Source organism: Eumetopias jubatus, unplaced genomic scaffold (genome assembly GCF_037043125.1).
Source record: "Eumetopias jubatus isolate StellerSeaLion01/CBP00866 unplaced genomic scaffold, mEumJub1_p1.0 scaffold_10, whole genome shotgun sequence".
NCBI classification, from domain to species: Eukaryota; Metazoa; Chordata; class Mammalia; order Carnivora; family Otariidae; genus Eumetopias; species Eumetopias jubatus.
In genome coordinates this window covers 47,386,000-47,458,088 of record NW_028274816.1, presented here as the reverse complement: position 1 = coordinate 47,458,088, position 72,089 = coordinate 47,386,000, and the positions used below count along the sequence as shown (strand labels likewise).

Sequence of the window (72,089 nt, the reverse complement as noted above, 5' to 3'; positions counted from 1 at the left end):
AATAACGTGTAAAATGCTGAGAAGAGTGTCAGGCATACAGTAGAGAATCAATAAAGTAACTGCTATTATCACCCCCCCCCCGTATGCATCAGAGACAATGATAAAAAAGGGAGAAAGTCGGTAGAGCATGAGTAAAGCTCAACAAAGGTTTCATACCTCCCCTCACTAATTTTCAGTTAATCATTTTTCTTCCTATAGCTCTGAGAAAACACAAGATAAAAGATATATATTCGTTCCTCTACTATATCAATTAAGTTATCGACATCCACATCCACTGTCACCGTTTTCGCTTACTCACAAAATTCCACCATCTTCCCCGTCCAGCTCAAGGCCATTGCTTCTACAATAATTTCCTCTTAACTCATCCATTTTTACCACTCTGTGGAAGCGTTCCCAACATCAATCATGCAGGTGTAACCCCATGTCCCAACCAACCCCATCTCTTCATAGGCAATGCCTCTACAGAACTGTGGTACTCACTCCCATTCTGCTTAAACCACTCCTGTCAGGCTTTCATTCCTTGATGCCACTGAGGATTTTCCCTTCCAGGAAGGTCAAACATTGAGGCCATTGCTCATTTATTGTTTTAATTCCTGTTTCAGCGATCGTTCGTCCGCCCTGAATCATATTCTTCATCTTTGGTGGTACCACTTTCCTGTTTTAATTCTACCTTAAAATGTGCTTCTTCTCAACAGTCTCTTGTGCAGCCCCCCCCGAAAGACAGAACTATGAGACTCCTCTATCTGCACTGGCTCTTTGGGAAGACCTCATGCACTTCCCTGGCTTTAAATACCAGCCATATGCCAATAAAACCCAACTGCTAAGTGTGAGCCTACATTCTCCCTGAACTCAGGCTTGCATATTCAACAGCCTCGTCAGCATTTCTAATTGGATGATTAATAGCCATCTCAAGCTTCACTTATTCAAAGTACATGTGTTTAGATTTGCTCTCCATCCTGCCTTTTCTCTCTTTCCCATCTCAGGCAGTTGTGTCACCATTCACCGGCTCAATTCAAAACCTGCTCATCCTTCTTCATGTCCTTCTGCCGCCACCCCCATTTATAATTCACCAGCATGTTGTTAGTTCTATGTTCAAAATCCATTATGAGGGGGGCAGAGCAAGATGGCGGAGGAGTAGGAGACCTGGGTTTCGTCTGGTCTCAGGAATTCAGATGGATAGGGATCAAACCATTCTGAACACCTATGAACTCAACAGGAGATCGAAGAAAAGAATAGCAACAACTCTCTGAACAGAAAAGCGACCACTTTCTGGAAGGTAGGATGTGTGGAGAAATGAATCCGAGGCGATATTCGGGAGGATAGACGCGGGGGAGGGGGCCTCCATGGGCCGCTTCTGGCAAGTGATAGAGCCCCGGAGCACAAAATCGGAACTTTTGGAAGTCGGCTCTGCTGAGGGACGTCGCTCCAGTGGCTAAGCGGGGGATGGAACCCTTGCAGGACAGTGTGGTCTCAGGACCCTCGGGGTCACAGAAAGACTGGGGTGCCTGAGTGCCGCAAAGCTCCCAGGGATCGGAGCGGGGAAGCCAGCTGCAGAGATGGAGCTGAGGCACGGGCTCTCAGTTCGGGGCTGCCATAAAATGTGATCAGTGACACAGTCGGGCCACTGCTCCTCCAGCAGGGACCCAACAAGCAGCAGATCCCCTTCCTCCCCTGGGAGGAGCGGCGCGGGAGCGCACCACAGGGATCTGCTGGGTTTGGAGACTCCACACCTAGTCAGGCGCCAGAGATAGAAACGCTCGGTCACAGGCCGCGTGAGCACGGAGTGCGGCCGGAGACCGGGGAGACAGGAGTGATTGACTGCTTTTCTCTGGGGGCGCACTGAGGAGCGGGGCCCCAAGTTCTCGGGTCCTCCGGGGTGGAGATTGGGAGGCTGCCATTTTTCACTCTGGTCCTCCAAAGCTGTACTGAAAACTTGCAGGGAACAAAAACTCCCGAGAGCAAACCCGAGCAGATTACTTAGCCCGGACCCACAAGGGCGGGGCAATTCCGCCTCCGGCAAAGACATTTGGGAACCACAGCAACAGGCCCCTCCCCCAGAAGATCATCAAGAACAGCCAGCAAGCCAAGACCAAGTTTACCTATCAATAAGAACCGCAGAACTCCAGCGCTAGGGGAATACTGCACATAGAATTCATGACTTTTTTACCATGATTCTTTAGTCTTTCAAAGTTAATCTTTTTTTAACTTTTTATTTTTTGAATTTTTCTTTTTCCCTTTTTCAACCAACATCTTATCAATCCCTTTTTTAAAAAAACATTTTTAGGGCACCTGCGTGGCTCAGTTGGTTAAGCGACTGCCTTCAGCTCAGGTCATGATCCCGGAGTCCCGGGATTGAGTCCCACATCGGGCTCCCTGCTCAGTAAGGGAGCCTGCTTCTCCCTCTGACCCTCCCCCCTCTCATGTACTCTCTCTCTCTCATTCCCTCTCTCTCAAATAAATAATCTTTTAAAAAAAATAAAAAAATAAAAAAAATAAAAAAACATTTTTATTTTTCATTTTTAGAGTCATAATCTATCCCTTCATAGTAGTTACCCTTATTTTTGCATATATATATATATAAGTTGCTCTCTCTTTAAAATTTTGAGATACAGTTTCTTCTAACAGATCAAAATATACCCTAAATCTCTAGTGTATGGCTTTGTTCTAGCCTCCTGCCTGATCACATTCTCTCCTTTTTCTTTCTTTTTTTTAAAAATCCTCTTCTTTCTTTTTTCAAACAACTTATCAATTCCTTTTATAAAATTTTTTATAATTTTCATCTTTACAGTCATCTTCCATCCCTTCATTGTATCAACCCTTATTTTGTACATATATAAGTCTTTCTTTCTTTAAAATTTTGGGAGGCACTTTCTTCTAACAGACCAAAATACACCCAAAATCTAGTGTGTGGCACTGATCTATGTACCAGCCTGATCATATTTGATCATATTCTGTTTTTTTTTGTTTTGTTCTGTTTTTGTTTGTTTTTATCTTTTTCTTTTTTTTTCTCTCTTTCTTTTTTCTTTCTTTCCCTTTCTTTTCCCCCAGTTTCAGGTCTTTTCTGATTTGTTTAGAGTATATTTTCTGGGGACGTTGTTACCCTGTTAGCATTTTGTTCTCTCATTCATCTATTCTCCTCTGGACAAAATGACAAGACGGAAAAAATCACCTCAACAAAAAGAACAAGAAGTAGTACCATCTGCCAGGGACCTACTCAATATGGACATTAGTACGATGTCGGACCTAGAGTTCAGAATCATGATTTTAAAAATACTAGCTGGGCTTGAAAAAAGCATTGAAGTTATTAGAGAAACTCTTTCTGGAGAAATAAAAGAACTAAAATCTAACCAAGTCGAAATCAAAAAGGCTATTAATGAGGTGCAATCAAAAATGGGGGCACTAACTGCTAGGATAAATGAGGCAGAAGAGAGAATCAGCGATATAGAAGACCAAATGATGGAAAATAAAGCTGCTGAGAAAAAGAGAGATAAATACTACTGGATCACGAGGGCAGAATTCGAGAGATAAGTGATACCATTAAGACGAAACAAATTAGGGCGCCTGGGTGGCTCAGTTGGTTAAGCAACTGCCTTCGGCTCAGGTCATGATCCTGGAGTCCCAGGATCGAGTCCTGCATTGGGCTCCCCGCTCAGCGGGGAGTCTGCTTCTCCCTCTGACCCTCCCCCCTCTCATGCTCTCTCTCTCTATCTCATTCTCTCTCTCAAATAAATAAAATCTTTAAAAAAAAAGACAAAACAACATTATAATAATTGGGATCCCAGAAGAAGAAGAAAGAGAGAGGGGCAGAAGGTATATTGGAGCAAATTATAACAGAGAACTTCCCTAATGTGGGGAAGGAAAAAGGCCTCAAAATCCAGGAGGCACAGAGAACCCCTCTCAAAATCAATAAAAATAGGTCAACACCCCAACATCTAATAGTAAAACTTACGAGTCTCAGAGACAAAGAGAAAATCCTGAAAGCAGCTCGGGAGAAGAGATATGTAACCTACAATGGTAGAAACATTAGACTGGCAACAGACCTATCCACAGAGACCTGGCAGGCCAGAAAGGACTGGCATGATATCTTCAGAGCACTAAACGAGAAAAAGATACAGCCAAGAATACTATATCCAGCTAGGCTGTCAGTGAAAATAGGAGAGAGAAAAATCTTCCAGGACAAACAAAAACTAAAGGAATTTGCAAACACAAAACCAGCCCTACAAGAAATATTGAAAGGGGTCCTCTAAGCAAAGAGAGAGACTAAAAGCAGCATAGATCAGAAAGGAACACAGACAATATACAGTAACAGTCACCTCATAGGCAATACAATGGCACTAAATTCATATCTTTCAATAGTTACCCTGAATGTAAATGGGCTAAATGCCCCAATCAAAAGACACAGGCTATCAGATTGGATTAAAAAACAAGACCCAGGGGCGCCTGGGTGGCTTAGTCGTTAAGCGTCTGCCTTTGGCTCAGGTTGTGATCCCAGGGTCCTGGGATCGAGCCCCGCATCGGGCTCCCTGCTCGGCAGGAAGCCTGTTTCTCCCTCTCCCACTCCCCCTACTTGTGTTCCCTCTCTCGCTGTGTCTCTCTCTGTCAAGTAAATAAATAACATCTTAAAAAAAAAAACCCTATGATTCCATTAAAAAAAAAAAACAAGATCCATCGATATGCTGTCTGCAAGAGACTCATTTTAGACCCAAAGACACCCCCAGATTGAAAGTGAGGGGGTGGAAAACCATTTACCATGCTAATGGACACCAAAAGAAAGAGCCAAGATGTCCATTGACAGATGAATGGATAAAGAAGATGTGGTGTATATATACAATGGAATATTATGCAGCCATCAAAAGGAATGAGATCTTGCCATTTGCAACGACGTGGATGGAACTGGAGGGTGTTATGCTGAGCGAAATAAGTCAATCAGAGAAAGACATGTATCATATGACCTCACTGATATGAGGAATTTTTCATCTCAGGAAACAAATTGAGGGTTGTTGGAGTGGGGGTGGGGTGGGAGGGATGGGGTGGCTGGGTGATAGACACTGGGGAGGGTATGTGCTATGGTGAGTGCTGTGAATTGTGCAAGACTGCTGAATCACAGATCTGTACCTCTGAAACAAATAATGAAATATATGTTAAGAAAAAAAAAAAGAAGATAGAAGGAGGGGAAGAATGAAGGGGGGGAAATCGGAGGGGGAGACAAACCATGAGAGATGATGGACTCTGAAAAACAAACTGAGGGTTCTAGAGGGGAGGGGGGTGGGGGGATGGGTTAGCCTGGTGATGGGTATTAAAGAGGGCATGTTCTGCGTGGAGCACTGGGTATTATGCACAAACAATGAATCACGGAACACTACATCATAAACTAATGATGTAATGTATGGTGATTAACATAACAATAAAAAATTTATAGAAAAAAAATCCATTATGAGTGCCATACCTTCTCACCACTTTCCACCACTAACATTCTAATCCAAACCACCATCACCCCCAGTTCGCACTACAGAATTGGCCTCCCGGCAGCTTTTCCTATTCTTACCCTTGTCCCCATTCAGTCCATCCTCTATGCAATCTGTGCAGGAAAAAGTGGGGGAGAGCGATGGAGGGTATCTGCAGACCTGAGAACCTCAAAATAACCAGTAGATACTCATCTAAAAGGTTAGCAGGCTAATTGGAGGAGAGGTAATGAAACCGATAGTGAGGTTTGGGGTGTTTGGTAAGGTTGGATGTGGTTGGAAGTGATCTATCAGGGAGAGAGAAAAAAGGGTTGTGATTAGGTAGAGGCAGGTAAAGGGCTTGAGGGGTAGTTGGAGAAGTTTTATCTCCTCATTTGGAGAATCTGGGTGAAGAGAACAGGAAAATTCTTTGTATAATTCTGCAATTTCTCTGTAAGCCTGAAATTATTTTTTATTTAATTAGTTTATTATTATTGTTTTTTTTTTTAAGATTTTATTTTTAAGTAATCTCTACACCCAACATGGGGCTTGAACTCAACCCCAAGATCAAGAGTCGCTCACTCTCCGACTAAGCCAGCCAGGTGCCCCTGAAATTATTATTTTTTAAATGTTTTACTTCTGGGGTGCCTGGGTGGCTCAGTTGGTTAAGTGACTACCTTCAGCTCAGGTCATGATCCTGGAGTCCCAAGATCGAGTCCTGCATCAGGCTCCCTGCTCAGCAGGGAGTCTGCTTCTCCCTCTGCCCCTCCCCCTTCTCATGTGCTCTCTCTCTCTCTCATTCTCTCTCTCAAATAAATAAATAAATAAAATCTTTAAAAAAAATGTTTTACTTCTGCTCAGGGTGATGTTTTAAGGATATCTGTTTTATAATAACTCGTTAAGCTATATATTTTAATATGGCTTTCTAGTCTTTATCTCATTTTTAAAAATTTTTTTAAATTTTAAAATCAGAAAAATGTAAATTAGATCATTGCTTCTAGTCACTTTCAGAAAATAAGCCAGGTTCCTGATAATTAACAAAAAAATACACAGGACTTGGTCCCTTCTGATATTCTCCCTTTTTTATTGTTACTCTCCCCTCATTAATTCTGTTCCACTCTGCTCATTGCTCCTGAATCACACAAAGCTCATTCCCACCTCAAGGAATGCAAATTTGTTATTCACTCTGCCTGGAATGTTCTATATAATCATATAGCCTAAGCCCTTCTTGTTCTTATCTCTGCTCAGTTATCACCACCTCAGAATATACAAATAATCTAAATGCAAAAGAGGAGCTGAAAGCAGTCAAATTCAAAATATAGCTGAAATATTGCACTGGGAAAGATAACAGGCCTAATAAGATGACCAGGGAAATATGAGAAGGTGAGGGAATGATAAAATTGGTAAAGGTGAAGTTTCTTTGGAAATTTTGGTGAGATATTCATCTTTCTCCCAAATATCAGGCTTTCTATGCAGGCCTTGCTGGGGCCTTTGAAGGGAGAGTTACAAACAACAGCTCAGAGATGTGCCTACTCCCTGACCACGTGGGTTACTTCCAGCAATGAGAGCTTCTCTACCTGACCGGCTCTTACTCACCTGTGTATTGTCTTCTTTGATCTTTCCTCACTATCATTCACAGCTCTTTCCATTGTTCCAATAAAGTAATCACATGTGGTTTAGAAATGGAATGTCCGGCTTACAAGGTAAGAATGCCATACAAGGTAGAAAGGAAATAAAACAGGAATTAAAAAATACTTTGAGCTTAGGTTAAACTTGGAATAGACTAAAATGACATTGAGAAGTACTTTGGGGAAAGGCAAGGCGATTCAAGAATCCAAATAGATGGGCAAAAGGTTTTATTTTAAGTGAAATCTATTCTCTCTTTCTTTCTCTCTCTCCTGTGTCTTGACAGAAAGTATGACCTTGTATTGAGAACACAGACTCTGGTACCAGAGTGCATGGGTTCAAATTCCTGCTTCTGCCTCCTACCAGCTGTGTGACCTAGGGAAACTCACTTAAACTCACTGTCTTCAACATTCTCATCTGAAATGGTTATCAATAATCCCTATCTCATAGGGTGATTGTGAGGAGAAAAATCAGTTAATACAAATCAGACACAAACACGTAAAGAGCTTAGAATAGTGACTGGTACACAGTAAGCACAATGTGAGTTACTAACATTATTACCGTTATTTTTCTAAGAGAAAAACCAAAAAGTTTCTTGAGACATATGTATCTATAGGACACTCATTTAATCTTAAATGTAAAGGTCGTGAATTATAAATTTTAACCACAAAATCAGGGTAATTGTTTTGTAAGAAAGAAAGTGAGGTACCTTCAGGTTTAAATGATTTGTTTATCCAGCCCCCCACTGTATAAGTTGCACAGGCTCTTCAGATAGAACAAATCAGGACCCTCTGTCTAGCTGTTTTGCCTGCAGGTGGGTCAGACAGTAATAGTGCATTTATAGCAATTTTGAGCATAAACATAATGGGAAATCTGGCCTTTGTCAATGTTTATGCAATAAACAGCCCAGAGTTCTAATCCTACCATTTCATCCTTTCCAGCCTAACAAAGCTCAAACCATTTCTTTGGCAACAGAGGGAAGAAATTACGTTCACTTTTTAAGATAGCCCTAAAATGTACGGTGTTGGGGAGAAGATTCTAATTTACCTGAGAGAGGTACACTTACCCAGTGAGACCAAGTTACTATAGTTCTCCAACATCACATTCCTGTACAAGTGCCTCTGAGCAGGATTCAGACTCTCCCACTCCTGCTGAGAGAAGGCTACGGCCACATCCCTGAATGTCACTGATCCCTGAAACTGCAAACCCACATACGTCTGGTGAAATTAAAAAAAAAAAAAAGTTTTAAGATGAAAGAAAAGGAGACAATAAGTTTCAACGTAGCAAGGGAAGAATCACAGAGCAATCAAGTGGCTAGAAGCTTAGGATATAAGAAGCAAATGAATCAGAATATCTGCATGTTCTGGAAGAACCCTGTTGCTATGGTCAAAATTTTCTGTATGTTGTGAGATACCACAGTACTCCAGATCTGTTGAGAAATTGATGAAATAATCCAAGTTTCTCTGTTAAATAAAACAGCGTACACAAAGACACTCCCTGCTCAGTACCTAACCTAATAAGTTCTCAAGAAATGGTAATCTTTACATTATTTTCCCTTTAAGAGAAATAGGCATTTTTAAGCATAAAATCCTTATTTTAGAAAATAGATATTACACAAATTTGTTAACTTCTCAAGCTTCAAGATTATGATGTCAAATCATATCATTCCATTTTTCCTTATATTAATAAAAAAATTTTTCATGATGGCATAAAAGTACCTCTTGTGAATATGTACCAGAATTAGTCATTATTTTAGATTTATATGAGATTTGACCAAATGTCTTTGATTTCCCCAATTCAGGTAATCTACGACTTATGATAATAAGCTCATATTGTCATGCAGCATTCCTCACTCAACACTTTTGCTGTTTTTCAGTTAGTGGATTATGATTCAGAATCAACGAATGTCACCCAAGTCTGGCAGGTCCCATTCCACCACAAAATTGACCTACTGTCACTCTCAGGCATCACCTGGCAAGAATGATGGTATCAATGTTTCCATGTCACAGTCATGGCCCTAATATGTTCCTAAAAGCCCCACAGAGCACGTGATCTCATCACATTAAGACTGAGACCAATCAGTACAAAATCCCATCTTAGTAGGTCTGTGGAAAATGTTAAATCTTCTGATGTACGGTCAAATGAGGCCAGTATCTCAAACTCACCAAACCACTGACTGACACAGGGAGCTCAAATAATTCATGAGACTTCACATCTTCACTGTATCATCACAGTCCTTCAGCAAAGACTTATCACATATGATCTTTTCCATAATTTGCTCAATGAATTAATGAACACCAATTAGAAAAGGGGACCTCACAAGGAAGAAGCAATTGTTTGGCACTGTTTCAAACAGGAGGAATCAAGCAGGTAATGAGATGGTGCTTAATGAAAATATCTGTGTAGTCTAAAAATCCCAGTATTTCACAGAGAAGCAACTTACATGGGCCATGCTTTTAGAAATCTAAGAACCGATCAGTCTTCCTGGGGGGTTCCTCTACCAGAGAAGTTCAAACTCTAGAAAATTCAGAGCTGAGAGAAGAAAAGGCGGCTTTAGTGTTCCCAGTAACTTCAGCCAATAAACCTTCTTGTCCCCGCATTTTGGCTTCCAAATGATGTTACAACAACCCTCACATGAAATTTTGGAGAACAGAGGGATTCTGGATAAATCCAAACCCCAGTGAACCAAGATGCACACAGCGGGATGCAGAACAACAGCGCTTCTTCACAGAAGCCAGAATTAGACACGTCAGCAGGTTTTCTGGACAGGCCTTCATTTTGGAGAGGCTGATCTAGATCAAATGTTGGCCTGCACAGTTCTGCTTTGAACAGATCCTCCTCCCTACATCCCTACATTCTCTTTTGGGCTGGAATTTTTTTTTTATTGTAGTTGACATATAATATTATTTTCAGTTTCAGGCACACAACACAGTGACTTGACATTTATACACATTATGAAATTATCACCCCAATAGATCTATCACCTGCCACCATACAAAGTTATTATTATTGACTACATTCTCTATTCTACATATCTCTGTGACTTACTTATTTTACTGGAGGTTTGTATCTTTTAATCCTTGTCACTTATTTCACCCATCTCCCTCCCTCCTCCCCTCTGGCAACCACCCATTTGTTCTCTGTATTTTTGAGTCTGTTTCTGTTTTGTTTTGTTTGCTCGATTGTTTTGTTTTTTATATTCAACATATATAAGTGAAAGCAAATGGTACTTGTCTTTCTCTGACTTATTTTACTTAGCATAATACCCTCTAGGTCTCTCCATGTTGTCACGGATGGCAAAATTTTATTCTTTTTTATAGATGAATAATATTCCATTGTATGTGTACATGTACTACATCTTCTTTATCCATTCATCTACTGATGGATGCTTCCATATCTTAGCTATTGTAAATAATGCTGCAATGAACATAGGGGTGCTGATATCTTTTTGATTTCATGTTTTTGTTTTCTTTGGGTAAATACCCAAAGTGGAATTGCTGGGTTTTGTAGGGTAGTTCTATTTTTACCTTTTTGAGGACCCTCCATACCATTTTCCACAGTGGCTGCACCAGTTTGCATTCCCACCAACAGTGCACGAGGGTTCCCTTTTCCCCACATCCTCATCAACACTTGTTATTTCTTGTCTTTTTTATAATAGCCATTCTAACAGTGTGAGGTGGTGCCTCATTGTGGTTTTGATTTACATTTCCCTGATGATGAGTGATATTGAGCATCTTTTTATGTGTCTGTCGGCTATCTGTATGTCTTCTTTGGAAAAGTGTTTATTCAGGGCTTCTGCCCATTTTAAAATCATTCCTACATTCTAAATGAAAAAGAAGCCTTACCATCCAAACCAGAACTTCTTTTGTGGCCTCAGGATAACGTCAAGACATGGGAGAGAGAAAATAGAGAAGACATTGATCAGGCATTTACTAACATCTTAGTAGCTCGGTTTTCTCACCATTAAAATGAGGATAAGAATATCAACTACTACATATGGTTATCTTGAAGAGTAAGTAAGAAAATCCATTTAAAACACTTACTAGAAAATTGGCTTAACATGAGTTAGCTATTATTGTTATTGAAGAATATGACATGCCCCTCATTTCATTTTTATAAAGGACATAATTTGTTTCCATTTTTTACTTCTCTCTGGCATGTTTTCTTATAATTTTAATGAAAACACTTAGAACCTGACCTTAAGAATGCAACTTTTCTTTTAAAAAATAGCAGGAAAGATTTCTCTGATGTTTAAATTTCCTCTTTCTCTATAGAAATTACAGAGAGGCACCATTCTTTTATAAGATGCAAAACTGAAATAACTAACAAAGGTTGAATCCTGTTCTTCCTGTGCAACGTGGAGACTAGTGTACATATTCATAACTGCTATCATCTTACTCTTTTTTCTTATATAAATTTGTCACTGGAAGAGTAATTTGTACAACAGATCCTTGGAAATCCTTTCACCTGCACGTATAATTTTTATATGACATTGCTATAATCCCAAAATGTGTAAATACCGATAAGGTTTTTCAAATAAGAGGATCACTGGTGCTTCCCTCTTCTTCCTGCAGCATGCAAAGAACATTGAGTCCTATAGTTTCCCTGTTTTAGTCTAAGAGTTGAAGAGTCTTTGCTACTTTGCATAATCAATTAGCGTGATTCTATTCTGCAGATACAATAAAACCCTACATATCTGCTAACAAAAAACCGGGGAGGGGGAAGAATGCACACCAAAATATTAATATTATGTCTGTGTTTAGGACACATGCATTGGTTTCCTCTACTCTCACACTCACAGTGCTTCTGACACCAACTATGTATTTTTTTTAAACACATCAACAATTCTCTGACACCAGCTGGATGCCCTACAATTCAATTCAGCTCTGAGCTCTGACACTATCTACCTGGAGTTAGCATCAAATCCCACAAGTTAAGGGCTCAGTCCAAGACTGCCCCCACTTCAGAAACCAATCACAAGTCCCAGGTTGTCACCCGTAATTCTGACCAACTGGCTATAAATTGGGGTTCCCACACCCCCCTCCTCAGGTTCAAAATTTTGCTAGAACTGCTCAGAGAACTCAGGGAAAACACTAAGTTTATTGGTTTATTATACATTAAGGGATATGATAAAGTATACAGATAAATAGCTAGATGAAGAGATACATAAGGTGAGGCCTGGAAGGTTCCAAGTGTAGGAGCTTCTGTCTCTGAGGAGATGGGGTGTACCATGCTCCCAGCACATGGATGTGCTAACCAACCCAGAAGTCCTCCACATCCTGTACTTTAGGGATTTTTACAGAGGTTTCATCATATAGGCATGATCGATTATTAACTCATTTTCCAGTCCCTTCCCCCTATCCCTGCCCTGAGAATGGGAGCTAGAGCTGAAGGTTCAAGTTTTTTTCTTAAAAAAAAATTTTTTTTTACTTATTTATTTGACAGAGACAGAGAGCAGGAAAGCACAAGCAGTGGGAGCAGCAGAGTGAGAGGGAGAAGCACGCTTCCTGCGGAGCTGGGATCCTCATGCAGAGCTGGATCCCAGGACGCTGGGCTCATGAACTGAGCCGAAGGCAGTCGCTTAACCAACTGAGCCACCCAGGAGCCCCTGAGGGTTTGAGCTTCTAAACAGGGCTTGGTCTTTCTAGTGACCAGGCCCCATTCAAGAACCCAAGAGTCACTTCTTTAGAACAAAAGATACTCCTATTACCCAGGAAATTCTAAGGGATTTAGGAGCTCTGTGTCAGACACTCCTACTACTCAGGAAATCACAAGGATTTTAGGAGCTCTGTGTCAGGAACCCTGATCAAAGACCAAATATTAGCAGGCACCAGGGGTAGAAACCAATATAAATACATTTTTTATTATTTCACAGTCTAATAGGTAGAATTATGGGGAACTTTTTTTTTAATGTTAACTTTTTTCATAAATTCTTTGGATTACTGATTTTTTTGGGGGGGGAGGACAAGTCTGCACTAATTCTACCTTCAGAATTTAATATGAAGACTTTTACAATAGTTTTACAGTTATAATTAAACAGTTATTCACAGTGGATACATTCTAGACTTTAATAAAACCAAGATCAAATAGGATCATCAGGGAAAAGCAGTACTTGGACATCTTTTAGTTGTATCTCATCAACATAATTATATGTATTCTTCTCTGAAAGACGTAATTCAGGTTAAGTGGCCACTGCAGACGGAATGAGAGTATGAACGCAAAGTAGAGAGAACAGTCTTGGGTACAAAAGGAATGATCCATAAATGTGGCCAAATCCCTCTTCTCCACTATTTAAAATATATACCGTCCTTGAAAAGTATCTCACAAAAGCATATGATAGTAAATGAGATTCATATATAATTTAAGATTTCTTTGAATACTACTGTCCATAACTGTGCACGTAGTTTAAAACTACTTCACATTTTTCTTCTTGTGACTAATCCTTTATAAACATATTTTTGTTAGTTGCATAATATTCCATCACATAAATATGGACTGAGGTACTTAACTATTTACACAATATTGAACTCTAATTTTGTACAAGATCATTCCCAGCTATTAAAATCTTTGCTTGCCCACCAACGGTTTTAAATATTTTTATTGCATATACCACCTTTGTTAATTGAATAAATCACTATGTTTCTCTCCAGAAAAATACACATATATAAACTACAACTCTGTATGCAATTATAAGTGGTTTGTGGTCACCTGGAAGCCCTAGTCAGTCTTCAGTTTAAGAATTTGTTTAAGGGGCTCTTGGGTGGCTCAGTTGGTTGGGCGTCTGCCTTCAGCTCGGGTCATGATCCCTGGGCCCTGGGATTGAGGCCTACGTAGGGTTTCCTGCTCAGCGGGAAGTGCTCTCCCACTCCCCCTGCTTGTGTTCCCTCTCTCGCTGTGTCTCTCTCAGTCAAATAAATAAATAAAATCTTAAAAAAAAAATTTGTTTTAAAAAAAAAGAATTTGTTTAAAAAAATTTGTTTTTAACAAGTTAAGCTTATTCTATTGCTACTGAATTCTGAAAGGAATGACCCAGAATGACCAATGATGAAGAGTTAATACTTCCTGAGTATTCATTATGTTCCAGACATTGTTTTAAGGAACTTTATACGTATTAATACATCTTATCCTTATTATATCACTATGAAGCAGGAACTATTGTTATACCCATTTTAAAGATTTAGAAAACAGAGTGTGCAGAGTGTGTAGATGGTAAATATCTAGTAGTGGCAAAGTCAAGATTCAAAGCCAGATATTTCAGACTCAGAACTCATACTCTTCAACAGCATACCACACTGCCTCTCACTGTCCAATGACGTGTAAACAAATTCTGGCTGTCAAATCAAGGCCTAACAAATAAAACAAAATTTAAAAAGTAAAATTAGGGGCCCCTGGGTGGCTCAGTCAGTTAAGTGTCTGCCTCTGCCCAGTCATGATCCCAGGGTCCTGAGACCAAGCCCTGCATCAGGCTTGAGTCTGCTTCTCCCTCTCCCTCTGTGTGCGTGCTCGCTCTCTCTCTCTCTCAAATAAATAAATACTTTTTAAAAAATTAAAATTAAAAAAATAAAACAAATGACTAAGGACACAGACCTACCAATACACTCAAACCTACAATCACATTCCCACTTCTAAAAGCTTCTCATGGAAGACGACTGCTACATGCTACTGAAATTATTAAACCAATGCCTACCTTGCTGAACTTGACAATGAAGCCTTGGGAGAAGGTGAGTTGTCTAGTGTAGTAGTATCTAGGATGCCAACCAAATACTAATACTCATCTTTTTACTCTATCGAAGTCTAAAATAAAGCCCTGAGAGCAAACTTCAGGAATTGTATTCCTACAACCTACTATCACGATGCTTAGAAAAGGGATCACAGAATAAGATTTAAATGATTTGTAATCAGTAGTGAGAAACAACAACTAAAATGCTAATGAGAATATTGGGTAAAAGGGGAGTGTGAGGGGGACACAGGGAGGGGGAATCCATCTCTAAGGACCCCATCATTCACTGGAAAGAAGACACAGAGTAGGTCACAATTACGTAGAGTACTTCGGGCAAAGGAAAACAAATGTGCTCTTAAAACAAGTTAGTGAACAAAAAGGGGGTAATTTCCCATCCAGTCTTCTCGGGAGCTTTCCTTGGAGAAACTGAAGGCTCTAAAACTCCCGTCTCCAGATCAGTTCCCCGCCTTCCCGCTGGGAAGCTTTCATTCAAAGGCTCCATGACCGACCTCCGTCCGGGGACCGTCCGTCTAAGGCAGACCACTTGGCTGTGAGGGGAAAGGGGCAGGAGGCGGCAGGAACCTAGGACACGGCTCACGGTGGCACCGCTCCCGCCCAGCCTCCGCGGGCGCACAGCCCACGCCCGAACCACACAATCACCGTCCGGCACCCCGCTACTCCCGCACACACACGAGCTGGGGACGCGGGCAGCGCCGGCCAGCCCCCTCCCCGCACGCCCTGCACTCAGTGTTTTCCTTCACAGAAGTCCACGCAGCCCTCTGGGCGGGTCGGAGTCTGCAGTGCGGTCCCCTTGAGGCTGGGTGTCGACTGTTTCCTCACAGACTTCCAAGCCCGCAGCCACGCCAACAATCACCAAACAGTGGGAGGGAAAGGCAAAGGGCTAGGTTGCCCCGGTGGTCTTTGGGAAATGTAGTCCCAGGCTGATTCGGCCTGATCGCAGTAGCCTGTGGGAAATGTAGTCTCGGGCGGTAAAACCCGTAGCAAGTGTGCGGCCCACCGCCCATAAGGACCGCCCACCCCGCGCCCGGGAGACTTCTGGGAGTTCCCGTTGGTGTTGGGCTTACGCAGGCGCAGGCTCTCGCCGAGCTGACAGGCCAACCCGTTTCCGCCAACTTTAGGGCTGGGCGAGTTTAATGGGCTGGTCGTCGGGGCGCAAGGGAGGCGAGTAAGTACCGGACCCGCCCAGGGAAAGCAGAGTTGAGGATTCAGGAGTTCACGATTGCCCGACGCTCGACGCCCAAAGTAGAGAGGCAGCCCGGGACACCGCCGTACCAGACCTCCCAAAACCATAATAATATATTCTAAATTGTGTTATTATTTTAACATAAAAATATGAAAAATAGGTGTTTACAATTATTTCTTTCTGGATTGTTTACTTTTTTATTACAGAAATGCTATTAAATAGAACATCAATAGAACTAATAGTGGCAGTTAATAATAATAAAACAAGCAGGTGTGAGAAATGTTTCCATCCTCTGACACAGCAGTTTCTTACTAAATATTTAAATTTTGTACCCTATATTATTGTGTATTCTTAAGATACATAAACGTTAGACCTTTAAAAAGGAGAATAAATACAGTAGGACTAATTAAACATATATATATTTAAAAGAAATGTTTCTTCCTGTCTCATCATACATTAGGATATTTTTACTTTTTCCTTTTTCAGTAATACTTGTCTGAACTGTCCGTGGGTTTTATAGCTTTTTTTTTTTTTTTTGGTAGTGGTAAGACTGAATACAGTCAAATAATTCACTTTGACTTGCAGATCTTGTCTTTTTTTTTTTAAGATTTATTTTGAGAGAGAGAGCACTAGCAGGGAAGGGGCAGAGGGAGAGGAAGAGAAACTCAAGCAGACTCCCCTTTGAGCCTGTCGCTGGGGCTCCATCTCACCAGCCTGAGATCCGTACCTGAGGTGAAACCAAGAGTCTATAGTTTAACTGACTGAGCCACCCAAGCACCCCTGAAGATCTGGTCTTATTAAGCCTACATTACACTATTTTTAGTGTTAGCCCAGTGTTAGGATATCAGTGTTCGCATATGGAATACTTAGGATTTTACTTACTAGCAGCAGTATGTTTTCCACCTTGTAGGAATTAGTTTCCAGCTCTCCAAAAATGTCCCTCCACTTTGTTAGCTACAGGGTCTTTTGGTGGAGCAGCTGTTTGTTGACCACACCCTTTGCCTTATAAGTTCAAAATATAGGTGGTTCATGTCCAAAATGTCTGTCATTTGGGGGGGGCGGGGCAGGGGGAGAGAGAGAATCCTAAGCAGGCTCTACACCCAGCGTGGAGCCCAACTCGGGGCTTGATCTCATGACCCTAAGATCATGACCTGAGCCGAAATCAAGTGTTGGACACTAAACCGACAGCCACCCAGGTGCCCCTATGTCTGTCGTTTTTAAACACTCTGAAACATGTTGGATGTCATCAGAAGTTATACCTTTTTCTCGGGGAAAATGGCATTAAATCATCACAGAGGCAATATCAACTTGTGAAACTGACTGGATTCCACATAAGCAGCTCAGGGTCCAGGGCTAAAGACAGATCCACAAAAAGGAACTCCATAATTGAGCAAGATATCAGTTCTGAAGACAACCAAATAGAAGTGAAGAGATTAAAGAGATCGGGGTGACTTTACGTGGGATAACTGGGCAAGGTGTCATTAGGATGGAATGCCAGCCCAAGGCAGGGATGAAGTGAGGGAGCAAATGGAAATGAATGAATAGAAAGGAAAGGTCCTGACAATGATCATGGCTATAATGAATGTCAACAGGGCTGCATGTTAGAGAATAACCCAGGTCCTATTATATGTTTATGCTTTAAGGGATACAACACTCCTGCACACTAGCATTATTGAGTATTTTAAAAGGCTCACTTTTCAAATATAAATGTCTTATAATAAATGTATATAGTATGGACTGCAGCCTTCTGCTCCTTTCACAAACTTTATTTTAGTTTGAGCCACATGAAATTACCATTCCTCTAAGTCAAAAGAGATCAAATGTTTGCAGTTTAATTTTGTTCAATCTAATAAAGTAAACACTCCTCAATTTAATTCAGTCACCATAATTATGAAATTTTGATGGTTATGAATTATTCTATTTTATTAATAAAATAATATTTTACTTATTTTCCTCTTTAGAGTTATTTATGTTACATAGCAGCAAATGGATCCCCCACAGTGGGGTTGTTATTCCCACTGACACAATTCATCTGAATTCACATCCCCTTTGGGACCTGGGTTCCCTACACCGATGCCACACAGGTCCCCCCATTGCCTTGTTCTTCTTCTCCCTCCTGGTCCAAAGCCTACTTTGCTTCTTAGCCCAGTGCTTCTACTCCCTAAAAGACCTGTCATCAAGGTCTAATTCAAGGTCAAAATATCAAGGGGTCAATTGTATTGTAAGGCCTGAATTTTCTTTTTTTAAATTCATCTAATTAAAAAAGTGAGATATAATTGTGTAAGGTTAAGGTATACAATGTGTTGATTTGATACACTTATGTATTGCAATAGGATCTCAACCATAGCGTCAGCTAACACTACCCACCACATCACATAACTATCATCTTTTTTGTGTGTGTGGTGAGAACATTTAAGATCTAGTCTCTTAGCAACTTTCAAGTACTATGTACAGTATTGTTGTCTATAATCACAATGTCGTGCATGAGATCTGCACAACCTACTCATCTTCTACTTGTAGGTTTGTGCACTTTAACAACATCCCTCCAGTTACCACATGCCCCCAGCCCCTGACAACCACAGTTCTACTCTGTTTCTACAAATTTGTTTTTTTCAGATTCCACATGTGATATCATACAGATTTCCTTTCTTTGTCTGACTTATCTCATTTAGCATACTGCCTTCAAGGTCCATCCACATTGTTACAAATAAAAGGATTTCATATTTCTCATGGCTGGATAATAGTCCAGTGTGTGTGTGTGTGTGTGTGTATGCCACCTCTTCTTTATCCATTCATCTGTTGACAGACACTTACCTTGTTTCCATATCTTGGCTATCGTGGGTAATGCGGCAATGAACATGGGAGTGCAGATGTCTTTTTGAGCTCTTGTTTTCTTTTTTCTTTTAAGATTTTATTTATTTGTCAGCAAGAGAGAGAGAGAGAGAGCACAAGCAGGGGGAGTGGCAGGCAGAGGGAGAAGCAGGCTCCCTGCTGAGCCATCGTGACCTGAGCCAAAGGCAGAGCTTAACTGACTTGAACCACTCAGGTGTCCCTGAGCTCCCGTTTTTCATTTCCGGTGGATATATACCCAGAAGTGGGGGATTGATTGCTCGATCATAATGGTAATTCTATTTTTAATTTTTTGAAAAGTCACCATACTGTTTTCCATAGTGGTTGAACCAAGTTACATTCCCATCGAAAGTACAAAGGTTTCCTTATCTCTACATCCTCACCAACACTTGTTTTTTTTTTTTAAGATTTTTATTTATTTATTGAGAGAGAGAGAGAATGGTAGAGAGAGAGCATGAGAGGGAAGGAGGTCAGAGGGAGAGGCAGACTCCCCACTGAGCAGGGAGCCCGATGTGGGACTCGATCCCGGGACTCCAGGATCATGACCCGAGCCGAAGGCAGTCACTTAACCAACTGAGCCACCCAGGCGCCCCTCGCCAACACTTGTTATCTTTTTTGCTGACAGCCATTTTAACAGGGATGACATAATATCTCACTATGGTTTTGATTTGCATTTCCCTGATCATCAGTGATGTTGAGCAGGTTTTCCCAAGCACCTCTTCAGTCAGGACTGAGACTGCAAGTGGTACCTTGACCTCTCTGAGTCTCACAGGGGCCCAAGGACCACACTGGGAGGTCCCCGGCTCGGGCCACGTAGGCTCCCCACCCCAGGGAGAAAGGCTGCTTACCTGGCTAGCACCCCCTATCAGCAGTGCACTGCACCTGGTCCTTAATCAGCGGGTCTCATTTCCCCGCCAGCTGGTGAAATTACTCTTACAAGCCAGGTCAATACTTCCATGGCAACCAGGGGCACCTCACACTCTCATTACTATAAACCACCCCTTGCCCAGAGCCCCTTCTCATGAGAGCAACACTTGCGTGACCCTGTGTGGCATGTGATGTCTTGGCCTAGGCTGTGTGTATATGTGACTAATAAACTGTTGCCACTTCCATTTGTCCAGTGTTAGGTGTTATGTGTTCGACCATCCTGTGTTATTTGGGTTGGGGAAATCTCTCCTTCACCAGCTGTGTAGTGATTAGAACACAAGGCTATCATGAATTCTTAAAATTTTCTGTCAACTTCCTTAAAAAATGCAAAGAAGGATATGCTCATGTTAGGATGGGGAGGGAGCTCTTTGTAAAAATTGTGATAAATAAAATTGGCATAACATAAAATTTACATTATAACCATTTCTAAGTGTACAATTCAATGGCATTAAGAACATTTACATTGCCGTGCAACCAACACCAGTATCCATCTCCAGGACCTTTTCATTGTCTCAGACTGAAATTCTTTTTTTTTTTTTTAAGATTTTATTTATTTGACAGAGAAAGACACAGCGAGAGAGGGAACACAAGCAAGGGAAGTGGGAGAGGGAGAAGCAGGCTTCCCACCGAGCAGGGAGCCCAATGCGGGGCTCGATCCCAGGACCCTGGGATCATGACCTGAGCTACAGGCAGATGCTTAACAACTGAGCCACCCAGGTGCCCCTAAAGTGCAATTATTTAAATAAGAAGAGATAAGTAATGCTGTGGGCAATTTTGGCCCCACATGGTAAGGATCCTCTGAGAAATCAGATGGAGCATCCTCAGAATTGTCCCACCAAAGCATGGGGAAGCTGGGGTATTTATCCGCTGTTGAGAGGTGCTCCTGCAGAAAACTATTCCCCACAGTCTGGTTAGTGCCCGTGGGCGGCTGATCAAGCTTTGTGTTTTCCTACAAGATCTCAGATGCATGGACGTATGCACTCACAGACTTTCTTCTTTTTTTAATCAATAAGCAAGACAATAACCACATATTTGGTCTTTATTTAGATGTTTAGATTCATATTTGATTTTTTTCCTCATTTTTCCCCTCCATGTTTTCCACTACTTTTTAAAGGTTTCCTTAATATATTTAAAAACAGTTCTCACATACTTTCTTTTTATGTATATCTAGAAGTTATATTTCCCTTTTTAAACATTGCCTCTCCTTTGTAGGTTTGTATTGTCCAGATATTATACTTCATTCCAATTATTCAAAGAAGCTTTCAAAGGAGCTTAGGTGTTGAGGACAGCTCACCTGGACCTCAAAACAATGATAGTAGTGGCCTCAGCAGGGGCATTGGAATTTTGTTTACAGAGCCTACCACTGGCAGGTGTGGACAGCATATTCTGAGACCTTTCTTCCCTGCCTCTTCTCTGCCTTCCGAGGCTGAAGGACTGGATGAGCTGCGTTCATCAGCTCTTCCTTTGTTGAACTTTCTGGCAACATGGAAGCCCATTGAGGATGGACCAGAAAGCACCTCGATTATTCCTCCAAAGAGGCAGCGATGCTCCCGCAGGCTATGTGAGCTGGTGACGGCATAGCCTGTAATAAATGAGCACGTATGTCTCCGGTTTCTTACGCAGGGTGCCTTCTGGGTGGTTGGAATGGAGGTTTCCCATAGAGGCTTAAGCCTTCAGGGGTAGATGTTGATTATATACTCCCACTGCTATGGTGGGACTCCTTCTCCTATTGCCCTGCCCTTCGGTCACTTCGGATCTTCCTCCACCTTCACTAGCCCTTCCTGGTCTCTCTTGGGGTCCTCGCTTCAGTCTCCTTTGGGCCAGGATTTAGGAAGTGTCTGGATGGCACTGGCTTCATAGAGGAGACTGCCTGCTCAGGTGGCAATTGGAAAGTCAGTTTGCATCCTGGACAATCCACTTAACTTTCTTGAATGAGGAATATCATGGACTTGCCGGCAGACGGCACTGAGCTAACCTGAGAGTCCTGCGGGGACACGGAGTATGGACTCCAGGGAGAAGAGCTGAGCCCGTGGGATCAGATAAGCGCCTCTTAGCAATGGAAAACCGAGGGGAGGAAAACACGCGTTTGCAATAGAAGAGCCTGCGAAGACACGTGATTGCAGTAGGGGCGGGGGTGGGGGTTGGAGAGGCACAGGGTCATCACGGTGGTGATCCCTGGAGAAGTGGTGAGCGCTGGAGGGTGGCGGCGGCTGGGGCGTGGGGGCACAAGGCGGGAGCGAGGCTCGCCTAGGAGGGTGCCACGAAGAGCAGCTGTGCACTGCGGGGTCCTCGGGAGCGGGCTGGGGGACGCAGGACGGGGTCCCCGGCTTGCGACCCCTCCGCGACGAAGCTCGCGCTGCCCAGCGGATGTTGGACCCACTGCAACGGGTGACGGAGAAACGGTGCGCGAGCCAAGGGCGCGAAGAACTAGCGGCAAAGGGAAAAGGGCGAGGTCCAACGGCCCAAGCCCAGCTGACTCCCCGAGCCTTCGAGCCTGACTTCCCTCACCTCGTTCCAGGCGTTTGGCACCCAAAGGGCCACGCCAGGTGTGCAGACTGTCCGGGACTGCGGAGGCTCTCCTGACATCTGGCACCCAGGCCTGTGACCCACCAGCCCTTCCTGCTTGGGTCCCTGGAGGCAGAACGGGCTCCCACCCAAGGGCAGGAGCGACCCTGATCCTCCCACGGTGGGGATGCTGCATGGGGCGGGGGGGGGGGGGGTGCGCAGCGGGCCAGTGCTGGCGGGGGAGAGACCAGAGCAGAGGCGGCGCCAAGAACCCCCAGCGGGTCCCTCCCAGGCAGCCGCCCGAGAGGACACGTTTTCCCTCCCTCCACCCCCATACAGGTAGTTCAGAGCCCCGGGGAACTTCTGTAGTGCCTCACCGGGTCCCGGAGCCAGGGAAAGGTATGAGCCTACAGCATCACCATCTGGGCAGTGAACTTTTCTGAGGTGGAAACAAGATGCCCCCAACGGCCCGGATGCTGCTTTTCACACCTCTTCCTGGCAGGCAGGTTCTCTTCATTGCTTTTTTTTGTGAATTTGGTAAAACAGCATTTAAGTCTTAGAACTTTTCTTAGGTTATACAGGTGGTAGTGGCTGAGCCAGCATTGGAAGCGGGTCTGTGTGATTCCAGAGCTCCTGAATGTAGCCACCGGACTGTGGCGCCTCCTCATTATGTAGGCATCAGGTATTACCATTTTTAACAGTCCTTAGAGTACTTAGCATCATGGCTCACCTTTGGTGAGTACATGCGCTGCCAGGAGGCATCTGAATTGGTTCAACTCATAAGTGGACCATTGGCCACGTTGGGCTCCAGGCTCCTCAGAAGATGCTGGACAGAGACCACCAGTTGGCAGCATATCCCCATTGGCCATTTCTCTTCTGACTGATCCTTGCAGCCAATCACGTAACTGTCTGTGCAGGGACAGGAGATACACACATCAGATGGGTAAAGGATCCATCGTGGCTTAAAAGCCTTGTGCCCTAAAGGCACCAATAACTTTTGAAATCATTCCATAGACCAGTTTTCAAGATCCTGCTTGAAACTGACAACAGTATATTAATTTTTGCAGTCCACTGCACGGGACCTAACTGTATCTAATTGGGTCTTTTTAATTGCCTCTCAACCATGTTTTGTAGCAAGAAACAGCAAATTATAGCCTATGGGCCAAATGCAGCTCATAGCCTGTGAGGCTGGTGAACTAAGCATTGTGTTAATATTTTTAAAGAGCTATAAAAATTATTATAAAAAAGAATATTTGATAGAGACTATATGTGAGCCACAAAACTTGTATTTGCTCTCTCGCCCTTTACAGAGAAAGTTTGCAACTACTGTTTTGTAGTTTTCTGTGTACGGGTCTTGCACAGCTTTTGTTAATTTATTCCTAATTTTATGAGATTTGTAAATGTTATTTTAAATGGTATCTTTTGTAATTAGTAGTACATGGAAAATACACTTCCTTCTCTCTCTATGTTGACTGGGACCTTGCTAAGTTTACTTTTTGCTTCTGGTGGTTTCTTTGCAGATTCCTTTGAGTTTTCTATGTACACATAGTACTTTCTGTAAATCACGTATCTCTGAATAAAGTCAGCATTACTTCTGCCTTATCTGCATGCCTTCGGTTTCTCTTTCTTACCTCCTACATTTGCAGAGACCGACAATTGTCAGCACTATTGGGCATTTCTCTCCTAGTTGAGCCTTGCAGCTGATTACACAGCTGTCTATGAGTGATCTTCTTCCAGAGGCAAGGAGAGCAGATGCGTTTCAGGTGAGTGAAGTATGCACCCTGGCTTAAAAGCCAAGGACTGCAATGTATCTTGTATAGTGATTCCATAACCAGCTTTTAAAGTCCTGGCCGAAAATGACTACTTACCAATATTAACTTATCTAGTCCACTCATATGATATATAGAGACATAAGAGCAGAAGGAGATAGAGACATAGATACATTTGATATAATAGACATAGACATGTATATTCGTATTTATGTCTAGATATAGTTTTGGCAATGATCTTTTGGATTTGACACCAAAAGCAAAGGCAACAAAAGTAAAAACAAACAAGTGGAACTACATCAAACCAAAAAGCTTCTGCACAAAAAAAAAGAAAAAAAAATAAATGAAATGCAAAGCCAACCTGCTGAGTGAGAAAAAAATATTGGCAAGTCATACATCTGATAAAAATTAATATCCAAAATACATAAAGAACTCATACAACTCAATGACAAAAAACCAAACAATCTGATTTAAAAATGAGCAGAGGAAGGAAAAATAAGATAAGAACAGAGAGGGAGGCAAACCATAAGAGATTCTTTTTTTTTTTTTTAAGATTTTATTTAGTCATTTGGCAGAGACACAGCAAGAGAGGGAACACAAGCAGGGGGAGTGGGAGAGGGAGAAGCAGGCTTCCCGCAGAGCAGGAAGCCCGATGCGGGGCTCGATCCCAGGACCCTGGGATCATGACCTGAGCCCAAGGCAGATGCTTAACGGCTGAGCCACCCAGGCGCCACCATAAGAGATTCTTAACTCTAGGAAACAAACTGAGTGTTGTTGGAGGGGAGGTGGGTGGAGGGATGGCATAACTGGGTGATGGGCATTAAGGAGGACACTTGATGTAATGAGCACTGGTTGTTATATGCAACTGATGAATCACTAAATTCTACCCCTGAAACTAATAGTACACTATACGTTAACGAAATTGAATTTAAATTAAAAATTTTTTAAATTTTAATCTAAATTTAATTTAACTAAATTTAACTAAATTTACTTAATTTACTAAATTAACTAAATTAAATTTAAATTAACTAAATTTAATTTAAATTAAAAATTTTTTAATTAAAAAAATAAATAAAAATAAGCAGAGAACCTGAATAGACATTTTGCCAAAGAAGACATACAGATAGCCAACAGGTACATGAAGAGGTGCTCAGCATCAGTAATTATCAGAGAAATGCATCAAAACCACAATGAGGAAAAACATACATAATGAGATGCCACCTTAGACCCTGTTAGAATGGCTATCATCAAAAGACAAGGAATAATAAGTGTTGGTGAGGATGTGAGGAAAGGGAACACTTGTGCACAGTTGGTGAGAATGTGACTGGTGTAGTCAGTATGGAAACAACTATAGAGGTTCCTCAAAAAATTAAAAGTAGAACTACAATATGATCCAGCAATTTCACTTCTGGATATCTGTCAAAGAGAAGGAAAACACTATCTTTTTTTTTAATTTTTTATTGTTATGTTAATCACCATATATTACATCATTAGTTTTTGATGTAGTGTTCCATGATTCATTGTTGGAAAACACTATCTTGAAGAGATATCTGACCCTCATGTTCACTGCAGCATTATTCACAATAGCCAGGCCATGGAAGCAACCAAGGTGTCCATCAATGGATTAATGGATAAAGAAGATGAATGAATAGGAATATTATTCAGCCCTAAAAAAAGAATTAAATCTTGCCATTTGTGACAACCTGGATGGGCCTTGAGGGTATTACGCGAAATGAAATAAGTCAGAGAAAGGCAAATAGCATTATGATCTCACTTACATGTGAAATCTAAAAATATTGAACTCCTATATAAAGAGAATAGATTGGTATTTGTCAGAGGTAGGGGTTAGAGGTGTACAAACTGAGTGAAGGTGAAGATAGTCAAAAGGTACAAACTTCCAGTTATAAAATAAATCCTGGGTATATAATGCACAGTATTGTATACTTGAAGGTTTGTAAGAGAGTAGATCTTAAAAGTCCTTGTCACAACAACAAAAAATGTAACTCTGTGGTGATGACATTAACTAGACTTGTTGTTATCACTTTGCAATACATACAAATATCAAATCATTATGTTGTACATGTGAAACTAATATGTCAATTATAATTAATTGCAAGACATCAATGGAATTTTTAAAAAATTACATGATCATCTCAACAGATGCAGAAAAAGCATGTGACAAAACCCAAAGTCTTTTTATTATAAAAGAACTCAACAAAGCATAAAAGTGAACCTCCTCAAGCTGATATGGCATGGACAAAAACCCACGGCAAATATCACTATTACAGGTAAAAGATGGATGCTTTATCTCTAAGTTGAGGAACAAGATTAGAATGTCCACTCTCACCCCTTTTACTCAATATTTTACTGGACTTTCTAGCCAAAGCTGTTAGACAAGAGAAAGAAAAAAAAATGCCATCCAAATTGAAAAAGCATAAGAAAAACTATATTCACAGATGATATGCATCTTATATAGAGAGTATCGAAGGAATACACTAAAAAATATTAAAACTAATAAATAATTTCAGCAAGATTACAGGATACAAATCAATATACAAAAATCAATTGTATTTCTATATATTTGTGGTGAACCAATAAAAAATGAAACTAAGAAAACATTCTCAATGCCATCATAAAAATAAAATACTTAGGAATAAATGTAACAAGAAAGTTTCCTGAAAACTACAAGAATGTTGTTGAAAGGGATTTTAAAAGCTCTAAATAAGATGAAAAACCTCATGTTCATGAATAAGACCTGATTTAAGATGGTGGTACTTCCCAAAATGATCTACAGATTCAACGTGATCCCTGTTTAGAATCCCAGTTGACTTCTTTGTTAAAATTTATAATCTGATTCTAAAATTCATAAGGAATTGCAAAGGACCTCAATTAGCCAAAGATCTTGAAAAAGCACAGTGTAAGAGGACTCATACTTCTCTATTTCAAAAGCTACTACAATGCAGTGTTAATTGAGACAGTGTGGTATTGGCATAAAGGTAGATATATAGATCAATGTAATAAAAAGAGTCCAGAAATAAACTCATATATCTATGGTCAACTTATTTTTTATAAGGGTGCTAAGACCATTCAATAAGGAGAAACAGTCTTTTCAATAAATGGTGGTGGAGCAACTAACTGGATAGCCACATGCAAAAGAATGAAGCTGTACCATTATTTCTTTTTTAAAAAAGATTTATTTATTTGAGAGAGAGAGAGAGATTGAGTGGGAGGAGGGGCAGAGGGAGAGAATCCTCAAGCAGACTCCCTTCTGAGCAAGGAGCCCAATGTGGGGCTTGATCCCAGGATGCTGAGCTCACAACTTGAGCTGAAATCAAGAGTTGGACGCTTAATCGACTGAACCACCCAGGTGCCCCACTATTATCTTTCACCATATACAAAATTTAACTCAAAATGGATCAACTACCCAAATGTTTAAGTTAAAAACTTTATAGAAGAAACTCTTAGAAGAAAACATGTGGGTAAATCTTCACGACCTTTTGTTTGTTGTATTTGGCAAAGAATTCTTAGGTAAGACAGTTAGCAAAAGAAAGCAAAAGAAAAAAACAGATAAAATGGATTACATCAAAATTTAAAACTTTTGTGCTTCAAAGGATACCATCAAGAAATTGAGAAGAAAACCCACAGAATGGGAGAAAATATTTATACAACATATATCTGATTAGGGACTTGTATCCACAGGTATGTAAGCAACACAACTCAATAATAAAAAGACATAGACAAAAAAAAGAATTGAAAAATAGGCAAAATATCTAAATAGACATTCCTTAAGGAAGACATGTAAATGGCTAATTTGCACATGAAAAGATGTGCAACAGCATTAGTTACCAGGGAAATGCAAATCAAAGCCACAATGATATACCAACTAGGTTCCCCTATGTATCTCTTCCTCTAGCTATTCATTCATATCTTCTAATATCCTCTATAGTAAACTGGTAATCTAGTAAGTAAACTGGTTTCCTGAGTTCTATGAGCTGCTCTAATGAATTAAATTGAAGCTGTGGAGAAAGTCATGGGAACCTCCAATTTATGGCCAGTCAGGAGCACGGGTGACAACCTGAGACTTGTGATTGGACTGTGAGCTCTTAACCTAAGGGATCTGACACAATCTCCGGTAGACAGTGTCAGAATTGAGCTAAATTTGTAGGACTCCACTAAGAATTGGAGAATTGCTTGATGTGTTAGAAAACCTACACGTCCGGTGTCAGAAGTGAAGTGCTGAGATAAGCGTTAAGAGTAGGCGAGAGACACACAAGAGTGTGAGTTTCCATTACAGTTGCACATATCTGTGAATATCCTACAAACCATTGAACTTACATTTTAACTGGGCAAATTGTATGAGTATGTGAACTATATCTCAGTAAAGCTGTAAAAAAAAAAAAACCCAAATAACCAGAAATACGAATAAGACTGCATCATGAATACAGATCTGAAAGCTATTGAAAGGATAACAAGGGGCTAAAAGCACCTTTCTAGGAAAAGAACTGCAGGTCCAAACGATTTTTTTTAAGATTTTATTTATTTATTAGAGAGAGAGAATGAAAGAGAGAGAGCATGAGAGAGGGGAGGGTCAGAGGGAGAAGCAAACTCCCCACCCAGCAGGGAGCCTGATGTGGGACTCGATCCCGAGACTCCAGGATCATGACCTGAGCTGAAGGCAGCTGCTCAACCAACTGAGCCACCCAGCCGTCTCAGGTCCAAATGATTTTACTGGCGAATTCTATCAAGCATATAAGGAAGAAATTTTGCCAGTGTTCTGCACACTCTTTCAGAAAATAGAAAAGAAGGAAATTTTCCCTAACTTGTTCTATGTGGCCAGCATTACCCTAACACCAGAACTTAACAAGAAAAGAATACAACGGGAGGGCGTCTGGGTGGCTCAGTCCTTAAGCGCCTGCCTTCGGCTCAGGTCATGATCCCAGGGTCCTGGGGATCGAGCCCCACATCGGGCTCCTTGCTCCCCCGGGAGCCTGCTTCTCCCTCTCCCACTCCCCCGTGCTTGTGTTCCCTCTCTTGCTGTGTCTTTCTGTCAAATAAATAAAATCTTAAAAAAAAAAAAGAACAGAAAAGAATACAATGGGGGTTTTTTAAAGGCAAAAAGAAATGGGTGTACACATTGTTTACAAGGAATTTTGATTGGTGTTGGCAGCAGAAAACTAATCTTGGCCAAACATAATTGGTTGCTAAAGCTATCACTCAGCAAAAACAAGTCTATTACTGTAGCAAGGTGCTGGTGTTTGTGCAGAGTCTTCAGAGTATTTGTAGTTGGGCCCAACTGAAGTGTGCAAGGTTCCACCTGGTGAGGACCTGCATTAAAGCCCATCTCCTTAATGGCTTCCTGGCTCCATTTTAAAACCTCCTGACATAAGCGACTCCATTTTATTTCACCCTTCATAGACATAGTTGGATTAATATTGATCTTATTTGTTACTGTTTTCTATTTATTGACCTTGTTCTATGTTCCTATTTTTGTCTTCTACTCTTTTTCTGCCACAATTGAGCATTTTATATTATTGTTTTCTTTCCTTTTTAATATATCAAACATATTTCTCTTTTTCCCTCTTAGTGGTTGCCCTAGAGTTTGCGATATACATTTACAACTGACCCAAGTCTACCTTCAAGTAACACTATACCACTTCACAGGTAGTGTGAGTAGCTTATAATAACAAAATAATCCAAATTACTCCCTCCCATGCCTTGTATCATTGCTGTCATTCATTTCATCTATATATAAGCATATATAACCATAGACAGTTGGATAGATGATAGATAACCACACATAATCAAATTATTGATTATTAGTATTTTTTATTAGTAGTGTTTCTAAACAAACTGCTATCGGTTAGAACAATTACCGAAGAACAAATTAAAAAAATTTTATCTTCACTCATTCCTTCTTTGGCATTCATCCTTTCTTTGAGTAGAACTGAGTTTCTGTCCTATGTTATCTTCCTTCTCGCTCAAGAAATTCTTTTAATATATTGTTTGCAAGGCAGGTCTATTGGAAACAAATTCCCTCAATTTTTGTTTGAGAGAGTATTTCTCCTTCACTTTCAAAGCACAATTTCGTGGGTTGCAGAGTTGTAGGTTAGTGGTTTTTTTCTCTCAACACTAACTTTTTCACTCCACTCTCATTTGCACAGTGTTTGAAGAGACTCAGATGTAATTCTTTCTTACTCTTTTTTCCCCGCCTCTGGCCTCTTTCTTTCTTTCTTTCTTTTTTTTTTTTTTTTTTTTGGTTATATGTTTTCTTTTTTTTTTTTTTTAATTACCTTATGTTAGTCACCATACAGTACATCATTAGTTTTTGATGTGGTGATCCATGATTCCTTGTTTGCATATAACACCCAGTGCCTCTGGCCTCTTTCAAGATTTTGTCTTTGATTTTCTGTAGTTGGAAAATGATATGCCTAAGTGTAATTTTATGGCATTTATCCTCCTTGTTTTCTGAGCTTCCTGGATCCCTAGTTTGGTGTCTGATGTTAATTTGGGAGAAATTCTCAGGCATTATTGCTTAAAATATTTCTTCTCTTCCTCTCTATTCTCTCCTTCTGGTATTCCCATTATGTGTAGGTTACACCTTTGTAGTTGTCCCACTTTGTCGATTATTCGGTTCTTTTTTTTTCTTTTTTTCTACAGTCATTGTTCTATTTGCTTTTCAGTTTTATATGTTTTTCTTGAGATATCTTCCCCAAGCTCAGAGATTTCTTGCTTCAGCTGTGTCCAGTCTTCTAGTAAGCCGATCAAAGGCACTCTTCATTTCTGTTACAGTGTTTTTTATCTCACAGATCCAAGAAGAGCGGTTGATTTGTCAGTCTGTTCAGGTTTTTTCCTTGTTAGGACAGAACAGTAGTCTGTTTTTGGTGCTGTCTTAAGATTTCCATCTCTCTGCTTACAACTGTCCTTGCCCGCTGTCTACTTTATCCATTGGAGCTCTTAGCATATCAATCATACTTCTTTTAAAACCTGGTTTGATTGGACGCCTGGGTGGCTCAGTCGTTGGGCGTCTGCCTTCGGCTCAGGTCATGGTCCCAGGGTCCTGGGATCGAGCCCCGCATCAGGCTTCCCGCTCTGCGGGAAGCCCGCTTCTCCCTCTCCCACTCCGCCTGCTTGTGTTCCCTCTCTCGCTGTGTCTGTCAAATAAATAAATAAAATCTTAAAAAAAAAATTTAAAAACCTGGTCTGACAATTCTAACATCCCTGCTATTTCGGTTCTGTTGCTTGCTTTCTATCGTCAAGCTGTGTGTGGGAAGTGTTTTTGTTTTTGTTTGGCCTTTTAGTAATGTTTTCTCCTAATCCCTTATTTTAGTAATGCCTTGTAATGTTTTTTTTGATAGGCCAACATGATGTATTGGGTAAAAGGAACTGCTGTAAATAGGCCTTTAGTAATGTGGTGGTAATGTGTCGGGGGAAGAGAAGCATTCGAGAGTCCTGTAATTAGTTGTCAGTGTTTCAGTAAGCCTATGCTTTTGCACTGTGAACTTCACAAGTGTTTCTCAGGTGTTTTTCTTCCCTCTTAGGTGGGACAGGATGACTAGAAGGGGCTGGAGTTGGGTATTTCCCTTCTCCCACATGGAAGCTTAGCGTGGACTAGAGTGGGGCATTTCCCTTCTCCAATAATGTGGAAGGCTCAAGCTGACTGGAGTTGTGTGTTTTCCTCCCTAAGGTCACTTAGGCTGTGATTAAGGAGTTTCTCCTGAGGGTAGGCCTTGTTAAGAACAGAGTGCTCTGGCATATGTCAAAAAATAATTCCTCCTCCCTCTCAACCCCATGTACATCAGAGCACAAGGGGATTTTTCTCTGATATTTACTGTGAGAACCCGGTCAAGCTCCTGGAAATACTACTCACTATAGGAGCCTTCCTGTGGAGGTCCCCCAGGAGTTTTTAACTTACAGACTTGTCCACATCGTGCTTCCAAAAAGTTGTCAACAACAGTTCAAGTTTTTGTTCTAAAGAAAAGGTTCATGGCAGCCAGACTCTCAGTTTCAACGGGGAAAAACACTTTACTGACGTCATAAAAATCTCGTAGAAACAGAAAGTAGAAAAGGGAAATCTGCACATAGTTGAGGACAATCATAAGCAGTAAAGGAGAATAAAACAGAGTTACATCAAATCGGGTACTTACAACATCCAACCTCAGCAGCTGGGGAAGCCCTGTGCGGACGGCCGGGCTGGAGTCCCGACTGAAAGCCCTGGGCTGATATCCTCCCCTCAGGTGAGACTTCCAACTGACCGTCCCCATAAAGGCTGTATCTATAGAGCAAATGATGGGGGTCTGAAGTTAAACATTTGTTCGCCTACATGCGGTTTGGAGTGAGCTGCATTTCTATGTTACGTCTTTACATATTCAAGGAGACTGGATGAGGTGTGTTTACTTCCCCTCCACTCATGAGTCTCTGTTGTGGTAAACCATGACCCCCTGTATCCACCTGCCTCTCCAGTCTTAGGGCCAGCAGTTGGCCCTGCGTCCTCACCTGTCACAGATCTAAGAAGAATGGTTGATTTTTCAGTCTGTTCAGCTTTTTTCCTTGTTAGGACAGAGTAGTGACTTCCCACCTCCTTAAGTGTGGAATGGGAAGTCCCCTCATCTTCTTTTTGGGGGGGAGTTTCTGAGGAATTGGCATTAATTCTTCATTTTATGTCTTTCTTACCTGCTCCCATATCCCTACCAACAAGCCCTCCAGTTTTAACCTTGATATTTTCTTCCGTCTCTCCTACCATATTTGTAAATTCCTTTCAGGCAAGAGATGTCTCTCAACTCTATGTTATTAGGCTCTAGGAGCACAATGTCTAGAGTAGAATCATCAACTGAATACATATTTAATAAATAGTATGTAAAAGATAAAGCAAAGGCTTACATTTTTCTTTTTGCCCAGCTTCAGATAGTTCTTGTAGTATATGGATTGTCCCAGAAAATACTATATTTTCAAGAATTAAGTCTAGTGGATACAGCAGGACTCTACAGCCAGCCAGAACTGGGTGAAATGATAACTATTGTGATTTGCTAGTTTAGGGGTTTAGAGGAATGCCAGACCAATTATTTTCTCAAACAGGCTATATCTAGTTATTCCCTTGAAGAGAGAATTTTTTTTCCTGAATTTTTATAGAGCGTGAAAACACTCCTAGATGAAGCATTCTAGACCTAAAATTTCCAATAATTACAGAGCAGTGGTGAGCTTTTTCTTCCTTTGTTCCTCTAGGCACAAGAGCCTAGATGCCACAGCCATCCTCTCGAGTTATGAATGTGTGGGGATGACTGCCTAAGTCCAAATTAAAGAGAAAGACACAAATGAGACATTTAATTATTTTAAAAAATTATTAAGTGTGTTTTCCGAATGCACATTAGGGATGATCTGACCTACAGTGAAATCGGAGTGATGGGAGAGGGCCACCTATCTCTCTCTCCTCTGAACTTCACTTCCTCATGGTCACCATCCCTTACATTTAAAGTAGAGGTTTCAGACATCAGCACACGTAGTTGTAAAGTGTGGCTTATACCACATGTAAAGTGTGGCTTATACCACATTTTTCTTGTTCTCATTAATTAACCTGCTGCTTATACATCTTCATTCTTTTACTCAACTGTGGAGGAAAAATTGACTTGTATGAGTGGTGATGTGTTGAGTCAGGCTTAACTTTCCAAAGTTCTGTGGTTCAGCAAATAGGATGTGGTATATCCTTATATATTATAATATATAATACTACATATATTTTATGTAATATATAATGTATACATGTAATATACATATATTACATAATATATAATTTTACATTATGATGTAAAATGTCATTATATGTTATATATTATTTAATCTGGAAAGAAAGAAAAGAGCCCACTGAGGCAAATGGGTAATGCAAATGCAAAAGGGGACAACTTTAGGCAGCAGGAGGTCCTGCCCACCCAAGAACAGAGGAAAACTGGCCCATAGCTCAAGTGTGCCAGGCTAACAGCTGCAACCAGGTATGACACGGTTGATACTTACCGATCTCTTTCTTCCTTCCACAGTGGAACCTCTCACGGCCAGTGTGTTGACTTCTGATCAGCCTTATCTGCAACTACACCATTTTACACATACACAAACATGCTGAGGTACTGGGCTTCAGCTCGCTCTAGGAGGACAGAGTGTAGGTTAAGTTTGTTTGACATAACTAGAGGGGCTGAGCCTCTTCCCATTAATGGCAATGGGCGGTCACCCACCATTTCTAGATAGCTTTTGCTGAGACATTGTTTCTCTCGGTAGAAGAAAACAAAGGGGCTGGTGATCCAACAGATTTCTCTGCAGAGAAATCTGGGCAGGTGATAACGGTGCCCCAAGGTGAGAGCACTGCTTGCTGTACCCCAGGACAGTGCTACATCTGCTCTGGAAGACAGCAACAAAAGTGCTGAAGTCGGGACATTTCCTTAGTGGGGTTCACTGCTCCACATCAAAGAGAGTACTCTAAGTAGACTCCAAATGTTCTGAGTGAAGGTGACAATAGAGAACCTTTCTAAGGGTACCGTTGTCCCATGAGACGGATGTGCTCTGACCATGAGGGCCCGGCTGCTCTGAATGACGGTAAGAACAAAAATATCCAGAAGGGCAGGTATGGTGCTGACTTTTCCCACTGCACCACCTGTGTTCTGGACCACGTCCCTCAGGTGCTCTGACATTAGCATTTCCAATCACAAGTTCAATGGCAGCCCCTCAGATAGCAACAGATGTGCCCTGGCCAGGTGGACACTAGGTGTCTGATGGAGGGCAGCAACACAAGTGTCTCAAGACACACATTTCTTCTCAGTGGTGCAGCCTTCTCCAATAGTAACAGGTTTCCTGTGGCTAGATGGGCCCCAAGTGCTCAGACCAGACGCAGGAAGAGAACCCTCCAGACACAGTTACAGTGTTGGCCTTTCCCACTATAAAACACGTGCTCTTTCAGGGGAGACCCAGGATCTCTGACCGCAGGTAGGAACATAAAGCCCTCCAGGCACAGGTATGGTGTTGTCCCCTTAACTGCCATAGGTGTACTCTGGTTGGATGGATCCCAGGTGATCTGAACGTAGGAAGACCAAAAGTGCCTTATGGTACATGGTCCTTCTCAGTGATGCTCTCTCGTCCAGTAGTAGTAAGCATGTTACGGCTGAGCCGGCTCTAGGTGCTCTGATTATAGGTAGGAAGGAAAGTGTTTCCAAGGACAGATTTGCTCTCAGCAGTGCTGGCCTCTCCAATTGCAACAGGGATGCAACAAGCTGACAGCATCCCCCAACATGAGCTGTGGTGCTGGGTGTCCCACTTGGCCTTGCTCCAAAAATCAGTGTTCCAGACATGAAGCCACAGCCTGGGATGTACACAGTAACCCCAAAGCTGCCACTATCCATAAGGGTTGCAGGTCCCGTAAACCCAAATGGGTCTGGAGTAGTGCCTGCAAAACGTGAGCAGCAGTCTTCAGTGCTGTGCATGCTGGTGACAGCTCCAGAGCAGGCAAGTGTGACTGGACCGGGGCGGGGCGGGGGGGTGGCGCGGGGGAACAGCTGAAGGGCCACCCAGAGCTGGCTGGGTGCTCAGGAGATGCTGAATTTGGAACACGGGGGTGCCAAACTCCCAAAAGCGGACTGCTGTTGGGTGCCAGGGCCGCAGTATAGGCTAGGTATGGAGGTTCTGCGGGGGCTGCTAGCTTTCCCAGAGGGAAAGAGCTGTGAAAGCTGTCAAGAAGAGGCAGGAAGATAGAAGGCTGGGAACTGAGTGTGGTATCAGAGTCAAAGGCTGGTTTGGATGGCAAGGCTGAAGAGTCTTGGAGTGAGGCTACTGCACAAGCAGTGGCAGGTGGGCCAGAAAAAACCAGGGGCATTGAAGAGACTGGCTTCCTGCTGCTGCCCAGATCGGCTCCCAAATTTCAGCTCAAGGGCAGTTCTTGCCCTAAAAGGAAGGGGGAAAGTTCTGGTAGGACTGCTAGCCATAAAAGCAGGTAGCAACGGTGGCCTTTGCAGGGATCCCTGGTCCCATGGGATGGGGCTTATGTTGGACCCTGGTGGAAACCTGAAGATGAAAGCCTGGCAAGGCAGAGTGGTGTCTACGGCAGATACGCCAAGTCCAAAGCAGCTGCTGAGGTCCATTCTGCAGATGTGCTGACTGCGATGTTAGGGGGGTGATTGCAGAGGCTGGTGAAGACGGGGACACTGGTGAAAGGGACTTGAAGAGGAGGCTGTAAGAAAGAGGGAGGAGAAACCACACACATAGATATAGGTGACTCGATTCTAAAGACAGGAGAGGGAGGAGGATGAGGTGCTAGGAGGTGTGGTAAGAGAAGGAGAAGATCCTGCAACTATGACTGAGGGATTGGAATGCAAAGGGCCTCTCTTCTCATTATTAAGTGAAACCCCAAAGATGGGTTGGAATCTAAAGTGAGCACCAGGAGGGGCAGCAAAAGGGGAGTTGGAAATTGTGCATCCCATTTCATGACCAGTATCTGGTGTGCGGGTAGGTAAAGAGGCAGACAGGATCGGGCCCCTGTAGACAAGTCGGTCAAGTCAGTGACTGCTAATTTGGTCATTTCTGGAATCTGTGAGGGGAAAGTGGCCAATGGCGAAGTAACTGGGCTCCCTGCAAGAAACAGGGAGCGAGAAGAGGTAGGCTGAGTGGTCTGAGTTTTATCCTCCAACCTTGTGGTTCCATTGGTGCTGTGTTGTTCTCCAAGCTGAGGTCTTCAGCAATGACCATCTGAGGAAGGGAGGAGATGGGAGCAGACTCACTTCGAACCCACAACAGTGGCAGTAGTAGTGGCCCTGAAAATTTCTGTTTACAGAGCCGACCACTGACAGGTGTGGGTGGAGGATTTCTCCTTGACAGAGTATCCGAAAGCTTTTCTCTCTTGGGTCTTCTTTGACATCAATAAGGGCGGAGAGCTGAGTCAATGGCCTTCATCAAGCTCTTCCTTTCTCAACCTCCCTGGCAGCCGGACCAGACAGCCCCACTGCACCTGGCTCATCCTGCAGAGAGGCAGAAATCCTCCAGCAGGGCTGGATGAGCTGCTGAAGGCATGGCCTTGGGTGAAGGAGCTCATGGAAGTTATCTTAACTAAGCAATCTTCTTGGAATAGAGGTTTCCCTTCTGAGGCTCAGGATGCTCCCAAATGTGTGACATCTGCACTTGTCACCAGGAGCCTAGATGCTGATGGTATGCTCCCACTGCTACAGGGACCCCTTTCTGGTAGTCCTGCCTTTTGCATACTTTTGTCTTCCTTTGATATCCCCTTCCTTCACACTCCTGGTGACTTCAGCTCAGTCTCCTTTAAGCAAGGATCTGGGGGTGACTGGATGGCCTTGGCCATCCCCAAACTCAAGCTGGGGAGACGGGGGGGTTCACCCTGTCTCACCTGGTGTGTCCAGACAGTATGGGATGGCAGCAATCTGGGATGGCTGACTACGAGATTAGGTGACAAAGGAGGAGTCATTGTGTGCTCTGGAGGAGGGATCTTTATCATTCCAGAGCGGACACTTTGAGGTACATGCAGAGAGCAACAGCTTCTTCAGAGAGTCCCCTCGGGACCATGAGAGAGCATCACTGAGGCTGCCTGATCTGATACCACCTGTTAGGGGGATGTAACCCCAAGAGGCAGAGGCCCTGGATCCAGGCAGAACTGTCTACCTGTCTAGGAAAAAGGCCAAGGGCAGGTGCAGGGGCAGCAGGGTGATCTCTGCCAGAAGAGGAACACATGTGTGCCAAGGGGCAGGGACAAGGCAAGAGAGAAGCTTGCTGAGGAAGTTGCCCATGAAGGACAATTTGTATACTGCTGGGTCTTGGAAGTGTAGTTAAGGAAATTTGGAGAGCTTTCCTAGCTACCTGTTCTCCATGGCACACCATGCACTGTCCAGCCTGATGTTTGTGACTCATCCCTGGAACACGGGACAGAAAAACACACCAGCTCAGCCTCCACCAGCAAAGGGCATGCGGGAAAAGCACCAAAGGCAAAGGGCAAGGCCCAGAGAGCGAATCCTCCCAGGACTTTCTAGCGCTTCCTGACTTTCCTGCTGCTGGTTGCAGGTGTGTGACACCAGACGGGCCTGGTGGTTTGGTGAGACTGTTAAAGACTATACATTCCAAGAGCCTGCATGACTGTCACCCCAGTGCCTAACTGGAGGGCAGCGGCATAGGCAACCTGTGGTTGGGGTTCTGCCAGCCCTTTTCCCTATGGTCCCCCGGAGGGCAGAGCCTGCTCAAGGCTAGAGCAGGAGAGTAACATAGATCCTGCCCAGGTGGGGCATGGCTTGTAAGAGGTTGGGGTAGAAACACTAAAGCTGGGGAGACTGGGGGTTGGCCCTGTCTTACATGGTGTGTCCAGATGGTATGGGATGGCAGCAGCAGGGTCTGTGCTGAGGCAGGAGGGCAGTGAATTTACCCCAACAAACCTCTTGGAATAGAGGTTTCCCTTCTGAGGCTCAGAATGCTCCCAAATGTGTGACATCACTTGTCACCAGAAGCCTAGATGCTGATGGTACACTCCCACTGCTCTGGGGACAAGCACAGGAGCCACCAGGTAACTCTCACAACCCATCTCCCACCCCTTCCATGCCAGTAGGTCATGGCTCAGAGCACCACCTCCTCCAGAGGCCACTCTAGCTCCTCTCCAGTTCCTGGAGCCGGGGGCCCCTTTTCTGTGGCCACTCTGGAAAGGCAAGTGTCCTGAGCATCACCAGCTGGACTACTAGGTTTCTGAATACCAGTGACGACATGGAGATTGCACCATGACACGTCTGTTTTTTCTGGCAGGTATGTTCTCTTTGCTTGTTTTCGCAAATTCGGTAAAATAGCATTTAAGCCTTAGACCCTTCACCAAGTCACACAGGTAGGAGTAATGCCACAAGAATTTTAACCCAGGCTGTCTGATTCCAGGGTTCATGCATATAACCACCAGACTGTGGTACCTTCTCATCAGGTATGCACCGTTTCACCATTTTTTGATACTTAGTACAGTTGCATACGCTTAATGAACACGGTCACTGCCTATGAGATCTTCTTCGGCTTAATTCATAGATCAACCATTGGCCACACCAGGCTCCAGGCTCAGAAGATGTAGGACAGGGACTGTGAGTTGGTAACACATCCCTATCAGACATTTCTCCTCAATATGAGCCTAGCAGCAAATCATGCAGCTATGAGAGATCTCCTCCCAGGTGCATGAACAGCAGGTGCATATCAGTTGTGTGCTGGATCTACCCTGGCCTACAAGCCTTTTGCCCCAAGGGCACCAATATCTGTTGTAATAATTCCATACACCAGCTTTCAAGGTCATGGCCGAGATTAACAACTTACCAATATTAACTTTCCCAGTTCACTAGTTGGTACAGCTTTTGTTTAAAAAATTTTTAAATTTAAAAAATTTTAAAACAATTTTTTCTCTCAGTATTTTGTAGCAGCGTTCCAGAAATTATAGATCATAGATCATGGGTCAGATTTGGCCCCCAGCCTGTTTTTGTAATGCCAAGTAGCTTGAAATGATGTTAATATTTTAAAAATGTCATAAAATCAAAACAAAACTAGAACATGTGACAGAGACCATACATGCAAAGCCTACAACTATTTCCTATCTGGTGCTTTATAGTGAAACTTTGCCAACCCCTGATGTGTACTTTTTTGGTGCATAGGTCTTATACAGTATCTGCTAATTTACTCCTCACTACTTTGTGAGATTTTAAAAATGCTATTGTAAGTGGTATCTTTTAAATTTTAGTTTTCAATCATTTACTGGTAGCATATAGAATATACAATTGGTTTTTATATATTGATCTTGTATGCTGGAAGTGTGCTAAATTTCCATGCTCCTGGTATTTCTTCGTAGATTTCTTATTTTTTAAACACACATTCATAGTTTCTGTAAATAGTTTTACATAATCCTTTTTAATCTGTATGCCTTTTACTCCTTTTTACCTTTACGCTTGCTCTGATATCCTGTAAACTATTGAATACCAGTGAAGATAATAAACATGCATTCCAGGTTCCAGTTCTTAAAGAGAAAAGTGTTCAGTATGCTATTAGCTGAAGGTTTTTTTGTATATGTGCTTCATCAAATCAAGGAAATCCCCTCCAATTTCTATTTTGCTGGAGATTACTTTGAAAGAAGTGTTGAATTTTGTCAATTACTTCACATACAGATTTGAGATAATAATATGGCTTCTCTCCTTTATTCTGTAAATATGAATTACATTGTTTTTTTTTTTAATGTTAAAAACCAATCCTGATTCCTGGGACAAACCCCACCCAAGAGGTGGTCCTGCTAGATTATCCTCTTATATTTGGTGATTTCCTGAAATGGTCATTAAAGACTTTTATGTCTATGTTTCTGAGGGATATTAATCTTTAAATTTCTTTATGTGTTTGTACTAGAGTAATGCTGGCTTCTTTGCAGAATGAGTTAGGAAGTTTCCTTCTTTGTTTACAGAGTTTGTGTAATCTTGGTAAAATATCTTCCTTATATATATTTTTTTAAAGATTTTATTTATTTGACAGAGAGAGACACAGCGAGAGAGGGAACACAAGCAGGGGGAGTGGGAGAGGGAGAAGCAGGCTTCCCGCTGAGCAGGGAGCCCGACGCAGGGTTCGATCCCAGGACCCTGGGACCATGACCTGAGCCGAAGGCAGACGCCCAACGACTGAGCCACCCAGGCGCCCCTCTTCCTTATATTTTTGATACAATTTACAGGAAAACCACTTGGATGTGCAATTTTCTTCATAGAATGGTGTTTAAAGTCACTTGTTATCCCTTTAATATCTACCAAATCTGCAGTGAGGCCCCACCTTCATTCCTGATATTGGAAATTTCATTTTTCTTTTTTTATTTCCTGGTCAGTTTTTCTAGGGATTTGTCAATTTCATTAACCTTTTAAAAATCCATTTTTAGTGTGTTAATTTTTCTGTATATTTTCTATTTCTGCTATTAGCTTTATCATTTATTTCTACTTATTTTGGATTTCTTTTTTTTTTTAAAGATTGACTTATTTGAGAGAGAGACAGAGAGAGTGCAGGGGGTGGGGAGAGGGAGAGAATCTTAAGCAGACCCCGATGAGCATGGAGCCCAACACAGGGCTCAATCCCATGACCCTGAGATCATGACCTGAGCCAAAATCAAGAGTCGAGCGCTTAACCAACTGTGCCACCCAGGCATCCAGTGCTGTCCAGTGTTTGTAAGCACAAGAAGGCTGTGATGGACCTTAAAGAATATACATGTGTTAGATGGGCTACCTTCGGTCAGGAGTTGTACTGCTGTTGACTCGGAGTTCGATGTGAATGAATCAATATGGCACATGCTCGAGTAGAAGAAGAAATTCACTGATCTGTACATGAAGCCACTTCAGAAAGTGTTAAAAGTATCTTTTAGAGTGTGTGGCAAAGCTATGAAAAGGATGGAAAAGCAGCTCAAGTGGATTCGTGAGATGAAGATCAATAAAAAAGTATAGGAAGGCATTGTTCTGAGGCTGAAGGCCAAAATTTAAAAGTCCTGTTACCCAGACAGGGAAAATGTTAAACCCTGATCAGCTAGTTAGCTGGCTTGCACATTTCAAGAGACAATACAGTATTAGCAGTGTGCAGATAAGGCTGTTCCTGCAGATCAGGAGGCTATGGAATAATTTTTTAAATACCTGCTAAATATTTATACAGGGAAAGTGTTATGTGGAAGAGCAGGTTTCAGTGCCAATGAGACTGGCTTGTTTTCCTAGGCTATTGACAAATGAACCCATATAATGCAAATGGCCTCCAAATCCCATCTTCAAATTATTCAAATATCATGCAATCTTGCTATTGTGTGTCAATACTAACAGCAACTTAAGGGCAAACCCCTAAAGATGTACAGAACCCCAAATCCACAAGAACTTAAAAGGAAACTCCAGTTCAGGAGTTTGACATCTGACATATGAGATGTCAGAAACATTCTGGGATTAAGCTTCCACCACTGCTCATCCAAGAAGTTGACAGCTATCTCTGGGCCAAAAACCTTGCCTCCAAGGTTGTATTGATTTTGAGTATTGTCCCAGTCCATTGCCATGAACTTGCAAATGCCCACCCCAACCTAGGTGTTCTTTTCATGCCCCTAAACGCTAAGTCTGTCACCTAACCTCACCATCAGGACATAATAAAGCTTTCATGGTGAACACTCCAAGGGAACTTTATAGTAAAGCAATACAACACCAACAAGGAAACCGGCACCACGGACTACTGGCAGTCTGTCACAACAGCCAAGGTGGGGGACTGTGGTGCACAGCCTGGGGCGGTATCAAGCAGACTACTATCAGTAATATCTGGAAAAATGGCCAGAGCACCTGAAAAATTTCAAAGGCTTTGAAGGTGTCACAGAAAATATAAAGGCCAATGGCAAACACATAATGCATATCACACGGCAAATAAGTGAAAAAAGCCTCAGTGACATGAGGGAAGATGTGGAAGAAATTTGGGCAGAAAAGGTAGTAGAGTCCACAAAGACCCAGAAGAGAGAGCAAAACAAGGCACTGAAGTCAGTGGTGATGAGGATGGTGATGAAAATCCAGCTACCACTGAAATGTCCCTCTCACAGCAGCCGTAATATCAGAATGAAATTCTGCCTTGGAAGAATTTGCAATGACATGAAAGAATGTGACCCTATTGTTGAATGCAGCCTCCTGCTATTTTTCAAGCGGCTTGAATTAAGTACCACCAACTACTTTGGTTTTCTTGGGGTAAGCCAAGGTCAAGAGACTTATCCAGAGTGCACTGCCCCACCACACATCCCTTAGCTCTCTCAAAACTAGTTGTACTTAATGTTAATCTTTGATTAATTTTAACTTTTTCTGCACTTTCTTTGCATGACTGTACAATATAGCACAGTGTAGGTGTTCACATTACTGTAGTTTACTGTGTTTATGTAATGTGCGAGTACTAAACTGTGTGTATTGTTTGTATGACTGACAAAGTAGTAGAGTAACAAGAAATACACGATACAAAATGATGTAATAGAAAGTTTTATTATGATACTGCATATAATTTATTTCTAAGAAACATATATTAAATTCAGATGCCTTTAAACAGAACAAAAATCCATAATAGGTCATGCATTGATTGGCTGATGAAAATATGAACAGAGGCTCAGACAAACATAAGTTTGCATTTCCTTTAGAAGCAATGGTTCAGTAGTCATTAATTCAGTGTTTGTGATGGATTTACAGAATACAACTACAATGAATAACAAGAATTGACTAAATATATGAGTGTATGAGTGAGTGTGAGTGTGTGTGTGTGTGTGTGTGTGTGTGTGTGTGTGTGTGTGTGTGTGTGTGTTAAGTATTTTATGACTCGGGCCTCTAAATCTCTCACAAACATTTATGCTCCCCAAGGGTAAAAATGACGATGTTTTAGAATAAAGAGTATTTTCAAAAAATGTTGGCAGCAGGGCTGCCTTCAATGGTCCAACTCTCCTGATGACAGATATATAAAAGACACATGGGGCGCCTGGGTGGCTCAGCCAGTTAAGTGTCTGACTTCGGCGCAGGTCATGATCCCAGGGTCCTAGGGTTCAGCCACACACCGGGTTGCCTGCTAAGCAGGGAGCCTGCTTCTCCCTCTCCCCAACTCGTGTTCCCTCTCGCTCTCTCCCAAATAAATCTTAAAAAAAAAAAACACACACACATAAAGGGAATGAGGTCTTTTTATCTCTCACACCCCCACCATCCCCTGTCCCAACCCCAATGACAAGTTCTCACAAGGTTGGCAGGGAAATTGGAAAGAAGCCATACACTCATTTCTTTTCCCTTTCTCTTCTACATCTCCTCCACCTCTCATTGTACTTCTAAAATACTCTTGAGATGGTTTTATAGTATAAATATAAGAATAATTCTTGCTGACATATTTCCTAAATGCATAACCACTGGGTCTCACTTGTGGATGATTCCCGGGGGGTAGTGTAAGGGTCTAGGCTGGGTCAATTTCTACTATGACCCTTGAGATGACCTGCCATAAAAAGCTTTCACACGGATGGCAATTATGTTTCTCTTCAGTATGAATTATCAGATAATGAGCAAGGTGTTTCTCCAATTCAGGCGAAAAGGTTTTCCTGAAAAGTTATATTCAAAAGAAAAGGTATTTCACCAGTATGAGTTCACTAAAATTGACTGATATAAACAACCTGCAGAGGCCTTTAAACTCTGGTATGAATTTTTCGATGGTGAGTGAAGGATGAACTGTGGCTGAAGGTTTTTCCACATTCACCACATTCAAAGGGTTTCTCTCCAGTGTGAGTTCTCATGTGTTGAGTTAAGGCAAAGTTGTCACAGAAAGACTTCTTACAGTCTTTGCATTCATACGGTTTTTCTCCAGTGTGGATCCTATTATGACGGACAAAGTTCGCAGGTTGGGTAAAGGCCTTCCCACATTCTCTGCATACATAGGGCTTCTCGCCAGTGTGAATCCTCATGTGTCGAGTAAAGGAAGAGCTGTAGTAAAAAGCTTTCGCACATTCTTTACACTCCAAGGGTTTTTCTCCACTGTGGGTCCTATTATGTCGGATAAAAACAGAGTGGTGTGTAAAGGCTTTTCCACAGTCACTGCACTTATAGGGCCTCTCGCCAGTGTGAATCCTCACGTGTTGAATTAAGGAAGAGCTGTCACAAAAGGTTTTCCCACATTCCTTGCATTCAAAGGGCTTCTCCCCAGTATGAGTCCTCTTGTGCCGGATAAAAGTGGAGCGGTGAGTGAAGGCCTTTCCACATTCGTTGCACTCAAAGGGTTTCTCTCCAGTGTGAATCCTCATGTGTTGAGTGAAGGATGAGCTGAGGCAAAAAGCTTTTCCACATTCTTTGCACAAAAAGGGTTTTTCTCCTGTGTGGGTCATATTATGCTGGATAAAAGTGGAACGGTGAGTGAAGGCCTTTCCACATTCACTGCACTTGTAGAGTTTCTTTCCAGTGTGAATCCTCATGTGTTGAGCAAAGGAAGAGCTGTAGTAAAAAGCTTTCCCACATTCCTTGCACAAAAAGGGCTTTTCCCTAGCGTGGGTCATATTATGTTGGTTAAAAGAAGAGCGGTGGGTGAAAGTTTTACCACATTCTTTGCACTCATAGGGCTTATCTCCAGTGTGAATGCGCTGGTGCTCTGTGAGGTGAGACCTGCGTTTGAAGGCCTTCCCACACTCAATGCACTTGTACGGTTTTTCCCCAGTATGCAACCTCGTATGTCGAATGAAGTCTGCCATATAACGACAGGCTTTCCCACATTCACTGCATTTATAGGGCTTCACTCCAGCATGAATCTGCTGATGCCGACCAAGGGCCCAATTCTTGCTAAACCTTTTCCCACAGTCTTTGCATTTATATAGGTTATTCCTTGCATCTATCACAGGGTCTTTTCCTGGTCCTTGTTCATGTTCACGTGGATCACCTTGTGTAGTGACTTGCTCCTGCAAAACCGTTAAACACAAACGATCATCTGTCTCCAAATGATCATGTTTATGGGTCAACTTCCTAGGGCATGTCTCCTTGTGGGGGTCTGCTCCTGGCCTCAAGTTCCCTTCCTGCATTTCTGATAGCTTTTCCTGATCCCTTGCTTGCCCCAACCTGGAATCCCTTGGGACTCCCTGGGTCACTTGTTCCTCAAAAGGGGCTTCCTCAGTGAAGGCCAGCTGAGAAGCAGTAAGTTCTGTGGTCTCAGGTTTTGCTTTTTCACCTGAAGGGAATCCAATACAGAAAGGTGTCTATTAGTCATGTCAACACAGAACAAACAAAATTACCATTTGAGTGGCAGAATGAAGATGAAAATAATCCCTCTAATGCCTGTGGCATTTATATATCTATTAAGCCCAGGTTTACAATTTCTTTCTTCACTAATCCTTGGACTCTTGACATCTTTAAAAGGCAACCCAGGAAGAAAAGCTGGGACAGGCGTAGAGAATCTGGAGCGGAGAAGACTCCTCACCCTCCAGAATGCGGGAGGGTGGGCAGAGTCAAGACTACACCCTATGTAATGACTGTGCCCCAACATGGTATGGCAGCACAGGGAAGGGGCACCTAGCCTGACCCACATGGGAGACAGAGGTCAGTGGAGGCTACCTGGAAAAGGTGCTGTGGGAGCTTATTTCTAAAGGAGAGTAGGAATTCTCTGATGGAGGAATGAGGAGAGAAAGTACAACATGCAGTGTCTTCAGAGAATTCTGAATGCCAGGCAAAGTGAAGTGGATGAGAGGATGGTGGAGGTGAGGATGGAGAGGCAGACAGGGACAGAGGAAAGAAAACAATCTCAGGATTCTGGGCTGTGGGATAGTGGGGCACGGTGAGAAACTACTGGGTGGGCGTACCGAGTCTACTTCGTCTGAGCAAAGACTAGGTGAACAGACACCAAACAAATACCATCGAGATGAAGAGAATTATAAATTTACCACATTAATGAAGATCTTCTATGAAAAGGGAGAGTAGTAATATAAAGTTGTCCTTAAATTCATCTATAAATTCAATACAACCTCAAATAAAAATCCCAATAGAGTTTTTCAGGGATATTGACAAACTGATTGTGGAATTTACATAAAAGAACAAACAGACCAGGCTATCTCCACAGAAGAAAAAAGAAGGGAGTCTTGCCCTTTGAGGAATTAGAATTATGATGATTATATACAAGAAGGCAGTACGATGTAAGCATAGATTTAAGATAAACTGTCAAACTGTCAAAGGAAAAAACAGAATTAAGAGCTCAGAAATGTATGTATGAACTTTGAAATATGACAGAAGCAGCAGAGAGGCCCAGTGGGAAAAGCAGGGACTATTCAATAAATGGATCTACAGAACTCATTTCCCATATGGGGGAAAATGAAATTGCATTCCTAACCCCAAGCCACACAAAAATTAACTCTAGACTGATTAAGACCTAACTGTCAGAGGCTCACCATTAACAACATTTAGTAAATAGTAAAAATGATTATCTTTTAGATCTTGGGAAAGTGAAAGATTTCATAAACAAGATAAAAAAGCATTAACTGTAAATGAAAAGACCGGTCAATCTGACTAAACTAAATATAATTTTTTAAAAGGCAAACGGGGGGGTGCCTGGGTGGCTCAGTCAGTTAAGCGTCTGCCTTCAGCTCAGGTCATGATCCCAGGGTCCTGGGATCGAGCCCCGCATCGGGCTCCCTGCTCGGTGGGAGGCCCGCTTCTCCCTCTGCCTGAGGCTCCCCCTGCTTGTGCTCTCTCTGTCAAATAAATAAATAAAATCTTAAAAAAAAAAAGGCAAACAAGGGTATCTAAATTACTATCAGATACCAGACTACAGAGCAAAGGAAATGAGAAAAAGAGGGACACTATACAATGCTAAAAAGATCAACCCACCAGGAAGACAGAACAACCCTAAATCTGTATGCAACAAATATCAGAGCCCCAAAAGAAACCACAAACTGAGTTCAAAGGAGAAACAGAAAAAACCACAATTACAGTTGGTAACTTCAACACTCCACGTCCAAAATGAAAACTAAGCATATTTGTATGAGCTGACGTTTCACAGATCTACATCAGCCAATCAACCTATGAAGAGGGACTCAACTTTCCTAGATATGAGGGAAGGGCAAAAGACCACAATGTGATACCATATTATATTCACCCGATTGAAAAAAGTAAAGAACTTGACAGTATGGGGTGTTGGAAAGGCCACAGATCCATGGACTTGTTAGTATAATGCCGGTGAAGTGTGAACAGGTAAGATCCCATGTGAGAAAACAGCAGGGCAGCATCTAGTAAAGTTCTCCTTCTGCTCACTTGTAATAATCGAAAAATTCTAGCCCTAGGAACACCACTAAGAGAAATTCCTACACATATGCATGAGGACATACGTACATGAATTTTCACAACAGCACTCTTTGTGGGTATAAAAAACTGGAAACATGAAAGTCCTCATGAAAATAAATGAATACACGGTGTTACATTCATGCAAATGACTACAGAAGAAAAAAAATGAGTGAACTATACTACATGCATGGTGAGTCTTAATAATATACTGTTGAGTAAAAAGTACAAATCATGTTAAGACAATATAACCTATGATATACTTTTTATAAAGTTCAAATAAAAAAGCACGTATATACATGAGTACGATGAAGTCATTTTTAAGTCTGTTTTGAGAATGTCAGTTAATAACGGCATTATAAAAACACGTACATAGGATACATGCATCCCTGTGTTTACTGCAGCATTATTTACAATGACCAAAATATGTCCCAAGCATCCACTGACAGATGCATGGATAAAGAAAATGAGTTATATATATGCAATGGAATATTATTCAGCCATAAAAAACAATGAAATCTTGTCATTTGAACAACACGGATGGAGCTAGAAAGTGTAATGCTAAGTGATCAGTCAGAGAAAGACAAATACCATATGGCTTCACGTATATGTGGAATTTAAGAAACAAAACAAATGAACAAAGGGAAAAAAGAGACAGAGACAAACCAAGAAACAGATTCTTAACTATAGAGAGCAAACTAACTGATGGTTACTAGAGGGGAGGTGAGTGGGGGGATGGGTTAAAGAGGTGCTGGGGATTAAGGAGTACACTTGTCATGATGAGCACCAGGTGATTAAGATAAAAACGTAAAAAAATATATAAGTATCTTCATTTATTTTTTTAGTTTCATTTACTGGGGTAAAAATATATATATATATAACATAAAATTTAACATTTTAAGATAAAACAATCTTAAAATGTAATGGATAGAATAATTAGACAAAGTGGAAAAACTCCTTGAAAGATTCAAATTACCAAAACTGATAGAAGATAAACAATATATGAATAGCCCTATATTGACTCCAAAAACAAATTGTTATGGACTGCATGTTTGTGTTCCCCCAAAATTCATGTGTTGAAGCCCTAACCTCCAATGTGAATTTGGAGATAGGGCCTTTATGGAAGCAACGAGAGACACCAGAGTGTTCTCCCTCTTCCCCCAACCACCCCCAGCACATACACAACACCTAGGAAAGACTATGGTCTCCCTTTGTCTTCTTATAAGGACACCAATCCCATCGGGGGGGCTCCACCCCCATGACCTCCTCTAAACCCAATCATCTCCCCAAATCCCGACCTCTTAATAGCATCACACTGGGGGTTCTAACCCCCCAGCTCCAAGTATGAATTTGGGGAGGACACATAACAATGTTCACAATAATGTTACATAAGAAAAATTATGTAAATCAACCAGTCCAGTACATGGCAAATGTTCAGTAACCTGTACACCCCTCTTATCATTATTATAGGTGTTGCACTTGCCAATCAGAACGTCAACAGTAACCTGAGTAAGAACATTTTCAGTAGTGTGGTGCTGAGAAACACTACTGGCTCTCAAAGAATAAAGGGGAAGATACCACCTGCTCCCCAGTAGGCGTTAATAGTTGACAACTCTTACGCATGACTATTGGGAATGTGAAACAGTGCGGTCCCTTTGAAACTGGTGGTTTCTACTGAAGCTAATTATGTATCTACACCAGGATCCAGCCAGGCCACTCATTTACATATTCCCAAAAGAAATGTGTGCTTATATCCAACAAAAAATGATTAAGAATATTCATAGCTGCATTCTTCACAATATTGTGAAAATGGAGAACAAGCCAAATAACAGGAAAATGGATATATGTAATCTATTCATTCACTGAGACACTGCACAGTTAAGAAATAACTCTAAATTTTGCAACCACATGAGGGAACCTCAGAGCCATGGTGATTATCAAGACGGACATAACAGTATTATGTACTGTGGGGGTCCATTTGTAAGTCTTTAATCTACAGTGATTGAGTTGAACACCGGCTACTTTTGTAAAAGGGGTATTAACAAGGAGGGAGCAGAAGAAACCTGGGAGGTGCTGGAAGTATTTCTTGACTGGTGCGGTCGATACTTGGGTTTATATATGTAATATTTCATAAAGATAAACCTTTAAGATTTGTATATTCACTATGTGTAAGTTATACCTTCATACAGTAATTAAAGAAAATAGTAAAAGAGTAACGAGGAAGCCTAGAAGTCCTGTGTAGCTGTCTCTTCAGAGAATGAGAAAACTCCTCCCAGAGGGCTTGGTTGTTCAGGTGAAATAGAGTCGTCAACAATTACATGTGTTGGGAGAGCCAAGAGCATGTTTTGTTTCAAGTTTCCCCCAAGTGTCCGAAACTTCACTGTGTTTCCTATGTTGAGTTGAGAGAAGGTGAAGATATAGAACAGGCAGGAATTATTTCCTTCGCTTCCTTCACTTATGTGATGACCCAAGGTCCCGGATGCAGCAGACTCGTGTATGGCTTCTTGTAATTCCTACCTCGTGGTGCTTACACCCTGTTATGATGCCCTCTGACAGAATGGCGCAGGCCCTTGATTTGCTTCTAAAGAACAGAATATGGCCAAGTGGTGGAAATGTAAAAGATGAGGCTGTGTGTTGCATCCCTCTTGCCGGAGTCTCTCCCACCATCGCTTGATCTGAAGGAACCTGACATGTTGTGAGGTGTCTCTGACTGTGGTCTTCCCATTCTGTAAGTCAAGAAAGCCAGGAACCGAAGGACGACCCCACACCACCTCCGCCTTCTTCACACCCTCTATCCAGCCGTTCCTGAATCCTGATCGTGCTCCATCTTCGTATGGACGAGTATGGCTTGGCTGAGGAGGCTCGTGCGGAACCGACGGAGTTGGGGAAGGTGACAGATTCTGGAGATATGGAAGATGGAACACGATCAGGATTCAGGAACGGCTGGATAGAGGGTGTGAAGAAGGCGGAGGTGGTGTGGGGTCGTCCTTCGGTTCCTGGCTTTCTTGACTTACAGAATGGGAAGACCAGTAGTTGAAAATGGCGAGGTGGGAGCAGTGGCCAGATCATGAGGTCCTTTTTAGGATGTCAGCGGAACACTGGAACACTGGGATATTCCAGTGAAGATGCGGAACTGCAGAGCGGGGTGAAGGTGTGAGACAGACTCGAAGGGGTGAGGAGGGGAGGGTTGGACACTTGCTGGCTGAGCAGCCAGAAGGAACACGAGAGGGGAGAGATCACAAATCTGCATCGAAGCCTCTCCATCCACTCGATGGCTTCAGCGGCTCGGAGCAGCCCAGATGTGAGGCTGACAAAGGCAAATGTCTCCTTGAGGTTTTATAAGACGGGAGGGCAAGAAGACAACAAGGCTAGGGACTGCTTCCAAGTATCTGCTTCACAAATGGAAGGATGGATACATGCAGGGCTGTATAGGTGAATGAATGATTGGATGAAGGTGGAAAAGTGTGGGATGCAAAGTAGGGTTAGAGGTAGTAATCTGCAGAAAAAGAAAGGACTGTCTTTTCTGAATTTGGAAGGAAGTTTGAGATATCATTATTCATTATGACTAATAATGCCTGAATATTACAAACACACAACTTTTGTTACTTTGTCACTCACTCTGAGTCAGGCAGTGTGCGATAAGCAGTTTCTTTTTATCTAATTACATTCCCAAAAATCCAATGATGCAGAAACCATCATTAGTATCTTTTTCTAATGTAGGCTAGTTTAGCAGACTGATGAGAATATGTTCATCATATCCCTGGCCTCTTCTCCTTGGGCACAAAGCTAAACCACATTTCCCAGTTTGATGCGACATGTAGCCTAATGACCAGTTCTTGTCAATGAAATCTGAATGAAGTGATGTATGTGTGCAAGTGGATAGGGCTACGGATCTTCCACAACTTATGATGGGGTTACAGCTCAATGAACCCATCAAAATGCTTTTTTTAAAATAAAGATCTTATTATTTATTTGAGTGAGAACAAAAAAGAGAGATCACAGAGGGAGAGGGAGAAGCAGGCTCCCTGCTGTGCAGGGAGCCCAACGCAGGGCTCGATCCCAGGACCCTGGAATCATGACCTGAGCCGAAGGCAGACGCTTACCAACTGAGCCACCCAGGTGCCCCCAAAATGCGTTTAGTACACCTAACCCACCCCACATCATAGCTTAGCCTGGACTACCTTAAACGTGCTCAGTACACTTACATTAGCATAAGCTGGGCAAAATCATCAAAGACTATTTCATAATAAAGTGTTGAATATCTCATGCATTTATTGAATATTGTACTGAAAGTAAAAAACAGAATGGTTGTAAGTGTACTGGTTGTTTACCCGCACGACTGCATGGCTGACTGGGAGCTGTGACTCACTGCTGCTGCTCAGCATCAGGAGAGAGCATCATACTGCAATATCACTAGCCCAGGAAAAGACCCAAACTCAAAATTCAAAGGCCACCTTCTACTGAATGCATACTGCTTTCACTCCATTATAAAGTGGAAGAATCCAAAGTTGAACCACTGTAAGCTGGGGGCCATCTGTACTCCCCTTCTCTCCTATTCCTCTTGGACACTTGGATGATGCCAGGGCAAACTTAAAGCAACATACGGACAACAGAATGCACCTGGGTCCCTGAATAAATAGGTGGTACAGAGTACCCCTGCTGACCCACATTAACCATGTCATAAATGAGAAAAAAACTCTTATTAATTTGTTAACTGACCTAGAATTTGGAGTTTATCTTTTACAGCAAGATAGCATTAACTTAGCCTAACTTGTATCAAAGGAATAGCAGGATCATGCAACTTCCTCAGTCAGGAGGCTAGTGAGTGGCCAAGCATTTAGAGGCTGTCTCTTACTCAGTATACCACCTCCCAACCCTAATAAAGACAAAGAGTGTGATGGGGTGGAAACACAGGGCCAACAAAGCTGGAGTACTACCTCACCAACCAAGACTCCAGGAAGGCCACAAAAGAAGCTGCCCATGGAATTTCAGACACTGTGATCCCCTGGTAGTCTGTGAGTTCCCAGGAAACCCACTGCCAGGACACGCACCTGCCAGACTCTCAGCCACCTACCTGTATAGGTGCTTTTGGAGAGGCCTCTCCTCACCGTCCACGGTTCCTGCCCATCCTCCGCTAGGTAGGTCAGCTCTGGTTTGGGAACAGGATGCCCTGTGCATGGAGAAAGAAATGGGACATGGGTATATAGGTAAGGACAAAAGGAAAAGTCTCAAGTATACAGGAGTATACACCTTTCACATGCCACCATGAAACTCCAGAAAGGAAATGACTCCTTCTAGAAGGTGTTCCCTAATGAAGCCAGTAGGATTCCACCCCCCCATGGATAAGAACTTCCTGGAGATGTCTGGTTCTGAACACAGAACAAGTTAAACCAAATCTCTGGGCATAAGGACAGAACACAGGAAGTCTGTAAAGCTCCCCAGGTGATTCTGGTGCCCAAGGATGGCTCAAAAAACACTGGACTGAATCAACTGTTGAATGGCATCTACTGATAGTCAGTTGTCTGAAGTTGGCCATGACCTAAAACCGCTACCCATTCTGAAGAAAAAGCCTTTAATCCAAGTTGGAAAGACAGAGCTGAAGGTGGGGACCTGCTGCCCTACTTGCTGCTGTAGCATCCCATGGCTACTTTGAGGATACTGGCCTGATGGCCTGGACCAAGGAGAGAAAGTGAACAGACATGCCTGGGTTGACACCTACCAGGCCAGGAGCCAGCATCACCTCAGGGCTTCTCGTCAGACGAAGTCATTACATTTTTTCAGGGGTGAAATCAGTATGAGGAGGTTTTCTGGTACATGCGCTCAAACGTATTTTGCCAAACGTGAAGGCTTAAAGACAGGACTCTGGAGAGAATCCAGTGACTAAGGCACTACGACCCAGAGAAACTCCTAGAAAATCCTGTACTGCAGGCCAGAATGCATCCAGTTGTCCTGCAGCAAACGTTCACGGATGTTTGCTAGATGCCTGGAACTGAGCCCCATGATGGGGCAGTGTCAAAGTTAAATCACACCTTCCTTCATCTCTGTCATGGAACTGAGCTCCCCGTCCCCACAGGGACTTGGCTCCTGTTGGTCCCTCCACCTGGAATACTATTCCCCACGCATCTCCTTTCAACAACTAATCACAATGGTCACGAGCTAACACCATTTACTGCATTGAAGACTGACCTCCCGGGAGAGACAATGTGGACACAAGGCTGGGAGAGCCCTGTCATGGTGACCATTTGGACATCTGGGAAAAGGGAGACCTCAGGCCTCCATTCAGTTCATATTCAGACCAATTTCTGGGTAAATTGGCCATTTAAAGTTTCGGTGGGAGAATATTTGGGACTTACTGATCTAGTACATATAGTAAGTACATGCGTTACACTTGCTATGTTCCTAGTGCTATTCTCAGCACTTCCCCGCTATTAGGTCACTTGGGCTAAGTGAAAGGTTACCATAAAAATACAATAAAATCAAAATAACTGTATTAAGTCCCAGGAAGCTCACGCTGCGTCCTCAAGGCTATGTGTCCTACAGCTCTTCTTTCTGAAGGGGAAATTAGCTGAGAGACACAGGAGAGCTAAAGATGCAGCACCAAGCCCAGACTCTTCCAACAACAATCAGAAGGCAGGAAAGAGGAAGGAAAAAGGAAGAGCTTTCTTAGCTCCCCATCGACGCCATTGATGATGTGTCTGTGCACCCTCTAAAATGACCTCCCTTAGCAGCAGAGAAGCAAGGCACAGGCCTTAGGAAATAAGGGAAAACTGCAGACACCAGGAGCCAAAGAAGTCATTTAGCCGAGATCGTGCTGCTTAGAAAAATACCAGTAGCAGTGATGTCAAATACCTTCCTGTCTGTCTGATTCACCCACTTCTTGGAGAACTCACAGGTCCTGCTTACTGGGCTATGAGGACATTTGATCCAACCAAACTGAACCAATCACCTTATCTATTACGGAGATCTGGAATAAGGACTTCAGACTGAGGACAGCTTTTGCTGAACACTTGGGTAAGAATGTTGACAATTATGTCTCTTATACAGCAATCCCTACTGCACACATAGGGACGCCAATAAGAGGTTAGAACAGAATATGCTGAGGTTGTGGAGAGACAGGAAGGTGGGTCCCAGAGGCCTTCTCAATCAGCCATGCTTAGAGAGAAAAGATGGAATGAAAGCCTGTGGGTACCACTCTGGAGAGCATTGGATCCTTACCCAGTGAGACCAGGAGCCCACAAGTCTCCAGCATCACCTCCCGGTATAAGGTCCTCTGGGCCAGGTCCAGATGTCTCCATTCCTCCCCAGTGAAGGTTACGGCCACGTCTTTGAATGTTATCAATGCCTGGAATATCAAACAGAAGTGATGGGTGGCTGCGTATCTATTACATGAGATGAGAGCCTATTGCTTGGTCACCAGCAGAAGTCCAGAAAGACCTGAACCCCTGAGAACCTAGCTCTGTGCTGGGCTCAGGAGGAAGGCAGATGGTACCTCTGACAGAGTAAAAGAATATGGGAAAGAAAAGCCTCCTGTGTAGGAAGCCATTGGAGAAAAACACAAAACAATGATAATCTCATGTAGGCAGTGAGGAGCAGATATTAAGCCCATGAGGTAAGTGCCATCACCTCCATTTCACAAGCAGCAAACAGAGGCTCAAAGCCAAGTGGAACAGAGTTGTATGTCTAATGAGAAGGGGCAAGATTTGAAGCCAGGTCCCTCAGGTCCAGCCATGGTCAGGGGTTTAGATTTAATCTAAGTATGACATAGTTCCAGAGGGAAAAATCTTTCATTCATCAATCCCTTATTGGGCACTGGTGCAGGCCCAGCACTGTTCTAGGCTTGGAGACAGAGCAGAGAACAGGAGCTCACACTCCGGAGCTGGGGAAAGGTCTGGACAAGAAATTAAAGAAATGAGCAAGATCAAGTCATATGGCCCTAAGGGCTCCGAAAACAACAAAAGAGAAATGAACTGATTGCAAACATTAGGGGACTTTAGCTGGGGCAACCAGGGAAGGCCTCTCTCAGGGGGCACTGGAATGGGGCTGGCATGAAGTTAGGGAGCAGGCCACGTGAGGAAAGATTAATAACTAACGTTAAGTCCCGAAGGTGGTCAGAGCTAGGATGAGAGTAAACAGGGTGACATGCTAGAGAGTAACTTAAGGCCTGTTGTGTGTTTACAACCCAGGAGACACAGCATTCCTGTACACCATCATTAATGAATATTGTAATGGGGTCACTCTTCAAGCACAGGTCTCCCCCACTATCTGAAACCACAGTGTTCCTATGAAAACTTTCCTAAGCCAAAATGCGGTAAAATGAAAAGTATCCCCCAACTTCCTGAAAGTTCCCCTTACTGCCAACTTTGCTTTTAGGAAAAACTTACATTAGCACCTGTTTTCACCAACCGAAAGAAATCCCAAAAGGATTTTTGTTTTTACCTTACTAATGTAGTCTCTCCTAAAAGCCAGTGGCAAAATCCAAACCTTTGGAAAGTGGGAGAACCTGAATAAGAAAATGTGTTAAAGAGGAAAATGGATTCACTGTTGCAAGTTGCAAACCAACTTCCCTTGTAATACACACATGGCATCTGCAAAGTTCAATGCAGTGACTGTCTTGTCTTCCCCACCTGTCCAGGGGCCTTCTACACCTAGCAGAGAAGCAGCAATTCACAAAACGCAGCTCCCATCCCCTCTCCCAGCTTCCAGCTGGGTAGAGGCCTAAGGCAGGGAGGCCCGAAGGCCAGACTCTCCCTGGTGTGAGCCTAAGAGCAGAGCAGGACCAGGTTAGTCCCTCTCAGAATCACATCCAGACTGATGCTCTCTGGGTCGTGCTGAGCAATGAAGGACACGTCACACGCATACCCTCTCTGGTTCCCTCAACTGAGAGAGAATAATACACACGGGATTCCAATTTTAGACCCGAGGGCATGGAGACCAAGGGCAGTGAAAAGGCAAGCTGAGGTCAGGGGCAGAAATGGGGGCCTCCCCTTCTAACCCCTGGCCCGGATTCAGAACCTGAGTTAGAAGTGATTAGATCTACCGCCCCCCCCCCGCCCCCCCGCCGCATTCCTCCAGGAACTCCAGATCCAAGAGCATTAAGAAGGAATGGCGAAGAGTCCCAGGATCTGTATCACTGCGGGCGGAACCGTGAGGACCGCGACCCCAGCGCGCGCGAGCCTGCGCGACCCTCCACTCACCAGCGCCGGCGCCGCCATGAGGCCCACGGGCCGAGCGAGACCGCGAGAAGCGGTGACTAAAGCCCGTCTAGCGAGCTCAGCCGACCCCTCACCCCAGACCAGGGCCGGGTGACCAGGGACCTCGGTCTCCGCTGTGTAAACGCGCAACAAGGTCCAGGGGGCCCCGTGCGGGTGCCTCGGGAACGAAGGGCTAGTGCCGCGGCGCCGGAGAGGCTAGGGGGACAACCCCGTTACAGGTGGTTTCGGGCTCATGCAAAACCGTGGAGGTAGGTCCTATCCTCCTCACCGTCCTTTGCTCAGTCTGGGACACCCTTCTGGGAAGCGGCCTCCTCCCACCGCTCCAACCAGAAGCGCCGCTCAATACAGACAAGCTACAACCAAGTGACGTCCTAAGCGGAGACAGAAGTCCCGCCCACGGTGCGGCAGAAACGCCCCTCTCCGCTCTCTGTCATTGGCTGGGCGTCCGCCTTCGCCATCAGGGACACTGCCTTCTGGGTAATGTAGTTTCTGACTGTATCTAGGCTGCGCGAGTTCTGTTCTCTGAGAAACCTGGTGTTAAAGTTCCAAAGACAGGGGTGTGGCTTTTAAGAGGTTGAAGGAGAAGCACACAGATTTCAGTGGCCCTTCAGGCAAGATCTCACCTCAAATAGGTGACGCCTACCGCGACCTTCCTCCCTGTGTACCGCAGCGGGATCACTCACTTCTTTCTGAGCCAGTATTTACAACGAAATATGAAGATAATTCTTGAATGTAGTGATTTTTAAAGTTCCTCTAATCGGCAGTTTCCAACCTGCAGACCGCCACAGCATTCCCTTGGGAATTTGTTACAAATACAGGCCCCACTTCACTCCTCCTGAATCAGGAACTCTGGGCTAGGGCACCACATCTATGCTTTAAGAAGCCCTCCAGAGGAATTTAATGCTCCAAACAGCTGAGAACCAGCCTCTTTAAATTCCAGTGAATAGATGAGCTAAAACTACCTCTTTTGTGGGAGATAACTAAAAAGCGCTCAGTAGCAGATCTGGCACATAATAGTAAGTACATAAGAGCTAATGCTGTCATTATTATTATTTTATATTAGTATCATTGGCAATGTCATCACAAGGATCTGGCATACACTCTGGTGAGACAGGAAGTCTGATACTTCCTGGCAGAGGCATTGGCGACATTTGTCAAAATATATAATACTTTGACTCAACAAGGAGCCTCCTGAAGGGTATTTTAAAATGTTTACATAACAGTACACTTGAATCAGGCAGAAGCATTATTCAAGACTGCTTTTGACTTCCTTTATGACAGGGACGCTTCTATGATAGGAGCACTGAAACTAAAGCGAGTGGGAAGAAGGACTGGTGCGGTATAGAAACGTTTTTAGAGAAATGAAAAGGCAAAAAAGTCAGACAAAAAATTATGATGTATTTCCACAAAGTTACATCAAGTGAGCCTGCCTCTCCGGCCTGCCCTTCCACCTCTTCAACCTCTGCCGACCCTGGGCCAGCAAGACCTTCCCCCCGCATTCCCCTCCTCTCGTCATCCCGCTCAATATGAAGACCATGAGGATGAAGACCTTTATGATGATCCAATTCCATTTAGTGAATAGTACATAATCATCATGTTTTATAGTTAATAAACATCTGTTGTGTATGTATGTGAAAATCTAGTAACTGCATTGTGAGAACCATATGAAACCTTTTCATGTCATCATCTAAGTACTCCTTGTGTAAAACTCTAGGATCACCTGAGAATTTATTAAAAATGCAAGTTCTCTGGCCCACCTGATGAGGGAACACAGAAGGCAAGCTGAAGACAAAACACAAGCCAACACCCTGCAGAAGCCTCCCTCATCAGTTTGACCAGACTGTCTGGGTTTAGCACTGAAAGGCCCATGTGCTGGAAACACCCCTCCCGGGACAAAAGTCCCAGTGTTCAGTGATAGGTATAGAAGTTTGCAGCAAACCCATACATGAGCCAAAAACATATGGGCTGAAAGCAAAACTGTTTTTAATGCCAGGATGCCGGGTATGGCATAGATTATTGGCTATGTGTAGTTGCTGTAGCTGGCCCAGTTCACACCTGAGTGATTTTATGATGAGGCATCATGTATAAATGACACCTCACTTAACCTGAGACCACCTAATGTATATAGTGAATCAGTGAAGCCACAGAAAGTGAAGTGTTTCCTTATCCACACTGATCCCACCCCATATCAGACATTCTTCTCTCTCAGTTCTTTCCTCTTCTTGCATGTCTGTCCCTGTATTTGTTTCCTATCACTGCTCTAAAAAAAAATCACTACAAATTCATTGGTTGAAAACCACACACACACGATTTATCATCTTGAAGTCTCTGAGCCCTTGAACTTCAGGTCTCTGCTGGGTGTTCTGAATAAAACACCCAGGGCTCTGCTGGGTGTTCTGAATAAAAATCCGCAGGGACAAATTCAAGGTACTGGCCAGGGCTACAGTATTCATCTGGGACCCTGAGCCCTCTTCCACAATCACTTTGTTTTTGTTTTCATTTTCAGAATTCATTTCCGGCTCACAGTTTCCATGTGTCCTCCTTGACTTTTAAGCCCGCAACAGTGGGTTGAGTGCTTCTCTCTAGCTTTGAATCTCTCTTCCTTTTTACCAACCAGCCAAAGAAACTAATCTGCATTTAAGGGCTCCTGAGATTAGACTAGATCCAGCCAGACAACCCAGGATCATCTCATTTGTAGATCAACTGATTAGTAACTTTGCTTACATACACAAAGTCTCACCTGCCACATATTCAGCATATTCATGGGAGTCACACCCAGGGGCAAAACGTAATGGGTTCCAAATTTCAGTCTACCATGTTCCCTTTTACCTCTAAATTCATTTATATCTAAATATCTATGTCTATGTGTAGGTTCTGGAGCAGATTTATATTTTCTTAATAGTAAGCCTGGAATTCTTTTGTATGTGAATTTAATAGTTTATCCACACAACGCAGCTAATGAGTATCCTCGTGTCGCTCTTACAGGCTCTAGATGTTACAAAGCACAGCTGGACTCAAATTATGGTTTGTCTCAGTTCCACACAATGTCCTTAGTCATAATAGTTTGCTTCTGAATAACTGTGATTTCCCCTGATTTTTGAAACCAAATGAATCATTTTGGGGAAGTTTTCATTTTACTTCCTTGTCTGGATTTTTTGCTCTACTTCACCTGATAGTCACCTGGAGGCTCACATGCTGGGTCTGTGAGGAATGAATACTGACTTGGTTTACATCTCACTCCTGTCCCTGACAACAGAGATCTCATTTGGAAGAGACCCGGGATTTAAGCCCAATATCCAGCCTTAATGTTTTAAGTGTTACATTTACATAATTCTTATTATTTCTTGTTTCTCATGCCATAAATCAGGTATTTTCTTAGCTGCGTTAAAATTCACACATTTGTGAATGAAAAAGCAGGGTTCCATGTGGTGGTCCCACTTGTGTAAGAACACACTTCTCTTTGAGATTTGTCCCAGTTTTTCTCTTAGAGAAACTCTCAGGATGTGCATTTGTTTGCTAGGGTTGCTGTAACGAAGTACCACAGTTTGGGTGGCTCAACCAACAGAAATGTATTTTTTTGCAGCGCTGGGGGCTAGAAGTCCAAGATGAAGGTGTTGGCAGCTTTGGTTTCTTTTGAGGTCTCTCTCCCTGGCTTGCAGATAGGCTGTGCTGTCACTGTGTCCTCACATGGTTTTCCCTCAGTCTGTGTTGTCTGTGTCTGACTCTCCTCTTCTTATAAGGACAGCAGTCATATTGGATTGGGGTCCACCCATGTGACCTCATTTTACCTTAATTATCTTGGAAAAATCCTATCTCCAAATACAGCCACATTCTGAGCTAATAGGGGCTAGGGCTTCAGCAGATTTTGGGGAAACGCAATTCAGCCCATAACACTGTGAAATACGGCATATGTATAAGAAATGTGAAACTATAGATTTTAAGGAATCTTTTTAACGTTGATACCTATGTAACTACCGCTAAAGGCAATACAAAGAATAATAGCAGTGCCCATAGTCCGGAGGACTCCATCCCAGTCACAATGTGCTCCTCCTCCAAAACCAAGAGGAATTCTAAAACCTGATTTTGGAAGTCAGTATTACCTGACTTGTTGGATAGTTTTTCCTATTGTGTCTGAAGCCCGAAAATAGACTTTGGTTGTGGCTGTTACTGAATTTTATACGAATGGAATCCTAAATTAGGGGCTCTGTTTGGTTTTGTCACTGTCTTCAAAATAAACCTAAGATTCACCCATGTCATCCTGTGTCTCTGCATATTATCCGTTTTCATTGCTGCTGAGCTAACAATTGATCTATCCATTCTGCTGCTGATGCACCTTTGTATTGTTTTCAGCTACCGGTAACAGAATCATGCTGCTGTGAGTTTTGTCCATGTATTCTGATACACATAAAATTGATTTTTTTATAGCAGTAGTTTACACACTTAAAAAAACATTCATTGGGAAGACATAAATATGTTTATATACTTAACTGCCGAACTCTGAAATACGCAAGGCAAAAAGTGACCAAACTAAAGGATAACATACAAATTACAATGATAACTGGGGATGTTAACCCTTCTTTCTTACTAATTGTTAGAACAAGTAAACAAAAAGCAAATCAGAGTGCAAAAGATTTATCTTGACTTAATGGTGTTTGTAAAACACTATATCCAACATTAGCTGAACACACTATTTCTTTTTTTTTAAAGGACATGGATGAAACATTTGTTCCGTCTTGCTTGAATGAACTGCATTTCAGTATAAGAGGCTGATGTCAGACAGTTCTATTTTTAATTTAAATTCAATTTAATTAACATACTGTACTATTAGCTTCAGGGGTAGAATTTAGTGATTCTTCAGTTGCATATAACACCCACTGCTCATTACTTCAGGTGGCCTCCTTAATGCCCAACAGCCAGTTACCCCATCCCCCCAGCCACCTCCCTACCAGCAACCCTATTTGTTTTTTATAGTTGAGTCTCTTATTGTTTTGCCTTCCTCTCTGTTTGTTTTTGTTTTTGTTTTTTTAAGATTTTATTTATTTTTTGACAGAGAGAGAGAGAGAGACAGTGAGAGAAGGAACACAAGCAGGAGGAGTGGGAGGGGGAGAAGCAGGCTTCCCGCTGAGCAAGGAGCCCGATGCGGGGCTCAATCCCAGGACCCTGGGATCACGACCCGAGCCAAAGGCAGACATCCAACGACTGAGCCACCCAGGCGCCCTCCCTCTCTGTTTTTATCTTATTTTATTTTCCTTCCCTTCTCCTATGTTTTGTTTCTTAAATTCCACATAGCGGTGGAATCATATGGTATTTATCTTTCTCTGACTGACTTATTTTGCTTAGCATAATACTCACTAGTTCCATCCAAATCGTTGCAAATGGCAGATCTCAATCTTCTTGATGGCTGAGTAATATTCCATTGTAATGTGTGTGTCTTTGTGTATATATGTGTATATATACCACCTCTTCTTTATCTGTTCATCTGTGATGGACATTTGGGCTCTTATCATAGTTTGGCTACTGTGGACATGGCTGCTATAAACATTGGGATGCATGTGTCCCTTCACATCACTATGTTTATATCCTTTGGATAAATACCCAGTAGTGCAATTGCTGGGTCGAACATACTTCTTTTTCAAGTGAACCGCGAATGTTCATGAGTTAGATGTATACTGGGTCAAACGATGTCTCGACAAATTTCCAAATTTGACCATATATACAGCGGAATTAGAGCAGAAAGCAATAGCTAAGAGATCTAAAATATCTGCAAATATATACAAATAAAGGAAAACATACTTTCATGGAACCAATGTGTCAATGAAGGAACAACAAAAAATTAGAAATAATTTGAACTGAATAATAACTGAAACAGAGCAAATCAAAATTTACAAAATATGGTGAAACTAGTGCATAAAGGAATGTTGCATCTTCAAGTGTTTATATTTAAAAAATCGGAAAGATCTAAAAACAGTGACTTAACTTTCCATCCTAAAAACAGAGAAATGAAAGCAAGTTCAATCCAAAATAGAAATAGATAACAAATATAGGAATGGACATAGAAAATATACAGCACAGTATATTAACAAAGCTAAAGTGGGATTTGTAGAAGACTAATACAATTGATAAATGTCTACTAAGATTAATCATGAAATGAAAAGTGAAATTTCCAACTATCAAGATCAGGGGAAAAGGGGTATTGCTACAGATTGGAAGACATTCAAAGGATAAGGTGATTATAAACACCTTTGGAGCAAGAAAATTGCAGGTTCAAAGAGTCCTCCTGGTGAATTTCATCATATATAGAAGCTACTTTACCAGTGTTGTACAAACTCTCAGAAAATAGAGGAGGCAGATTCTCTGAATCCATTCTATCAGGTGAACACTACCTTCATACCAAAATATAAAAGTAAGTGTACAGATTAATGTACTCATAAACACAGATATGACAATCTTTAACATATTAGGAAATCCATCCTAACCAAATTTAAAAATGTACTCTAGAATGACCAAGCGGAAACTGCAGCAGGTACCCAAGGTTGGTTTCATATGGACAATCAATCAATGCCATTTACCATCTTAAGAGACTAAAGGAGAAAAGCCACCTGCATATCTCAAAGCTGTGGGGGAAGTAATTGATGAAGTTTAACATAGCTTTCAAAAAGATCTCTCGGTAAAGTAGGATTGGAGGGAATTTCCTCTTTCCTGAGGCAAAGCAGGGTTAAGTGACCACAAGTGATTCTGCCTTAGGACAGAAGACTTTGAAAGCAGAGCGGATTCTGCACCTACTTGCAGTGCCTCTCGTGGCCTCGATCTGGGAGAAGAGCTCTCACCCGCAGCTGTATGGTTTGCCACAAGCTACAACACATGCCTCATGGGCTCGTGCTGACAACTAGTGACCTGCGTCCTACCCCTTCTGAGGAGACTGGAGCCCAGTGCGGCCTGTGGGGGCCTTAGGAGTGCCACCAATTCAGACCCGGTAGGCAGCGTGGGATCCTTACAGGGGTGCCATGGTGCTGCGCATCCGGACTAGAAAAATGGCCATCCGTGATCCCTGCATGATGAGGGGGCACCACAGTCAGATGGTGAGTGCATGAGCTCTGGAATCAGACAGACCAGCTTCAAACCCTGGCTTCACCACCATGTGGGGCCCTCCGGAAGATCCTGAGGGTTCATGCTATTTGTAATCTGCACAACGGTAAGAAGAGGTGAACAGCACCTGCCTGCCTGGAAGGGATGTGGTGGGCACAGCACCTGGCAGGCTAGGCCACTCCATCGGCCCCCACCCCCGAAAACTCGGCAGCCCAGCCGCTGATGCTTGGGACTCACACTTTTCCAGGGCTGCGACAAGGCTGGCCTGGTCTTGCTCCAGGACTAGGACAGACCACAGACAGCTCCCTTGTAAGCGGGTTTTCCGGAAACCCAACCTACCAATATGGAGGAAAGGGAGGATGTGAGGGTAAACAGGTGTTGTCCGTGGTGGTTGCCTGGGTAATTCACACCCTGCGTCGCCGGGCCACTCCATGCCCCCCTTGGCACCTGCCAGCTGAAGCCATCCCCAGACTCTGGGTGCACCAGTACCTGCCGGAAACAGAGCCCACCCGCATCCTCTCCGTCAGGGTCTCTCTTACACCGACCTACAGTGAGCCAGGCCCCCAGTCCATCAAGACTTAGGTTGCTCCAGGGCTCGGCTCTGAGCAGGCTCTACTTCCTCTGTCCCCCGGGAGAAATGGCTACATTGCCTCAGCTACAGCCCTGGGCCAGGTGCCGAGGAGGCTGCAGACCCCAAGCCCCGGGGGTCCCACTTCTGCGGGCAGCCAGCATCAGCAGTCCTGAGCAGTGCCCACGTAGTGCGGGGGTACTGCTGGTCCCCAACACCTGCAACCAGGTGCGGAAATCCCAAAGGGACTGGAGAAGGGCCGCTGGCCCCACCCTTTGCCCTCTGGCGCCCTTGCTTCCACCCTTTACTGGTCAGGACTTTTCTGTCACACATCCAGTGATGAGTCCCCAGCATCAGGCTGAATGGTGCATGGTTTGCCTTGGGACAGTAGGTAGCTAGGAGGCACCTTCAACTTATGTACTACGTGCCCAGTATCAGACAGTGAACACACAGCTCTACATGGGCGATTTGGAGCAACCTTCTCCCCTTTCCTGACCCAGCTCCTGTTCCCCAAGCAGCTGTCACCCACCCGTTCACCGGCCCCGTGTCCCTCCTTCACTTCCACCAGTACCTCAGTTCTCACTGGCCAGCCCATCACTGCCTCCCCGTCCCTTCGCCCGGGGCAGTCAGCACATCCGTAGAGGTGACCTCCCAGTGCATTCTGGAATTGGGTGTAACCCACACGGGCTCCGCTCCTCATTCCCAGGCTTTCACCTTCCGGTATTCCTAAGGATCCACTGTGCGTTACCTCCTCATTCACCACTGATGAGGGAACAGAAGGCAAGCTGAGGACAAAGCAGAAACTGGCACCCTACACCCACCCCCTTTGGGATATATGTGACATTCCTCAGGCACCGCTGGCTGCCCCAAACGAAAAACAAATGGTTGACTCATAGAGATCACAGTCCTGCAGGACAGGAGTCTCCCTCAGTTTACAAATGTCCTAGTGATTTACAAGGAAGAAGCTTTCTTGCAATAGCCTAACTTCCAAGAACCCACAACTCAGTTTCCTGAAGCCCTAACATCACCCTCCCCTCATAAACCTAAGGGAGGCTGAGGCAGAAGGAAATGTAAATAAAATTGGATCTCTTCTGAACCTGAAGCGCATTGACAAGAACGTGTGATAGGAGGAATGTAACGTTCCTCCCGGAAACTCCCAACTGTCTTCATGTTGGCGTCTCATTAGAGGGAAAAACAACCTTGGTTTGACCATAACCAGGCCTCCAGTATTTTGAGAGACTGTAGCATATGACAGTCCTTCTGGACACCCCCTTTGTCCTCACCTCCCCAAGTCCTGAGTATATAACCAGCCACTCCTCAAGACCACAGGGCAGCAGCTCCTTCTGTCCACGGGTCCTGTCCCCATGCTTTAATAAACCACCATCCGGCACCAAAGACGCCTTAAGAATTCCTTCTTGGTCGTCGGCTCCGGACTCCACCCCACTGAGCCTCACCTACATTCCAAAACTGCATCACCAGGACCGCCCGGTGTGGAACAGCTCCGGTCTCTACCAGTCCACCTCCTGTATAATCAGGAGCTCTACCCCAACTCGGAACCTTTGCTTGAGCCCGGGAGCCACGCTTCAGTCCCATGTGGAGTGGCGTCCCTGATGGGCAGGAGCAGAGCCACTCTCCCCAGTGCCCCTGTCTTCCTAGCCAATCCATCCCTGGTTTTGCAGTTACCTGCTTTCCAGCCGCCAGGACGTCAGCCAACTGGGCATCCAAGCCTGCCTTTGACTCTGATGAAATTGACCTGGCTCCCAGTTCCCCCTCCCAGGCTCCTCCTGACAGCCCCCCGCACCCAACGGCTCTGCTAGCTCTCACCCTGTGGGAGATCTGGCAGTCTCAGGACCAGCTCCAGTCTTAACCTCTGCAGAAGCCCAGGCACCCAGTGGGAGCACGAGTCGGTCAGCTTCTGCATACGTGACACTCCCACGTTCCACCTTTGGCATCTCGGTCAGCCAGCCATCATCCACGGAACGGGAGCCCTCACCAGGAGGATACCCAGCACTATGCGCAGCTCCCCTTTTGCTAACACGACTCCAGACCCATTTCCTTTCAAGGCATCTGCAGCTCCTTTGGGTCATGACCGTTCCGGCGTCAGCATGTCCGCCCCAGGCCCCAGCTCCATGTCTGAAGCACTCAGCTTTAGCACAGGGCCGCGGGGGACACCCAGTACCTCGGCTCATGTTGGGGGAGGCTGAGACCTGAACTCCAGAGTCCTGCCAGCCGTAGCACCTCTGATACAATTGGAGACAACGAGCCTGCCCTGGGAGACACGTTCCTTCTTGCCCAAAGTCAGACCGCCCGGAATCCCCAGGCCGAGCACACTTGTCCCTGTCGGCAGAGAAACCGTCGTTGACAACAGATGCTCCAGAAGACACTTCTGTTCCTCCTTGTGTTCACATCACCTGGAAACCATCCGGCCAAAGCACCACAGCTGCAGTAAGAGAGGCAACACCACACGTGTGCTTGGAGGTCCGTCTGTTCCCAGCTGCAGTCCGAGCACTCGGGGTCCACCGGTCCAGGGCCCAGTGAGCGTTCCAGTGAGAGGGGCCAGGACGAGAACTGTGGTGGAGAATCAGTGTTCTCTTCCTGCGTCTGGTCAGTGCCCTCGGGGCCCGTCTGGCCAGAGCCAAGCTCTTCCTATTGGAGAAGCCTGCACCACTGAGAAGAAACACAGGCCTGAAGATGCTGCTCTTCGTGCCTTCGGTCAGATGCCTCAGGGCCACCGGGCCAGGGCACCTCTGTTGCTGTCACAGGGGCTGGCACCACAGTGTGGCTGGAGAAACGACTGTCCGCGAACACAGTCAGGGCACCTGGGGTCCACGAGTGCAGGGCACAGGGAGTGCCGTGGGAGGCGACGGCACACTCGCTGTGCTGGGGCACACTTGTAGTTCCACCATCATTCAGAGCAGCTGGGGATGCTCGTGGCCAGAGCACGTGAGTGGCAGTCAGATGGGACAACGTCACTTTTAGGAAGACACTTGGGGCCTGGCCCTCAGTCGGTCCACTGGGGCCTTCCCGGCCAGGACGCCCCCTTTGACTTTGTAGGAGCCGACACCACTGAGAAAATACCTGTGCTTCCCGCACTTTTTCACCCCCTCTGACCAGATCACAGGTGCCTCTTCAGCGAGCCCAGCGAGGAGCAGCCTTGCCTTGGGGGCAGCCTTGTCACCTGTCCAGGGATTCCCTGTGGCCACGAGGGTGGGGGCACCCACCCATTGGTTGTCTTCTCCTGCAGGACTAGGATCTCAGCAACTAGGAAGCAAAAGCCTCCTCTACACATGACGGCCACCACTGTCCCTCACTCACGGGTGTGCTTTGCTGGGGAGGGGCAGTCTCAGGCGCGTCTAGTTCTGTCCATCAAACTTCACCTGTTGTTTGTTGCCCTAGAGCACGCCGGAGGCCCAACAGCTCAGGGCGTTTGTGTATGTATCCAGATCGTGGGTTCCGATGAGGCTGGTCAGGGGTCAACACACTGGCTCGGAAGGGTCCACTGTGGAGAGAAGGGAGAGGTCTGTAAGTATCAACCGGGCAACACTCTGCTTTCCACTGGAGGCCTACAAGACTCAAGCTCTAGGCCCGTTTTCCTCTAGTCTTAAACTGGCAGGACGCCCACGGCTTACCAACAGCGCCCCTTCCCTCTTGCCCATTGGCTTCAGCGGGTCCTTCTCTTTCTTTCCCAGATAGAATATACATATACGTACGTTGTTCTTGTCAGTTGGGCCTCTGCTGATGTGTTTTGCTTCTTCCACTCAATGCGGGAGGTAGAACTGACCTGTGTAAGTGGCAGTGTGTTGAGCCAAACTTAACTGTGCAAAGCTTCTGTGGCCCAGGGGATAGGAGGTGGAGGCAGGGCCACTGGGGCAGCAGGAGCAGACTTCTGAAGTCTGTGCTGTGTCAGGGACAGCAGCCCGGGAGGAAGCGAGGTGCAGACGGGGGACACAGGCCGTGACTCTCCCTTGCCTCTTCCTTCTGGGCTTCTCCCCAACCGCCTGGCCTCCACGGAGGCCACATCAGCCTTGCTGCGTAAGCAACCACACTGTACAACTGTGGTCTATGGAAAGTATTTCGATGTCCCCGTTTAATTCAGACTAGACCGATAATCCACACACATTCACACTTCACCCAGTGAGGACTGGCTTGGGGGGAAAAAGGAAGAAAAACTCATGTCTGTTTTCTAACTTTTGAAAAATTGAAGTCAAGGGTCACTATATAGGTATTGTTCTCATGCTGCTTTAAAGAATCTGAATGATTTTCTTTTCTGGTCAACAACTGGGTAGGTTCTATTTGGAAAAACAAGTCTTCCCCTTGTCTAACCCACTGAAATACCCAATTGCAAGAATGACAATGTCACTCAAGCTTGGCTGGCCTTAGAGGCATGCTGTCTCCACGAGACTTTGTTGCTGAAAACAGAATCTTTTCTAGCACATGTTACAGCCCATAAAGACAGGGCTGTAAGCAAAAAGGCAGGCATTTCCCTCAGCTTCTTACCTGTTATTGTCTGAAACATTTACTTGGTGGTGACCGTACACTAGACACTATGGCAGACCCTAGCGATGCCGAGTTTAGAGGCATCTCTTGCTGCCCAGGGATTTACAATATGGCGAGAGTCCGACGAATAAGCCAAATGTTACACAGGACGGGGTAGTAGTGGGGATTTCGAAGCAGGTAAGAAGGACATAAAACTAAGTCTGGGAGGGATGGAACCTTAATTACTCGTCAAGAAGAAGAACGAAGTGGCCAGGTAGAGATGGACTATTTTCAGGTCAGGGAAATACCACATGAAGAGTCAGGGAAGGAAGAGCACTCATGACCCAGTGCGCACCAGGCAGAACCTTCTCTCTGACCACAGTAGAATTAAAGTGGAACCAATAATGAGTAGAGCATCCTCAAATATCCAGATATTTAGGGTTTTTTTTAAGATTTTATTTATTTATTTATTTATTTGAGAGAGAGAATGAGAGAGAGAGAGAGAGAGAGAGAGCATGAGAGGGGGGAGGGTCAGAGGAAGAAGCAGACTCCCCGCTGAGCGGGGAGCCCGATGCGGGACTCGATCCCGGGACTCCAGGATCATGACCTGAGCCGAAGCAGTCGCTTAACCAACTGAGCCACCCAGGCGCCCCTCACATATCCAGATATAAAGCGAAACATACTCTTTCAGAACCAATGGATCAAAGAAGAAATAAGAACAAAAATGGGAAAGTAGTTTAAACCAAATAATAATTAAAACACGGCAAGGAAAAATTTGCGAGATACAGCTAAAGCAGGGTGCTTCCAGGAAACTTTGTAGTTTTAAGTGTTTATACGGAAAAATAAGAAACAATTAAAAACAATGGTTCAAGTTTGCATCCAAAGAAAATAGCAATTGGTTTAAATAAGATCCAAAATAAGAAACTGAAATTACACAGCACTGAAAACTAAGCTGAGCGAGAAATTTTTAAAAGATGCGTAAAATTCATAAACCCCTACTGAGACTGGATGAGAAATAAAAAGAAAATTCAAACGACCAATATTATGAATGTAAAAGGGGGTATGACTGCCCACCTGAAAGACAGGAAAATGGTAACAAGGGACCACAAGCCCCTTTCAAGTTTCAATTTCCACCTCCAGATGTTTTGTTGTTTCCCCTGATGAACTCTATAATACCTATCCTGACATTCTTTTACCAGTGTTACACAAATTCTTTTACAAAATAGACAAGGAGGCAAGTTTTGCTAACTCACTCTAGGTAGCCAGCATTAGTTACCCTCATCCCAAAAGTCACAGGGGAAAAAAAAAAAAAGCACAGGTGAATATCTCTCATAGCCCTAGAAATCTTTTTTTTTTTTTTAAGGCATCTCTTTAAAAACCCTTTTGTTTATTTATTTGACAGAGAGAGACACAGTGAGAGAGGGAACACAAGCAGGCGGAGTGGGAGAGGGAGAAGCAGGCTTCCCGCTGAGCAGGGAGCCCGATGCGGGACTTGATCCCAGGACCCTGGGATCATGACCTGAGCCGAAAGCAGGTGCTTAATGACTGAGCAACCCAGGCGCCCCACAGCCCTAGAAATCTTTAATTTCATTCTAGGAAGTCAAATCCTACCAAATATAAAACGATGATCTAGTGTGATTAAGTGGGTTTTTTTTTCCAAGAATGTAATGTTGTTTTGAGTGATTGATTAATAATGCATTAATGTATAATCACCACATTAAGGGACTAAAGGAGAAAAGTCATAGGATCCTCTCAATGGTTGTGGGAAAAGTAATTGAGAAAATTGACTCCCCTTTCAAAGGAAAACGCTCAGCACGGTAGGAATGGGAGAGTTTCACTTAGGTGATAAAGCCCATCTACAAAAAAACTCCAATTAACAGCACACTGAATGCTTTTACCCTATCATCAGAAGCTAGGAAAGGCTGCCCTTTGTCTCCACTTGTCTCCACTCGATATTTTCCTGGATCTTGTAGCTAATGTCAAAGGTAAAGAGAACTGACAAAAGCCATACAGGTTTAAAAAGAAGGAAGAGTGCCTTTCTGCATGGAAACACGACTGTGCTTGTAGAAAATCCAATGGAATCTACAAAGAAACTAGAAGGAGGAAGAAATGAGTTGAGCAAGTTTCCCGTGTAAAGGTCAATATACAAAAGGCAACGGCTTTGTCTGTGTGCTACCAAATACCAACACGTGTATCATGCATACGTCCGATATAGGTACATATACAAGGCTTTTAAGCCAGGCTAGATCCTGCACCCACCTGGTGTGTGTCTCCCGTCCTTGGACCTGGGAGATCATTCACAGACTGCGGTGTAGTCAGCTGCAAGTCTTCCTTAGACAAGAAATGCCTGATGGTGCTATGCCGACCATTGTTACTCTCTGCAAAGGGAAAAGAATGAGAAATACAAGGCATGCAGATGAAAAGGGAAGTAAATTAGCTTTATTCATAGACTCACGATTCAGAGAAAACATTATTGTGTATGTAGAAAATCTTAAGGAACCTACACAGAAACTTCCAGAAGGGAGGTGATAGAATGTTATATCTGTGTGCTCATAGCATGTTCTGTAAACTACCAATGTACTATTGAAAAATAAACTTCACAAACCCCATACAGTCCTTATGAATAAATTAGCAAAAGCTGTGGAAGACCTATAGCCACAAAACTATAATAAGGGTGGTTGTGAACTTTCTCTTCAAAGTCCAGAAAATAGATATTATAGGTTTTGTGGATCATAGATCTCAGTCACATATTTCTGTGTGTGTGTGAGTGTGTTTGTGTGAGAGTGTGTGTGTGTGCACGGGCATGCGTGCATGTGTACGTTACAAGTATTTTCAGTTGTTAGCATGTTTCTTAGCTCTCTGGTCTTACAAAAACAGGCTATGGGTTGAATCTGACCCAGAGGCCTTGGTGTTGGCTGCTAGTACAGA

General features: G+C 43.5%; 2 protein-coding genes across 2 annotated transcripts in view; both read right to left on the bottom strand.

The window, feature by feature from the left end:
* Nucleotides 1–11,021, bottom strand: part of ZNF30 (zinc finger protein 30) — a 21,172-nt gene extending 10,151 nt beyond the window's left edge. The window contains 4 exon segments of the mRNA XM_028123662.2: nucleotides 7,038–7,136; nucleotides 8,134–8,284; nucleotides 9,511–9,599; nucleotides 10,913–11,021. Of these exon segments, the coding sequence (XP_027979463.1) occupies nucleotides 7,038–7,136; nucleotides 8,134–8,284; nucleotides 9,511–9,519 (259 nt within the window). The 5' untranslated portion in view covers nucleotides 9,520–9,599; nucleotides 10,913–11,021.
* Nucleotides 11,022–43,017: 31,996 nt separating this feature from the next.
* On the bottom strand, nucleotides 43,018–57,379 carry ZNF599 (zinc finger protein 599). The gene is made up of 4 exons (XM_028123696.2): nucleotides 57,014–57,379; nucleotides 55,035–55,161; nucleotides 52,894–52,989; nucleotides 43,018–45,720 (listed from the first exon to the last, which is right to left on the bottom strand). The coding sequence occupies exons 1-4, from the start codon at nucleotides 57,029–57,031 to the stop codon at nucleotides 44,198–44,200; spliced, it is 1,764 nt and encodes a 587-aa protein (XP_027979497.2). The 5' UTR covers nucleotides 57,032–57,379; the 3' UTR covers nucleotides 43,018–44,197.
* Nucleotides 57,380–72,089: the final 14,710 nt, after the last annotated feature.

What these genes read in the sequence shown, in the direction of transcription:
- ZNF599 (XM_028123696.2), bottom strand. An exon ending in TGGGCTCCTGGTCTCACTGG is followed by an intron (nt 52,990 to 55,034) that starts GTAAGGATCCAA and finishes CTCCATGCACAG; the next exon opens with GGCATCCTGTTCCCAAACCA. An exon ending in CTCCAAAAGCACCTATACAG is followed by an intron (nt 45,721 to 52,893) that starts GTAGGTGGCTGA and finishes GATTCCCTTCAG; the next exon opens with GTGAAAAAGCAAAACCTGAG.